General features: G+C 43.3%; 1 protein-coding gene across 1 annotated transcript; it reads right to left on the minus strand.

Annotated features, from left to right (window-relative positions):
• Window positions 1-12,976: 12,976 nt before the first annotated feature.
• Window positions 12,977-59,025, minus strand: LOC141116416 (cholinesterase-like). The gene is given in 5 exon segments (XM_073608670.1): window positions 12,977-14,335; window positions 14,337-14,410; window positions 24,279-24,442; window positions 27,216-28,740; window positions 58,892-59,025. Coding segments are annotated over 5 exon segments (1,854 nt in total). The 5' UTR covers window positions 58,938-59,025; the 3' UTR covers window positions 12,977-14,290.
• Window positions 59,026-72,089: the final 13,064 nt, after the last annotated feature.

Here is a 72,089-nt window from a genome sequence, read left to right on the forward strand (position 1 = left end):
GCCAGCCGATTCCGCCTCTTTCTGACACCTATCCATATGGTGGAGTATAAACTGAACCATATTATACTGGCGTGCTGTATTCTCCATAACTTTTTAAGGAAACATTCAGGCAACTATGCTGGCTCAGTTGGGCCTGAGGTCGGAGTGATACCTGAAACACTGACGGCGCTTGAAAGCGGCCGTCCTGGCTTGCCCTCTCTGAGTGCCGTGATGTCCGGCTACGATACCTGGAGTTCTTTGCGGGTAGGGGGGCCATCAATATGCCTTCAAATTTGTGAAGCCTTTTTCCAATAAAAAAAAAAAACAAAGAAATTCTTTGTGGACATTTACTGCTTGTGCTTGTTTTAGCTGACCCTGACAGCAATGTGTGGAGTCCTGAAAATGGCGTGATTGTGTAACCTTATACAAAGCACTTTTGGCTGTTATTTACTAAAGGCGTATACACTTTTTATACTACAAGTGCTCTTGAAACTGCAATGAAAATGCTCTTGTAGTGCAAAGAGGATTTGGCCTTAGGAAATAACCACCATTTTTTACGAAAACCGCAATTACATCACCACAAAATGAGACAATAATCCACACATTCTTGATTAACAAACTTTTTAATACCTGCACAATCACATGTGCATTTAGAAACGTTTTTTAGAACAAACCAACATGTTTTTTGTATACAATAAAATGGATGCATGTAAATGGGAAAAAGTAATTCTACAAATAAATGACCAAATGCAATGATGCAGGTAGTAAAGAACCAATGATCATAGAACCCGACGTTTCGAGGTTCAAGGATAACGAAAATTGGTCAAAATGGATATTTCATCTAGAAAATTAACAAAAAGCAGAGCAAACATAAATGGATGAATATCTCAGGCATTCACAGCAGGAGGCAGTAGAGAGCATCTAGTTTACATTATAAAGGTCAATAGACATTAACATATGTTACATCTTTAGTAAGTTCCAGGCATATACATGCAGGGATTTCATACTGATCCCTTAAGATTCATATAAGCACTCCCAGGGACATTATCAGCATCCAATGCGAATCAAGAATTTGCCGCCCGTCAAGGCCACACAGGGATCACAGAACCGAGGCTCAAGGAGATAGGGAAGATACCAGGTGAATCACAGGAAAAAGAACCAGGGTGGACTGAGGTTGCTTCACAAAGGATATCCCCAATATAAGAACAGACACAGTCCTCCCCTCACTGCGAAGGCTTGAGACAGCCTGTTTGATGGAGTCAGAGGGTGGGGGGTACAATCCTGCTGCAATGAAAATATTTCAATGAGAGTCTTAAAAAGAGAGCCTAGTATAAATACAATACTATTCTCAGAATTGTAAGGAGTATTGGGGTTAGCAGATTCACCCGAAATTGTAAATATAGAACATATATAACACGTACCTAAAAACTGAGGATAAAAGGAACCAGATCATGGGTCCCAATTTCAGCAGCAGGAAGTACTTGAATAATACCCCAGAATCAAAATGGGCAGGAGTCCAAAGAAAATATGCAGGTTCCCTGTTTGGGTGTGAGTACGCATAAGTCTGCAGATTATAAAACACATCAGGGAAATATTATAGGTAAGTAAACGGTTAACCGTCTGTAAAATTTCCAAACATCCCAACCAGAGGGGGTCCATGCATTTACCTGCCTGTCTCAGCTTCCTCCAAGCACATCTGTGTGGTGTCAGTAGCAGCTGATTAATGCAGTGCTGGAGGAGTTTAAATGTGTGTTTAATTGCAGTGGGTGGGGATGTCCAATCAGCAGCCTGATTGGCTGAACCATGAGTATGGGGCGGTCACAATTTTTTTTTTTTTTTTTTTTTTTTTAATTTTAGGGAGGACGTGAGATGTCTGTCTAGGATATCCCCCGGGCAGAGCGACGCATAGCGTCATCCCCACGAAACACTCCCTGGAGTGAAAGCATCCACAGCAGGGAGGGGATGGACATGTATAACAGCGCTGTGCTCGGCGGGGGGGCGGAGCCAGCGCGACGTGGAGGATTCCCCCATGCGTCTAGAAGTCCCGCAGCGCAGAGCTGGCGTGCCGTTGTCGTGGAGATCCATGACACAGACTGCCAGAGAGAGGGGGGGTTCCGGGAGCGCTCTGAAGGGAGCACTCCTCGGTCTCCCCCGGGTGCGCTGAGTGAGCTAACAACACAGCCCAGGCCTGGATGGATGGAAGGGAAAGGAGTGAAAGTGGCTGGATAAATGGTAAGAGGGGAAGAAAGAAAAAAAAAAAAGAAGAAGAAAAACAACCCAGAAATAGGGGACACAGACATACAAAAAAGGGTGTAAAGAAGGAAGTAACAGTGAATGGAGAAGTGACAGCAGAAAGTAAACAGGGGAGGAAAGAAGAGAAAATGCAGTCATGTAGGAGGAGAAGGAGGGAGAATCCTCCTAGGAAAGGGAGGAGGAGAAAAGCAAAGAAGGAAGAGGTAAAAAGAGAATGAATATAAGAACACCGATACTTGATGGATCTCCGTGTGGTCGGGAGGGACGGTCCCAGTGGATCAGAAAAGGTCCTGAAATGATAGGAAGGAGTTGTTCCATTATATATTTTAAACAGTATATTATATCACAGGCTAAACAGGAATAACATGTTCAAAATAGAAATATATCTATAATCTTATTAGTTTTTATGTCCTATCAATTCCAAAGACCATCCCTGGCCAGGGGCATATTCCCAGAGTGTATGTATTTATCCAGTCACGTGAGAGTACGAGATTACTATAGTGGGTAAAAAATAATAATCAATAAACAAGGAATACAGATAGTCCAGGTAGGCAAAGGACTACCTCAATTTAAATAAATAAAAGGGGGGTGATCCTATTGTAGAGGTTACCATTCAGATCCTCCTGAGGAGAAACCCTCCAGGAAGGGTCTGAAGGAGGTGGTTGCATTGAGGCCAGGTGGCATAGTCGCATTCAAGCGAAAAATCCACCTTTGTTTGGCCTGCATTAATATTTTGTTAGTGTCGCCTCCTCTAATACCAGGGTGTATTCTGTCTAGAATCAGGAAGGAAATCTTCGGAGTGATTCCTTCATGTAGGTCTCTCACATGTCTTCCCAGGGGAAGGCTTGGATTACTAGTCTGCATGGATAGGATGTGTCGATAGGCGCGTCGCCAAAAGGGCTGAATAGTTTTGCCCACATAGAAACAAAAGCAGTTACATAAAAGTAGGTAGACTACATTAGCTGTTTGGCAATTCGCATAGTGTTTAGGGCGGTAACGTTCGCCATTTGGGAGTGTTATATTGCGCGTGGTGTTCATAAAGCGGCAGTAGTTGCACCCCCCACAAGTAAATGTACCTGGGTATTTGCACGGATCCTGGTGTCCGGAATCGTGGTATTCACTGGACACCAGGTAATGCTTGAGAGATCTGGATCTTTTGAATGTAAAGACCGGGTGTTTGCTCACATATGGGCCTATAGTGGGGTCCATTGAAAGAAGATGCCAATACTTATTGGCGATTCTTTTGAAGGTTTCGTGCTGGTTGCAGTATTTGGTTATAATCGAAATTGGATTCTTCTTGATATTTTTAGAGGATGGATTGTAAAGCAATTCTTTCCTGGGTTTCACTACTGCCCGATTGTAGGCCTTTTTGAGGCATGATTTAGAGTAACCCCGCAGTAATAGTCTCTCCCTCAGGAGATCAGCCTCTCTTCTAAAGGTTGTGTCATCTGTGCAATTTCTGCGTGTCCTCAAGTACTGACTGAAAGGGATGGATGCAATTAGGGGTGTTGGATGAAAGCTGCTAGCTGCTAGCTGTTGGCTTCCTGTATAAACTACTGCTGATACGTCCCCTGTCATCTTTATGGATGTTTACATCCAAGAAAGTTATGGAAGAATTGTCAAAAGTCATTGTAAAACTCAAATTGAAATTATTTGTGTTCAAACATTCTAAGAAAGGTTCCAGTTGATCTTGTGGGCTGTCCCAAACAAGGAAGACATCATCGATGAATCTGAGCCATAGGCTCAGATTCATCATGAAAGGAGCCAGCTCCTCGGATTGGTTAATCATGCGCTCCCACTCCCCCAGGTACAGGTTGGCTTACGATGGGGCACACGAGGTCCCCATCGCTAACCCCTGCACCTGGAGGAAGTGGGAGCCATTGAAAGTGAAGTGGTTATGTTGTAGGATATAGTCCAAGGAATCCAGGAAAAAATCACCCATTTTGGGATTAAGTCTATTATCTTGTAAGATGACCTGTCGAATACAGCTTAAGCCCTTGCTGTGGGGAATCGAGCTGTATAAGGCCTCCACGTCGATTGCCACCAAAATCGACGTGGGGGGAATGGTCATTCCATCCAAGATCTGGAGTAAGTGGGGAGTGTCACGTAAGTAACTGGGAAGATTGGTCACAAATGGGCGAAGATGCCCATCGATGAAGGAACTGAGGTTCTCTGTTATTGAGCCGTTCCCCGACAATATAGGTCTGCCTGTTGGTCGTTTTACACATTTATGCAATTTCGGTAGAGCATAAAAGGTTGGGATCTTTGGTTGTTTAATTCTAATAAATTCCCATTATGATTTGCTGATCACCTGTTGTTCGAAGGCAAGATCTACTAGGGAGTAAAATTCCTGATTGAATTTAATAATCTTATTAGCTTGGATCTTACAGTACCATTTTTTATTTTCAAGGATTTTCATGCACATCTCCACATATTGTGTGTTGTCCATAATAACAATATTGCCCCCCTTATCGGAGGGCTTTATTGTTATGTGTGGATGATCATGTAGTTTTTTGAGAGCGACCCTTTCGTCGTTTGATAGATTATCGCCTTCATTGATGTTGGTTCTAATCTTACAGATCTCCTTTCCTACCAATTTAACAAACGCTAGAACGTTAGAATTGGTGTTCAGAGGAGGAAATCTGTCGGATTTCTTTTTAAATTTTGGCGTGGGGGGAGGTTCCGTATGGTCAAAACGACCCAACAGGTGTTCTAGATCGATCTGGTCAATCAGGTCAGGGGATTCGTTCTCTTCCAGTAGGCTGACTAAAGTGTCTAGGGCTTTCAGTTCCTGTGACTCAAAGTTAGGTTGAGCCGGGATTGACTTAGAGTACATCTGTTTAAGGATCAGTTTGCGTGCAAACAATTGGAGGTCTTTTATGGCTTCGAATTTGTTGATATTTTGATTGGGGCAAAAACTTAGTCCCCGTGAGAGGACTTGTAGTTCAGTGTGAGAAAGTTCATATGTGGATAAATTTACCACATTTAGAACATTTAAATCTTGATCGGATGTCTCCGAGGCCCTGTCACCTCCATTCCCATGTCATAGTGGACCGGTGTTGTTACCGCCAGTTGCTCCACCGCGCTCATGAGTTATACTCGGCAGTGTTGCAGTGGTACCTGTAGTCATTAATTGGTTCTTTACTACCTGTATCATTGCATTTGGTCATTTATTTGTAGAATTACTTTTTCCCATTTACATGCATCCATTTTATTGTATATATGGTTAGGTCATGTGTAATGATTTTTAGATGCTAAATTAATAAACTACAATACTTTTATACAAAAACTATAAACTTCTACTACTTTCGACTTTATTAGAGGTAACCCCGTGAAAAAAGTCCCGCTAGAGGAATCGCACTCCTTCAGGGGGTGCTTAGGTTTGGCAAAAATTGGGATGGGGGCTTACCTCTAGAAAAATATACAGTGCCTACTGGGATGACACCTCCCTCCTTTTTAACATGTTTTTTGTATAACAATTTTTGGGGTGGCATTATCAAAAATAGAAATGTCCATTTACGATAAAACAGGCCTGTGTAAAACCAACAAGAAAGACCAAAAACTTGAACTTACAAAGTTCACATATGGTAAAACCTGAAGGCAATATCAGACATGAGTATTTAGGAACTGTGTTTGATATTGCGTTCAGATGGGGTCAAATCACCCCTTGAAAAGCCAAATTTGGAAGATGCACACCAATTTACGAATGTCAACATGTGCTATCTGCCATCAGGGGGGATCAAGGGACGTGTTTTGGGGGAGCAAGCCCTTCCTCACCGCTACTTTATTATTGAGAAAGGGGTTGCACCCCCAAAACGCGTCCATTGATCTTATGTGATGGCAGATAGCACATGTTGGCACACTGTGTGCATCCTCCAAATTTGGCTTTTCTAAACATTACAAAAAAATTTAGTACATTGTACCACACAAAACCAAAAGTGATTTTGTGGGGTATTAAGTTCGCCCCAAAACATCAATGATGTTATTATTTCTTTTAATCACATCATTGATTTTTGTCTTTAGGTTCTCCAATTCCAAATTACACCCCATGATCTCCCCGATCAGCATCTGGGCACTTTCGGATGTGAAAGGATCTCGATCACCTAAAAAGAGAGAAACCAAACAAAAACAGGTATCAAAAATCTGCCAGCATCCATCTTTTACCTGAGCCTGTGGTCGCAGACACTCACCTGTTGTGGTGGCAATTTCAACCACATCTTCTTCCTCCTCCTGCTCTTCTTGGGATGGTGGTATTTCCACTTCTTCCCGAGGTGGAGGGTCTCTGTTCTCCTCGCATGAGGGGTGTCCTCTGAGTCTTCTCTCCCCTATGTAAAACAAAAATGGTATAATTAGCACACAGTGATTTGATGGCAGAACTATAAATAGGAAACATTGCTTGGAACTGGGGTACAATTGTCTATTTTAGCAGAGTTCCGAGATGTCGCTTTTTTATTGTCCTTTGCCAACCTGCAATACTTTACCTGTTTAGTACAAGCTTCACAGATGGAGACCCCCCTATAGTATACACTGGAGCACCTGTGTGGGCCCCCTAATAAAAATGGTGTTCTTGTGTCCCACACTAGTGCTCCAGTGTCCAGATGTGAAAACAGCTGCTGAGTGTCCTCTCCTTACACAGAATCTAGTTAGCATTTCATTCTAGTAACAAACCCATCTACACAAACAAATATTTTTCATCCAAGTAGGCCCTAAAAAATGTGGGCAAATGCATATGGCAGAAACAATGTTGTTTTAGAGGGTGAAAAAAAAATTTAGTAGACGAATGAATAATGGGCCCATGAACATTAAAATTGACAGTTTAAACTGTACAATTAAGATAAGCATATGGAGCAGCACGAACGTAATAAAGACAAAAATAATAGGAACACAGCACAACTACTTACTTTTTTGCAGCACTCTCCGGATCTTTCGGTACTGCTCGGACTCTCTTAATTTTAGGTCCGACCACCGCTTCCTGAGCTGATCTTTCGATCGTCGTACCCCGAAGTTTCTGTGCAGACTTTTGATCACTTTAGCAATGATTTTGGCCTTTCTGATGTTGGGGTGGGGGTAAGGCCCATACTTGCCGTCATAGTCGGCCTTCTTCATGATGTCCACCATCTCCAACATCTCCCCAAAGGACATATTTGTGGCCTTAAATCGTCTGCTTCTGGATTGGGACGTTTCCGGATCCGGGCTTTCCTCCTCCTCCTCCTCCTCCTCGTTGCTAGAATTAGCACACACCTGCTCTAACTCCGCCATGTGCTCTTCACCCACTGCGCTGAACGAAAAGGGGCGGGGAATAGACTAGAAAGAACGTCGGGCGGGCGGAGTTACACGCATGCGCAGTGTGTATAAAGCGTAACACGCGTGCGTAGTACGTACGATCTGTGAGCGGACGAAGGATCATTGGACGCGCCGATCGTAAGAACGAAGGTAAGAGACAAACTTGTGCCTATACTGCTTCTATATTGTAACCAGATTAGGAGAGTTTTGTCTGACATTAGGCTTTGTCTTGTGTTGTGTCTTGCAGTGAACATGGATATCTTATTAAAAGACAATGACTTCATGTCAATATTCATTGATATGTTAAGGGAGCTGCCATGTCTGTGGGAGATCAACAACCCACATTACAAGAACCAAACAAAGAGGAAGGCAGCACTGGATCATTTGTTGGAAATTGTGAAGCAGGTGATCCCCACGGCAGACATCACATATTTGAAGATCCTAATTGGTGGCCTGAGGAGCACATGTGTAAGGGAGCGCCAGAAAGTCCAGGATTCGCAGAGATCCGGAGCAGCAGATGACATCTACGTCCCCAGGATGTGGTACTATGACAGGCTGCATTTTCTGGCAGGCCAGACTGAGCCCAGGTCATCCCTCTCCAGTCTTCCTTCCACGCTTCCTTCCCCTCCAGCTGAGGCTTCTGACGCCCAACCTGGGCCTTCCAGGCAACAACATGTGGAGGAGCCCAGATTGAGCCAGGTATAGCATTCCTCTAAATATTGCTGGTTGTCCAATCAATGATGTTAACTAGATGTTAGTTTGGAGTACTAATTTATGATTGTGATTGATGATGCAAAAACTAAAACCATGTCCCTTTTTCATACACAGGGAAGTCTCAGCCAGGAGGTGGCTGGGCCGAGCCGGCTGCCTGATATGCCGGTCCCTCCACTCCCCCTGGAAATTGAAAGTGGCAGGAGGAGGAGTGCCCTAGAGGAGGCTGCCATAGGCCTCTTTTGGAGGGCTACAGAGGCCCTGGGAGCACCACACACCGTGGAGGAGGACTTTGCTGCCATCATTGCCTCTAAAATGCAGAGGATGGAGGAGGGACAACAACTCATGTGTGAGTCGCTCATATTGGAGGCTCTTAATAAAGGTATGAGGGGCCAAATTACATCTCAGACACACCTTTGCGAACTCACAGATGGTCCTCCTCCTCCTCCTGCAGGTCCTCCTCCTCCTCCTTCTCCTCCAGGTCCTCCCAGTCCTCCTCCTCCTCCAGGTCCTACTCCTCCTCCTGCCACATCTCCAACAGCACAGCCACAGCCCGGAATGAAGCGTGGAAGGAAGACCAGAGAGTGATGACCCTGGATCCAGTTTGGTCGGCCAAAAGATACAGCCTCTTGTGGTACCACAGCCTGGGGACACAGATGTCATCTGCTGCTATCCGGATCTCTGCGACTTCTGGACCAGACTGCCCTCCCTTACATATGGACTCCTCAGGCCACCAATTTTGATGTTCAAGAATTGATGTCTGCCCTGGGGGTCCCAGGATCGCTAATTTCTCATGTTTATCCAGTGTTGCCTCCCTCTTTGTTTGGTTCTGAGCCCTTAATAAAGGAATTTTGGTTTGAATTATACTTGCCTATGTGTGTTTTACTTCAAAAAGGACAGTTTGTTTGTGAGGATTCAGGTACATTTCAAAACTACAATGTGAAATTAACAAGGGACACCAACACCAAACAATCTCCTTGAGATTAAATAATAAAAGATATCAATGGTGTTGTGGTAACTGGGACACACAAAACACGCACAAAAATAGTCTGAAGTAAAACTAAAAATAACATTAAACAAAGATCAGCCTTTGAAAAAATACAAATATAAAATCTAAACCAAAAATGGCTTGAAATCACAAAAAAAAAAAAAAAAAATTCTGTCAGATGTGACAAATAACAATATATTCTGGGAATCCCAAGAAAAAAACACAAAAATAAGTTTGTGAGAAGTGTGTGTGAATATGAGCAGCAAAACTACTTAATTCTTCTCACATTATAAAGAAGAAGAGAGTGCGCTGTATTAAACCATTTTTAACATTACAGCGTGACGAAAGTGCTGTATCCATTGCGAACGCTAATTTTACCTGACCGAGCTGTTCCGTGTCGAAATTTCTTCTGAGCATGCGTGGCACTTTGTGCGTCGGAACAGGCCACACACGGTCGGAATTGACGCAATCGGATTTTGTTGTCGGAAAATTTTATCTCCTGCTCTCCAACTTTGTGTGTTGGAAAATCCGATGGAAAATGTCCGATGGAGCCCACACACGGTCCGAATTTCCGACAACACGCTCCGATCGGACATTTTCCATCGGAAAATCTGACCGTGTGTACGGGGCATAAGAATGCACAAATGCTCCTAAACATCAGTTTTACCAGCTGCAGTGTACATGAGGCCTTAAAGGTCTGTTTTTTTCTCATAGTTTAAAAACAGAAGAAGAACAGTGGTTTCCAAACTGCAAACCAGGGGCCAGATGTAGCTCTTTGCCTGTCTTTATCCAGCCCTTGGGCTACTATTCTCCCACTGATACCAACAATAATCCCCCCAATACCAAATGTGGTAATGTGAACTCCCACTGATGCAAAGTAAAAAAACTTTCCACTCCTACTTAGGGTTGCCACCTTTTCTTCAAGTCAAACAGGAATACTTTAGCGGTGCTTAGCAATTTTTTTTATAGTGTAGCGCCCACCTGTTTAGGTGAGTGCTATAATAGAAAGTTAGGAGTAAAGATAGGCCAAAAATGCCAGTATTTCACCCTGCGGTGTATACTGGTGGGTTTGATTTGAGTTGGAGAGATCCAGATGGAGGATGCGTATACCGGTATTGCTTTAGTGCTTTTCCCCTGCGGAGGAGAGGGAAAGCAAGATATGCAGATGAAAGAGATACTGCAGGAAATTCTTCTAAAGGTTGCCGTTACTGACACACCAGGACTGGGAGAGGATCTTCTGTGCGCGGCATGGATGATCACTCGGCAACACATGTGAGTGTAACCCAGGGGAACGGTTCTTCTGAGGGACCTTGTAGGGATTAGTGTGCGGGTTCAGGAGAACAGAGCTGGGCCTTAGAGAACTAATACCCTGGAGGAATCCGAAAGTCAACTCCTGAACGTTATTCAGAGTATCATTCATGGAATTAGAATCGGAAGGACTGTAGAGTCAGGAAGTGGTGGCTAACAGGAGGAAGGAAAGATGCATTACCCTAGGAGAATTCATGCAAGATGGAAGTTTACTAATAGGGGCTTCTTATAACCTGGATTCAATGTTGTGTATCTTCATCACTTTAAACACTGGAGGTTATTCAGAGTGACTTTGCAGTGCAGCATTTCACATGTAAACCGCAATGAAGATGTATATAGTTTAACCGTTCAATTACTGTCTGTGTGTCATACCTGGTTGGGAAAAAAATGGAAATGGATAGCGCTTCAAGCTAGAACGAACTTTTAGCCACTCCTAAGGGAGTAGGGCGCTTCAATAGTATAAACTATACATATATTTTACAATTAACATTTCTAATCATATGAAGTTAACCACAAGAGTCCCCCTTTACATCTGAATCTGCAGAGTTCCCGTACACTGTAAGGCGGGACTCTGATGTAAGGGAGAACTCTGGGAACCCCGATTTAAGGGGAACACTGAGTACTCTGGTGTAAGGGGGAACTCTGATAACCCTGTTTTACCTTTAGTGTACTCAGAGGCAGGAGAGAGACTTCAGTCATAGACAAGGATGAATGGTGAGCTCCCTCACCCCTTGGCAGTCAGCACCTCTCATCCAGAAATATCTGAGTCTGCTGGACTTCAAGTTTCCGGCCCCCCACTTCCCTTTTCTGAGGCACAGCACTGGGGATTGGAGTGTGGGCAGACACAGAGGGGTAGGGGCGGGAGGAAGAGGAGCAGATCGAGCCCTCTCTCATCTATATATGTGTGGGGGGGGACACTGTTAGTGCTGGCTTTGGGCAGTGTGAAAGAGTGTAACAGACACTCAGCTTAGACAACTGTAACCAGCAACCCTGCTGGGAGGCCATAGTCCAGTCTGAATAATGTGTCCAGGTTTCAGGCAGTTTGAAACCCGAACACAGGATTCCAATCCCAGACAGGTGGAAACCCTACACCTACTGGCCACCTAAAGTCTGACGGACAATAAACTGGCCTTTTGTTTAGAGACTACTGCACTAGAACTTAACCACATAGGTTTCAATTTTGTTCTTTTATGCTTGTTACGCAATTGACTTGCTTGATCTCCTTCCCGACCAGCCATTATACTGCAGCAGGTTGGCTCCCCTGCGCAAGCCGTTGGCTCTTTGAGACGCTGTTGTAGCAGCCACGCGTCCCTGGAGCTGATACCTGGCGGGCACCCACGATCACTCGTGACACGATCTCTCTCCTCCTCTAGTCAGCCACAGTAAGAACACATCTAACCCCTTCCCTGCCAGTTACATTTATACAGGAATCAGTGGCTATTTTTAGCTCTGATCACTGTATAAATGTCATTGGTCCCATGTAAAAAAAAAAGTTTTATTTGTGGTGGGGGAGGGGGGGGTTGAATGTAATTTTTGTACAATGTCGCATGACCGCACAATTGTCAGTTAAAACTACGCAGTGCCATATCACAAAAATATGGCCTGAACATTAAGGGGCCAAATCTTCCAGGGCTTCAGTGGTTAAACACTCTCGCTTGCCTTATCTGCTCTTTGTTATATTTGCAAATATTTGGTCCCATTGAGTATCATGCAGTAAGGATCGTAGCTTCTTGAAGTTGGGATCTTTAGGCCTGCTGTCTTTATTCTTCATTTTAGGACATAACATAATGCAAGACCCTCCTGTACCAAATTCCAGTGCTTTGTAGGTATTATCTATTCTTTAGCTATCACTGTTGGTACATGAAAATGCTATAGAATCCGGACAATCCAATAAGAAGACCATATGCAAGCAACAACCATGGTGACCTGCTCTCCAGGGACTTCCATAAGCATTCAAGAGAACCCAAATATGCCCACCCTTTCCACCCAGCTGCTCCATACATATAAGCTGCACTACAGCTTCTATGAATGGAACAGAATCAAAGAATGGCGGATGAGTGGATGATTGAAAGTCTCCTTAGGACAGGAAGTGTTGACAGGATCACCAAGGGCAAAAAAGCCTGAACAAAAATACATGAAAACAGCCATCCCTGAATTTTACAAGCTGTAAAGCTGCAACATATTCAGTTGTTGTCTTTGGGTTTAGATACTGACAAAAATAGGTTAAAAATAAAAAGTCAGAACTTTCTGTAGCATTTTCCTCTCCAAGCATATACATTTTTTGCACATGAAAATGTGTTCCACTACACATTAATTCCTAATTTAACATGGCAAGAGATATAAAGTCATGATTGTCACAATGTCTTCTTTATTACAGATACCAGAGATAATCAAAAAACACATGACAGATTTAGAACATTCCTTAAAAGTAATCAACTTTACAGGAATGGACCAGTATATAGGAAAATGCTAAGAAAACTCTTATATGTATAGAAAAATAGAAAATGCATCCTATGTGCAGGAACATGTATAAGTTAATTATTAACCATGCACTCCTAGTATTTATATTTCTTACTTGCAGAAATTATCAGACCTAAAGATAAAGAAAAATAATATTGAATTATATTTATCTACTCATATTTTCAAAAACCCAGTGCCAAACATTAATAAACACATCCATGCATTTCTGAGTTTCTTGGTTAGGAAATCCCTTAATCCATGTACTCTGTCAACTGTACAAAGTAAATACACTTCACGTGTCATGCGTAGAAACTGCACTACACACATTTATTCAACATTTAATTTGTCAGTAAAAATTAGTAATATAAGATAATGATTATGGGCAGTTACTTTTAAATTCATTCCTTTTGTTATCCAGCACATATAACATATAGGTCCTTTAGAAGGGACAAAAGATATGAAACCATCCAATACAATATGTATATTATAATGAACACTAAACAATTAAGTTAAAATGTTTTCTGTTTCAGTAAATATTTATTGAACAAGTTTTACGTAATCAGAGTACAACAGAAAACAGACTTTGATATACAAGAGTACACATCCTAAAATAGGGAGCAATAAGTACAAATATGTATACTTCTAATTGCCTCACATGACCATACTGTAACTCCAGCTGCAACATCAATGATTAGCATTCCTTTCAGAGGGGGCACTGCACTCTAGATATCCTCAGGGGGTCATTTGAAATAGAGTTCTCTTATCAAAATTTGAGTGTTGTATTGGGGGAGGTCTCTACCCAGGGAACATCCCACAGGCCTTAAAGAATTCCAGGTATGGATATTTTATACATAGTTAAATTGGTCTAGCTTTAACCAATGGAAGCTGGCAATCACTGAAGTAGACACTGAAAACCATTCTCTGGTTAGACGAGTTGGAGAACGTCACATCACCACCCAGCCTGTCCACCTCATCCAATCAGAGAACCCTTCCCATTCAATCAGTAAAATGCAAAGCATTCCCTGAGTGTCGTCTGTACTAAGCAGCTGATCCCCTGTGTTCAGAATGCAGCCACTCGGGATGGGACTCAGAAGCTGGTGGAGATCATTGGACTAGCATTGTCTACAGTGATTTCCAGATTCTAGGTACATCGGCCAGGTATGGTACTTGCATAGTTACATTGTATAGATCTAGATATTTTGCCCCATTTATAAAATATCCATAACCTGGAATTCTCCTTTAACCATGACAAGGAGTTTGTGTACTACAAAAAAGTAAAACAAAAAAAGGGAAGGAAGGGGGTCAGGATTAATGAAGATTTTCAATCCAATGTTGACTGGCAGGACTCTTCTCCTGAAATCTCATCCTTATAGCAACTGTCTTCTGATTTTATTGACTCAGTCCACAAATTCCCATCAAAAGTTGTCCCTGTAGTGTAAAAAAGTATAAACAAACAATGCAGGATAAACATTGGGCAATCATATGTGCTATTTTTGTTATTTAGCTTACAAGAATTAACCGCTTGCCGACCAGCCGCCATCATTTTACTGCGGCAGGTCGGCACGATCCCACGAACAGTCGGGTCACAGGATCCCGATCACAGGATCGGGATAGCAGGCGCATGCTGCACTGCGGGGGGGGTGCCGATGCTCGTGGCTGATGGACATGATGACTGCCGGCCAGGAGCGATCGCGAGCACGAGGGACAGAACACAGAAAATAAAAACACACAAATCCGTGTTCTGTGAGGAGTGACAGATTGTGTGATCCTATTAGCTAGGAACCACGATCTGTCACTTCCTCTAGTCAGTCCCCTCCCCCTTCAGTTAGAATCACCTCCCAGGGAACAGTTAACCCCTTCACTGCCAGTGACATTTTTTACAGCACTGATCGTTGTATAAATGCCAATGGTCCCAAAATTGTCTGATGTGTCCGCCATAATGTCGCAGTCACGATAAAAAAATAAATAAAAATGTTCGCAGGTCGCCGCCATTACTAGTAAAAAAAAAATAAAAGAATAAAAAAATAAATTAAAAATGCTATAAAATCTATCCCCCATTTTGTAGACGCTATAACTTTTGCACCAAACCAATCATACGCTTATTGCGATTTTTTTTTACCAAAAATATGTAAAAGAAGAATACACATTGGCCTAAACTGAGAAATTAAAAAAAAAAAAAAAAGCAATGGGGATATTAAAACAAAAAGTACAATATATTGTGTTTTTTCAAAATTGTCCCGCTTTGTTTATATCGCAAAAAATAAAAACAGCAGAGGAGATCAAATACCAGCATATTTTTTGTGGGAAAAAAATTAACAAAGAAAAAAAGTCAATTTTGTTTGGGTGCAGAGTTGCACGACTGTGCAATTGTCAGTTAAAGCAACGCAGTGCCGAATCGCAAAAAATGGCCCGGTCATTCAGCAGCCAAATCTTCCGGGGCTGAAGTGGTTAAACTACAACTTTAGTCATTACATAATATACGGTCTTGGAGAGATACTTTGTCTCAATCAGGAGCCTTATTAAACAGAGCATGTACTAAATGCATTTTTTTTTTTTTTAACATAACACTACTCAATGTATGGAGTGTACAGAACCCTTCCATTTAGGTGCAACCCATCTTTAGCATATAGGCTGTACCCCAATAAAATGTCACCCCCATTCTCTAGAAACCCAAGTACTTCCCTCCTATACCAGGTCATTAGCCATGCATTTAGTTCCTTAAGCTTCCCCTATCTTTCCTGTATTGTGCATGACACGCAATATTCCATAGAATATCAACTTGGAGGTCTTTCCCTCAACTTGCAGCTTAGTTCTTTAAAAAGAAGAGCTCGTTTGGCTGGACTTCTATGGATCCAGTGTAAATTTTGGCAGCAAATTTCAATTTAGTCTTAGGACTAAATGGCATTTTCGTTTTAGTCCCATTTTAGTCTTCTGCAATTGTATAAGTTTTAGTCGTATTTAGTTGAATAAATCTCCAGTACATTTTAGTCGACCAAAACTATTTTTAGTCGTCTAAAATCTAATGGGTGTAATTCAATTGAAATGCATTCGTTAACAATTCTCTACAATTTGCAAACTCCTTATATACCGCTGGAGTGAAAAATCGAATATGTTATTTATTATTACATTGAGGTATGAAAATGCACTACAGACCAGTGTTAATTTTGAAGTCAAATTTCAACTTAGTTTTAGTCCTAATGCCCTGTACACACGGTCAGATTTTCCGATGGAAAAAGTGCGATCGGATTGTGTTGTCGGAAATTCCGATTGTGTGGGCTCCATCTGACTTTTTCTGTCGGAATTTCTGACACAAAGTTTGAGAGCAGGATATACAGTAAAATTTTCCAACTAAATCCGATTGTTTAAATTCCGAGCGTGTGTACACACATCCGACGCACAAAGTGCCACGCATGCTCATAGTAAATTAAGAGACGAAAGCTATTGGCTACTGCCCCGTTTATGTACGTGTTTTACGTCACCGCGTTCAGAATGATCGGATTTTCCGACAACTTTGTGCGACCGTGTGTATGCAAGACAAGTTTGGCCCAAAATCAGTTAGAAAAAAATCTGATGGATTTTGTTGTCGAAATGTCTGATCAATGTCCGATCGTGTGTCTTTTGCCTAAAATGCCATTTTAGTCATTTCAGTTGTTTTAGTCGACTAAAATGTTTTAGTCGACGAAATTAACACTGTATGGATCACAGCAGTGCAATTAGTTTTGCACTCCTGTGACCGTTTGCAGCAGAGAGCGGACTTTAGTCCCGACGTCACGGATATCAGTCCAGGCACCGCGTCACCCCGACAAGAGAGTCTGGATCCGCCAGGTGCCTGGACTGACATTAGTCTTAGCAAGCCACCGAGAGCCTGAGACGGCCCGCTCAACCCCCTCCAGAGCTGAGAGGGAGTAGAGAGCTGTGACTCACAGTCTACAGCTCTCTGCTCATAGAGCTTTGAAAACTGAGCGATTGGCGATGTTCGATCCTCAGTGCAGAGGCAACGGGGGACAGATGCAGCATCGGACCGATACTGCATCCACCTAGGAAAGTATGAAACTGAAATTAAAAAAAAAAAAAAAGCCCTCTTTTAAATTGATTCTTAAACTGACCTTCACCAAAAAAGGGGAATCTCCTTGTTTGTATCCCCCCCTCCACTGCCACATTTGGCACTTTTTGGGGGGGCGAGCAGGTACCCACAGCAAACTAAGCCTGAAGTTCAGCCCCCCTCCTTACCCCGCAGAAGACTGTGGGATCATTCACAAGGTGTAGTGTGATTCACGCAAAGCTTCAATTCCTGTTTCCCATATTTCAGATGCTGACGCCTGCACCCAAAGCCAATTGAAGAAAGAAATTTTTATTGGGGGGAGTTTGGAGCTCCACTTTAAAGGAGCCTCCATCTTCCATGTTATCTGTCATTGGTCTCAACAGAACCAAGACAGCTGAAGCATGCCCAGCCCCTCCCAGTAGTCCATCGACCTGGTCCACCACATGGTGAAATCTGGCACCAGGGAGACAGCAAACCTATCGGTTGAGATGATCCTGATTATAGAAGCGACAATTACCACCAACTGTCTAGGCCTTCCTGCATTACCCACACCACAACTACTAGATGGGCAACTCTCCCAGCTGTTAGGGCTGCAAATTTTCTTGTACAATTTTCCTTTAGCTTCACCAAAACCATATAATATGAGGTCAAACCTAAACGCTTTTAAATTTGTATGCATTCAGGAAATTGAACAAGAAAATTGTACAATGCATGACCAGCTTTAGTTTACCACCTACACAGATTTTTGATCTAGGAGTTCAGCTTTACAGTAACAGAATACTTCTATGCAATGCAAATTTTGACACAGGGTAGCGATTTAAGTGACAACAGCTTACAGTCATCAATTTCATACGAATGTCCTGCATATGGAATTGTATTTGATTAAAAATATGCAATGTGGGTTTTTTGTAATCCAAATGTTATTTTGCTGGCATGCTTAATCTACATGTGTAGCTGTTTGTCATTGGTTTTTAATTCATCTTGAAATTTTCGGAAACATTACATATCTGTTTGTGTCCAGCTCAATGGCTCAGTTCACACCTATATACCTGTTGCTTTTGAGTGTTTTAGCAGTGCTTTGACACGTGTTTTTGGATTTTTCTTTTGGCCAAATTTTTGTTGTGCAGATTAAATAATGCAAAATGTGTCAAAAACACGCACTACACACTTTAATAGTGCTTCTCCATATAAAAAAAATAGAATAAAAAAAACATTGGTGTGAACCGAGCCTAACACAGGGATGATTGGCGCACTAATAAAATTGTCTGATAACTTTCCCTGTAATTAGGTGCATTTGCTTTGTTTGTAATTCACTATGTTTGTTATTAGTATTATATTTAATTTTGGTTCAAATTGATGTTACTTGATAGAAATCAAAGTATAGATTGATTCCAGCCATTTTTGTTTTGAATTGAGTGGTGCAGTGAACCCCTGTCAGGTTTCTATTACTGTCTGATTCAGTGGGGGGGGGGATTTACTCTTACTTTGTTTAGGTTTGCATCTACCGCTAGAGTAAAACCCCTTGTGGTCTAGCTGGAATGCATGATCGGACAGTACAGATATACATGGTCGGAGAAAAATAAATAAATATATATATATATATATATATATATATATATATATATATATACACACACACACACATACATACATATATATATACATACATACACACACTTATAAATTTTTACGCTATAAGGAGGTCCCTCTTTTTAAAAAAAAATTGATTGGTTGGTTGCTTTTATATTGTAGTCTTTGGACTACTAAACGACACCACGAGGAGAGGATAACAAGCAATTGCCGAGGGGACACCATCTGGTCCCTGGGTGACCACAAAGCGAGAATTACTTTTTATTATATAACAAAGGGGTCAACTCCATCTGATGAGTACAGTTTCTTGTTCTAACACAGTTGATTAACTCTTTGAGACTGAGCACTAATTAAGATTGACCACAACACTATTTTGTTTTTCAACACAGCTGTAGTAGGAGTGAATAATTTTGCATGCACTGCCTAGTACATTATATTGTGTTGTTTGCAATTTTAGACATTTGTTTTGGGATGGTTGTTGCACACTAGGAAATAGATTGGCACGAGTGCTTATTCTAGATAAGATTTACCCTTCTATCTGTACTGGTGGACATTGTCACTAATTAGGAAAGAGAAAATCCAACGTTTTTACAGTTGTTAGCAGAACATGATGTTAGATAAAATCTTCCTTTGGGGCATGCATTTGTGAAAACTGCACTAGAGGGGAATGCCCCTCACTTTTGGATATTTTCTTTAACTTCCTGTTGCGCCTCTGGGACCGGCTGTAAAGAGAAATTATCTCAATGGTGTGCATAAAGCATATTCTAACATTAAAAAATTAATTATAGCCAAAACCTTTATAAAGTTATATTTTGGGTTGGGTTTTTCTGCAAATAAAACATCTGGAGGATCCCTTTAAGAAGCAAGTGCCTCAGAACCAGTTAGTAAAAAATACATTTTAAACATACAGGAACCTGTCCCATTGGTGTAAGCAGAAGTATTGTGTCACGGCATAACATATACCATGTGGTGGTGACGACCTGCATAAAGTATTTGGGTCTTTCATACAGCTCAGAGTAGAAGCTTTAATGAAGCCTTAGAGGAGATTATTGTAAGTGACAAGAGAATGCAAGGGCCCAAGTCATCATCAATATCTGGGGATCTCTGGCGGTGGTATCTAGAAGCCGATGTAAAAAGTAGATTTTTTTTTTTTAATAACAACTCAACACAACTCAAACATGTGGCTCACTATTAAGCAATTAAATGTCACCAGTATTAAACTACCTTCTTTCCCCTGATGATTAGTAATTGTTTAGTGTGAATTCACAGCTAGCTAGTTGCCTTGTCTTTCTAGTGTCTACAATTATCTGTTCCTGTTAAATCTCTAGAATTGTGTCCAGTAGTAGAAATATCATGTATTTTCTAAAAACCCTAGTTAGGCATAACAGTATTTCTACGAGTCTTTCAGGACAGCACCTGGAGAGAGTGCAGCTCCACCCACTTTTCCAAGGAAACACTGCAGTCAGTTTTCTTTACAGACCAGACGCTTCCACCATGGCCTCAGTTGTTCATAGAGTACCTCCAGCTATGCTGAAATTAGATAAGCAAAACATAGCAAAAACACCACATTTTATAATACAATTAGGGTGGGTCATCATTGCTGTCCTGAAAGACTCGTAGAAATACTGTTACTGGTAAGTCTAACTAGGGTTTTTCTCCCTTCGTCTTTCAGGACAGCACCTGGAGATGAGAGTACTTACTCTAGGGTGGGACCACCGCCTGCAGGACTTTCCTGCCGAACGATTGTTCCGATGCTGATAGCAAGTCCAACCTGTAGTGGCGGGTGAAGGTGGAGAAACTTGTCCACGTGGCCGCTTTACAGATCCGACCCAGAGAAGCCCCTGCTCTTTCCGCCCAGGACGTTGCTACTGCCCTTGTTGAGTGGGCCATTACCCCGTAGGAGGATCTGCCCCTGAAGCTCTATAGGCTTCACTGATGGCCATTTTCAGCCATCTACCTATAGTGTTTTAGGAAGCACTATATCCTTTACGTGGTCCAGAGAATAGAATAAAGAGTGAATTTGACTTTACATACATAGTTACATAGTAGGTGAGGTTGAAAAAAGACACAAGTCCATCAAGTCCAACCTATGTGTGTGATTATGTGTCAGTATTACATTACATATCCCTGTATATTGCAGTCATTCAGGTGATTATCTAATAGTTTCTTGAAGCTATCAATGCTCCCCGCTGAGACCACCGCCTGTGGAAGGGAATTCCACATCCTTGCCGCTCTTACAGTAAAGAACCCTCTACGTAGTTTAAGGTTAAACCTCTTTTCTTCTAATTGTAATGAGTGGCCACGAGTCTTATTAAACTCTCTTCTGCGAAAAAGTTTTATCCCTATTGTGGGGTCACCAGTACAGTATTTGTAAATTGAAATCATATCCCTTCATATCATATACTTTCTGAACTCTCTTGTGATTTCTAAATAGTGTAGTAAGCACCTTCTCACTTCCAGGGTATGGAAAGACTTCTCCTTAGAGCTGGATGGTGTAGGGCAAAAGGTAGGTAGAATTATTTCTTGTGCCCTATGAAATGCTGTTGAAACTTTTGGCAGAAAACCCGGCTCAATTTTTAGCACTACCCAGTCTGGAAATATATAACAGAAAGGTTCTATTATAGATAGAGCTTGCAACTCGCTTACCCTTCTAGTTGAGGTAACTGCTACTAAAAGAACTAGTTTGAGCAACCATAAATTTGATTGTCGCTTCCTCTGGAGGTTCAAAAGGCCTTTTGATCAAACCTTGTAGAACCAATTAGAAGTCCCATTTTGGAAAAAAAAAAAAAATAATTAAAAAAAAGAAGGTATTGGCCTAGCTGTAGCCAATGCCTTATAAAAAAAAAAAAATCTAATAAGCGACTGCTGAGATAGCTGTCTCTCAAGAAAAAAACGATAAAGCGGCCACTTGGACCTTCAGGGTACTAGCTGCCAACCCCATCTCCATTCCCGCATGTAGGAACTCTAAGACTGAAAGCATTTCCTGTGGTGAGAATTTTAGTCGTGCACCAGGAATAAAAACGGCTTCCACGTCTTAAAATAAAATTGCTCTGGTAACCTTTTTTCGGCTACTCAAAAGGGTTGAGACTAGTTTATCGGAGAGGCCTTTTCTTTTCTTTTTAGGATCTGCTCTTCGGTAACCACCCTGTCAGTTTGAGGTGCTCGATATTTGGATGCTGAAGGGGTTACTGGGTTAGATCTTTCCGAAGTGGAAGAACCCAATGAGGTTCCACTGCCATCCTCTGTATAGTTGCAAACCAAGCCCTTTTGGGCCAAAAAGGAGCCACTAGAATCATATTTGTGGCCTCTTTTTGTAGCTTCTTTAATACCAAAGGGATCATTTGAAAGGGGGGAAAGGCGTAGCACAAGTGGAAGTTCCACGGTTGTGCCAGTGCATCCAATCCTCTCGCTTGATCTTGCCTGTTTAGTGAAAAATAGGCCTTCACCTTTGTATTTTTCTGGGATGTGAACAGATCTATTTGAGGAGCATTTTTCTATTAATTTTTGGAATGCTTCTGTGTTCAGACTCCACTCTGCTTCTAGTATTCTTTCTCTGCTCAGAAAGCCTGCTACTAGATTTAGATCTCCCCTTTAGGTGCACTGCTGTTAGGAACCTCAGGTTGTTTTCTGCCCAGGATAGAATCTGAAGGGACGAGAATAGCAAGACCTTGCTTCTCGTGCCTCCTTGTCTTGTTATATATGCCACTGCTGTGGCGTTGTCCTACAAAACTTGTACATGCTGACCCTGAACTAGTTTCTCGAAAGCCCATAGTACTAGGAGACTTAGTTCCCTCCAATTGTAGGATCTCCTGGCTTCCCTGTTTGTCCAATTCCCCTGAGCCATCTGTCCTTCCAGGTGGGCGCCCCAACCCCAAGAACTTACATCCGTTGTCAACCTTCTCTCTAAGGGAAAACACCAGAGCAGGCCCCTGTCCAGGTTTGAGTGGCTCCTCCACCACCAGAGCTTCCTCTGAACTTGAGGGGGCATTTCTATCAATTTTTCCAGAGACTCTCCATAGAACCAATTTCTCAGGATTGCCTGCTGGAGATCCCTTGCGTGGAAACGTGCCCGTTGTACTGCTGGTATTGATGCAGTGAGGAGCCCCAAGACAGACATAGATTCCCTGATGGAAATTGGCAGGTTTGTCTGGGTCTTTACCGCATTCTGAAGCTTCTCTATCTTTTCCTCGGGGAGAAAGATTCTCTACTGTATGGAATCGATAGTGTATCCCAGGAATTTTATTGTCTGCGATGGAATCATTTTTGATTTCTCCTTGTTTATTATCCAGCCGAGACTCTCCAAGTGTCTTTGTCCTTTCCAGATCCTTCGCTAATAGATCCCTTGTCTTGGCAAATATTAGAAGATAGTCTAAATATGGGACAATCGATATTCCCTCTACTCTGAGTGGGGCTAAGGCCTCTGCTAAGATCTTTGTGAATATCCTCAGAGAGGATGACAGCCCGAAAGGAAGAGCTCTGAACTGAAGATGTAGGATGGAGTCTCCCCTCTTGATCGCAAACCTTAGGTGCTTTTGGGATGCTGGTGCTATAGGCACATGGAGATATGCTAATCAAACAAAATAAAAAAAGGACCCGGGACTCATCCAATCAGAAACGGATTTGCTGGGGTTAAAAAAAACTTAGGCTAACAGTTAGCCATACTCAATCAAAAAATCCGCTTTCACCGTCAGCCTGAGGTATGCAGTAAAATATATGAAAAAATAACCTCTAGGGGTGGTTGTCCTCTGAAATTTAAATAATTAGCATATAAATGTGGGAAAACCCAGAGAATTTCTTCAGAGAGGACAAACCGGTGAAATACAAAGTATCATTTGCTGTTTATCCAAATAGACTTTATTAAACACAAAAATATTGTGAAAAAGTATCAAAAAACACCAAACTTCAACACATAATTTAAAATAAGACTGAACGTCTAAATGAAAAACACGTGGCCACCACATCTAGATCACACATACCCTCACGCTCTCACACACACATGCAGACACACACCGATCAGGATCGAATCAGGGGATGTGAACCTGGAAGCCAAAAATTGGAAAGAAAGTGAGCAGTAGAAAAATAACTTCATTGCAAGGAATATATGTCATATCAGTCATGCTATTTTCCAAAGGTTTCGATAGGGTGCTGTTTAATTCCATTAAAAAGTTCCCATAGCGGTGTGAGCAGACTGTTTATCATGTGGGTAAACAGGTGGATTCTATATAGGAATTACTGCTTGTAGGCAGCAAGGTACCATGGGATATGTAGTCTTTAGAAATTGAAAGTAAACAGCAGAGGAGAAGCTGCAAAGCATGCAGGGAATCCAGGAAGTTGTGGAAAGAGATAGCCAGTAGACAGACAGCACTCAACATTAAACGAGATTTTAGTAAGCAAGCTAATATTGGATTGTCGAAAATAACTAAGGTTTGCATTTCTATTTTGATGCTGATAATATAAAATTAAATGGTTTGCTGTGGCCATGGATTTCCATTAATTCGTTTCCAGAAATAGAACTATTAAACAGACATAACTTGCATAGACAGCAGTGTTATGCATTGGAACCACTGCAGGTTTCTCTACCAACTGGCTTTTACTGACCTTCCTACTTCATTTTAAAATGAATTTGGCAATGTTATAATTTCAAAAACATATAAAATATATTACCTAGTTGTCTGGCAAGTTTTGGAAGGACAGAATTCATAAACCGACAACGTTTAGAATAAAGATTATTTTTAACTTCCCAGGAACCGGTCTTTAGGACTGCATATTTTTCATCTTTGTCGGTGTAAAGAGGCCAGGTGAAGTGGTCTTCAGGATTATGAGGCGTTCTGAAAAATAAAAAAAAAGTGATGATTCTTTAGACAGATGACCTATAGTTGCAATATGTTTTTGTTTAAGCTATAACAGGAGAAAGTAACTCTTTGCTGCAAATATACAAACTCTCACCATACTATTAGTTATAGTTGCGGCTTGTCCCTTAACTCTGTTTGGGCCAGGGGTTCTTTACTAACCAGTTCTACGGTATGAGCAAATTTCCTGTAACACCCCTATATCACACCTGCAACACCCTTATATGCCCTATAGCACAGGGCAAATTGATCCACTACAGGATCATCAGGTGAAAATTAAGGATAACATCCTGAAAAAAGAAACCCATAGCAGTGACCAAAAGAACCAGCTAGCTGCAAATATATTACAGTTTTGTTCTTGGGTTTGGATAGGTTTTATTGGGAAAATTATTGCTACTCTACCATAATAATCTGCAAAACTTATCGCACAGGTGCACCCTAAATTAGTGGTTATTTGTAAAATAAAGATCAAATATTAAAAAAAAAAAAAAACCCACACCCCACAAAGTGAGGGCAATTACTGACTTAACAGCTGTTGCTCAAGATTTCTGTCACCTGCTTGCTCAGCGACAATAGTCACCAGTACAAACAGAGTATTAAAAATTGTGAACTATCAATGCGATCACTGTGCATGATACCATTGTGAATATCACAGTGGGGACGGAAAGTATTCAGACCCCCTTACATTTTTCACTCTTTGTTATATTGCAGCCATTTGCTAAAATCATTTAAGTTAATTTTTTTTCCTCATTAATGTACACACAGCACTCCATATTGACAGAAAAACACAGAATTGTTGACAATTTTTTGCAGATTTATTAAAAAAGAAAAACTGAAATATCACATGGTCCTAAGTATTCAGACCCTTTGCTGTGACACTCATATTTAACTCAGGTGCTGTCCATTTCTTCTGATCATCCTTAAGATGGTTCTACACCTTCATTTGAGTCCAGCTGTGTTTGATTATACTGAGTGGACTTGATTAGGAAAGCCACACACCTGTCTATATAAGACCTTACAGCTCACAGTGCATGTCAGAGCAAATGAGAATCATGGAGGTCAAAGGAACTGCCTAAAGAGCTCAGAGACAGAATTGTGGCAAGGCACAGATCTGGCCAAGGTTACAAAAAAAATTCTGCTGCACTTAAGGTTCCTAAGAGCACAGTGGCCTCCATAATCCTTAAATGGAAGACATTTGGGACGACCAGAACCCTTCCTAGAGCTGGCCGTCTGGCCAAACTGAGCTATCGGGGGAGAAGAGCCTTGGTGAGAGAGGTAAAGAAGAACCCAAAGATCACTATGGCTGAGCTCCAGAGATGCATTCGGGAGATGGGAGAAAGTTGTAGAAAGTCAACCATCACTGCAGCCCTCCACCAGTCAGGGCTTTATGGCAGAGTGGCCCGACGGAAGCCTCTCCTCAGTGCAAGACACATGAAAGCCCGCATGGAGTTTGCTAAAAAAAAAAAAAAAAAAAAAAAACACCTGAAGCACTCCAAGATGGTGAGAAATAAGATTCTCTGGTCGGATGAGACCGAGATAGAACTTTTTGGCCTTAATTCTAAGTGGTATGTGTGGAAAAAAACAGGCACTGCTCATCACCTGTCCAATACAGTCCCAACAGTGAAGCATGGTGGTGGCAGCATCATGCTGTGGGGGTGTTTTTCAGCTGCAGGCACAGGACAACTGGTTGCAATCGAGGGAAAGATGAATGCGGCCAAGTACAGGGATATCCTGGACGAAAACCTTCTCCAGAGTGCTCAGAACCTCAGAATGGGCCGAAGGTTTACCTTCCAACAAGACAATGACCCTAAGCACACAGCAAAAATAACAAAAGGAGTGGCTTCACAACAACTCTGACTGTTCTTAAATGGCCGAGCCAGAGCCCTGACTTAAACCCAATTGAGCATCTCTGGAGAGACATAAAAATGGCTGTCCACCAACATTTACCATCCAACCTGACAGAACTGGAGAGGATCTGCAAGGAGGAATGGCAAAGGATCCCCAAATCCAGGTGTGAAAAACTTGTTGCATCTTTCCCAAAAAGACTCATGGCTGTATTAGATCAAAAGGGTACTTCTACTAAATACTGAGCAAAGGGTCTGAATACTTAGGACCATGTGATATTTCAGTTTTTCTTTTTTAATAAATCTGCAAAAATGTCAACAATTCTGTGTTTTTCTGTCAATATGGGGTGCTGTGCGTACATTGAGGAAAAAAAAGGAACTTAAATGACTTTAGCAAATGGCTGTAACATAACAGAGTGAAAAATTTAAGGGGGTCTGAATACTTTCCGTCCCCACTGTAATTATATATTACACATATACACACACTATAATCATAATAGTGCAGCACGTTTCATTTTAGAGTGGAGCAAGAGATTCCCCCTCTCGGTTTGCTCTTTTTACCATTATCATAGAGAGTAAAATTTTAAAGAAAATCCCAATTTGCCACCAGAATGATAATATAGGGGACAGTAGTTCTGGTGACAACCAGGGATTCCCTCACTTCGAAGGGATTTCCTCTTATGTCCTGTTTTGGCTATGGGGCATAAAAAGTGCAGTAAGTGAAGGGAAATCTCCCCAGTGCGACAGATTACAAAAAAAAAAAAGTTTGCCTTTGTTCTACTTGAACTTGCCTTGTGGAAGACAGCTTTTTCCTACATGCTTGTCTAGTCCAGAATCAAATTATCCTGTGCCTTTTACTCTTTGAACTTTTTTTTTTATATTGTTTAGTTAAAAAACAAATAGCATACCCATATCTTGCAAAGTTCGCCCACACTTTCATAATTCGCTTGCTAAGATTTTGTTCAGCTTCAGTGAAATTTCTTTCTTGGATAAGTGCTTTCCCAAACATAAATGGCAATATGGCCCCATGGAGGACTCCCATCCATTCCGGCCAAACCTCTTGTGAAGATCGATGATCAAACTCATAGAAATATATGTTGAGTTTGCGTTTTAATACTTCTTGTGAAAAATGCTTCATTGGGCAAATCATGTAATAATCTCGTAAAATAAGCTCCATGGCGTCTCTGTTCTTCTCTTTACTGTCTTTATTTTCCCAGTCTTTATATTCAAATAAAATTAATTCTGTTCCAAGATCTCCAACTGTTGGAAAAAATCGCATAATTCCCTTGACCAAATCTTCTGTAGTTATAAGGCTGTCATGTTCCAAGCTAAAGCCAGGAGCACCCGATATTACAAAAGGATATCCATCATCTTTAGTCCCACCTATTAAAACCTCTGTTTTCTTGAAACCCTCTTTTATAGCATTAGATGGCGTATCACTAATAAAGTCATAGTCAACAATGGGTGTTATTCGAGTAAGCACAAAGGGATGTATAGTTTCAACATATAACTGTTTTTCAACTATCTTTGCAGCATCCACCTGTTTAAGACAATCTACCATTGCACTTTCATCATTAATAGGACATCCTAGAAGTTCTGCGAGTTTCAAAGTTAACCTCTTTGCTCTTTTATGAGTATTTATTGCCCATGCTGCACTGACAGAGCCACTTTGTAAAATGACTCGTTTGACGTAGTTTTGACTTCCAGGAGAAAGTAAATGAAAGCCTACACATGCAGCTCCTGCACTGTGTCCAAAGAGAGTAACACTGTTGGGATCTCCACCGAAAGCAGCAATGTTCTCGTGAACCCATTTAAGAGCTAACTGTTGGTCAAACAAGCCAGCATTTCCTGGAATATCCTTGTTTCCTGGTAATGCCAAAAATCCAAAGGCCCCAACTCTATAGTTCATTGACACTACGATTATGTCCTCAGAAAAAGTCAGGATGCTTGGGTCATATATTTCCAAGGAAGATGTGCCAGAAAGAAAAGCCCCACCATAGATGAAGACCATGACTTGAGCTGATTTTGGCTTGGATGATGGAACCCAAACATTTAGATGGAGGCAGTCTTCGCTCATTTCATTGTTTACTTGCCACATATTTGCACCTGCAAAACTAGCAAAGGTCTCATCCCTCCATTGGTAACAGGATTTCCCATACTTAGTAGCATTATAAATGCCTTGCCAAGGGTTTCGTGATTCTGGCTTTTTAAACCTGTGTGTTTCAGTTGGAGCTTCACCATAAGGTATGCCCAGATAAGCTATAACTGATCCAGAGAGTGTTGGTAGATGGAATCCTCTGACTTTCCCTTGTTTTATTTCTACTACTGTGTCTTCTTCATTGCTTGCACTCAAAAGTGAGGGAAGTATTACAAAAATGTAAATAGGTAAATAGACAAGAGATTTAATCTTTCCGATTGCCGGCATACTTATTCCTATAATTAAAATAATATTATAGTAATTAAGCAAAGTCATAATTGCATATTATTATAAATGCTAGTAATAACCAAAATGTACGCATGTCACAATATATAATAAAAGCACATTCACAAATATAATATATTGCAGTGCTTCTGCAAATGTGCACTTAACCTCTTTGCGTATCTGACTACTTCAAAGAGTCAGAAAAGATTAAATGCTTTGGGACAGAGCCTGGTGACATCACAGAAGTAGTAGAGCTCTCACAAAGAGCTGCAGCGTGCTGTCACCTGGCTCTAGAGGCTTAGAGAAGGTTCTAGAAGCTAATTGGAGACCAGAAGGTGCGGATCTGAATATTTATGGGAATCTGGCCAATCCCCAGGAAGGAGGCCTGGCAGGGTGGCTGAACCAGCCCATAAAAATTGGAGGAGCCTGGCCAGCAGGGGAGTCCCTGGGAGATGGATGTTTGAGGTGCTGCTATGTAGCCTGGGATGGAGTCCCAGAGAAGGGGGGGGGTGTCTACTGGAGGAAGGCTGAAGGAGGGAGCTCCACTGCCCTGCATTCCACAGGGGGAAGGACACCCTGCTTAGCCTGGAAAGGAACCAGCCCAGCAAAAGGCCTAAAAAGCAATTCTATCCATAGCTGCAAGACAAAGACAGTGTGAGTACATCTAAACCCCCAGGGCCTATAAAAGGGAGAAGTCTGCTAACTGCAAATTCTTGGCAAGACTTCAAGAGACAGTTTATTGCTTACCCAATCCCTTGCCTTGGAATCAGATACCGTAGCTAGGTGTTCTGGTATTTTTCTTTAAGGGGACCGAGAGCTCCTACAAGGTGGGAACAAACAAAAAAAAAACAAAAAAAACAGCCACAGGTGACATCGAGCTCCTAGGAGGGGATTACAGTACTTTGTTGATCTTTTGGACATCCCCTAACTCCTTCTAACCTATCCAAGTTGAAATCCCTAATAAATAAATCTTAAAAGCCAAGCCCATGGACTTTGTCTATGCCTGAAAGGGAAAAAAAAAAAAAAAGTGTGTTGTCTGGCTGTGCAGACTATAGGGGGGGATGCAAAACTCAGCGGCGCCTAAGGGGGTATTGCTACATATCTTTTATCAATAAAATGATTTATGTTATTGTGGTCTTTGCACTCTCATTTTTACTGATATTCAAATTCTACACTGCCAAAGTGGTATTAAAAGGAGAAGTACAGTCGAGGAGAGGAGAAGTACAGTCGAGGAGAGGTACAGTCGAGGAGAGGTACAGTCGAGGAGAGGTACAGTCGAGGAGAGGAGAGGAGAAGTACAGTCGAGGAGAGGAGAGGAGAAGTACAGTCGAGGAGAGGAGAAGTAGTGGAGAGGAGAAGTACAGTCGAGGAGAGGAGAAGTACAGTCGAGGAGAGGAGAAGTACAGTCCTGCCTGAGCCAGAGGGAGACACTCGTTTTGTGACCAGTGAATTGTGAGTCTGCCTCTGCAGCCAACTCTACATAGGGTCTGACCAAAACCCTCTAATCGTCATTGTTCTTTAAGGACAATTAGATAATCAAACTAATATAGAACTCAGTTGTCTCCCTATCAGCCCTCTATGACCTTGCCAAATTGACCCCCTCGGATCCGGTGTTTTTGGGACTGAGTCAGGGGACTGGCCAGGTGGTTCATGGGTGTAGTCACCGCATGGGTGGTCTCAAATTAATAAATCTCTTGCACATCCCCTGAGGAAGCTAAAGTAGCGAAACATGTCGGGCTAGTGTGCAATACTTTTTGCTGCGATTTATTACTCACCTGTACAAGATGTTGACCACCAAATGTTCATAACCCCATACTGCTTATCCACATTATGCATTGTCTGTCTTTTCTTTTAAACATATTATGTTAATAAAAAATATGTTTTATCTACAGTAAGTCAAGTGTATATGTATATGTCTGACACCGTAAAAATCCCCCTATCCTCTTTCTTGATCTAATTTTCATTGGGAAGAGGTGTCCTTAGAAAGGGTGTTTTCACCAACCGGACCAAATCATTACAAATTTTGAGAGGAGAAGTACAGTCGAGGAGAGGAGAGGAGAGGAGAGCAGAAGAGAAGTACAGTCGAGGAGAAGAGAGGAGAAGAGCAGTACAGTCGAGGAGAGGAGAGGAGAAGAGCAGTACAGTCGAGGAGAGGAGAGGAGAAGAGAAGAGAAGTACAGTCGAGGAGAGGAGAAGTACAGTTGAGGAGAGAAGAAGAAAAGAGAAGTACAGTCGAGGATAGGAGAAGAGAAGTACAGTCGAGGATAGGAGAAGAGAAGAGAAGTACAGTCGAGGAGAGGATAAGTACAGTTGAGGAGAGAAGAAGAAAAGAGAAGTACAGTCGAGGAGAGGAGAAGTACAGTTGAGGAGAGAAGAAGAAAAGAGAAGTACAGTCGAGGATAGGAGAAGAGAAGTACAGTCGAGGATAGGAGAAGAGAAGAGAAGTACAGTCGAGGAGAAGAGAAGTACAGGAGAGGAGAGGGAGATTTTGTAAAGCTGCTCAGGAAAAACAGAGGCACTCAGGGCCAGACTGAAAAATGAGACTGAGGTGGGGGACAAAGTGCAGAGCGTGTGGCAGAGTCGAGGAGAAGTACAGTCGAGGAGAGGAGAGGAGAAGTACAGTCGAGGAGAGGAGAGGAGAAGTACAGTCGAGGAGAAGTGCAGTCGAGGAGAGGAGAGAGGAGAAGTACAGTCGAGGAGAGGAGAGAAGAGGAGAGGAGAGAAGAGGAGAGGAGAGGAGAGGAGAGGAGAGAAGAGAGAAGAAGTACAGTCGAGGATAGGAGAAGAGAAGTACAGTCGAGGAGAGTCGAGGAGAGGAGAAGAGAAGTACAGGAGAGGAGAGGAGAAGTACAGGAGAGGAGAGGAGAAGTACAGGAGAGGAGAGGAGAAGTGCAGTCGAGGAGAGGAGAAGTACAGTCGAGGAGAAGTGCAGTCGAGGAGAGGAGAGGAGAAGTACAGTCGAGGAGAGGAGAGGAGAAGTACAGTCGAGGAGAGAGGAGAAGTACAGTCAAGGAGAGAGGAGAAGTACAGTCAAGGAGAGGAGAGAGGAGAAGTACAGGCGAGGAGAGGAGAGAGGAGAAGTACAGGCGAGGAGAGGAGAGAGGAGAAGTACAGTCCAGGAGAGGAGAGAGGAGAAGTACAGTCCAGGAGAGGAGAGAGGAGAAGTACAGTCGAGGATAGGAGAAGAGAAGAGAAGTACAGTCGAGGAGAGGATAAGTACAGTTGAGGAGAGAAGAAGAAAAGAGAAGTACAGTCGAGGAGAGGAGAAGTACAGTTGAGGAGAGAAGAAGAAAAGAGAAGTACAGTCGAGGATAGGAGAAGAGAAGTACAGTCGAGGATAGGAGAAGAGAAGAGAAGTACAGTCGAGGAGAAGAGAAGTACAGGAGAGGAGAGGGAGATTTTGTAAAGCTGCTCAGGAAAAACAGAGGCACTCAGGGCCAGACTGAAAAATGAGACTGAGGTGGGGGACAAAGTGCAGAGAGTGTGGCAGAGTCGAGGAGAAGTACAGTCGAGGAGAGGAGAGGAGAAGTACAGTCGAGGAGAAGTGCAGTCGAGGAGAGGAGAGAGGAGAAGTACAGTCGAGGAGAGGAGAGAAGAGAAGTACAGTCGAGGAGAGGAGAGAAGAGGAGAGGAGAGGAGAGAAGAGGAGAGGAGAGGAGAGGAGAGGAGAGAAGAGAGAAGAAGTACAGTCGAGGATAGGAGAAGAGAAGTACAGTCGAGGAGAGTCGAGGAGAGGAGAAGAGAAGTACAGGAGAGGAGAGGAGAAGTGCAGTCGAGGAGAGGAGAAGTACAGTCGAGGAGAAGTGCAGTCGAGGAGAGGAGAGGAGAAGTGCAGTCGAGGAGAGAGGAGAAGTACAGTCGAGGAGAGAGGAGAAGTACAGTCAAGGAGAGGAGAGAGGAGAAGTACAGGCGAGGAGAGGAGAGAGGAGAAGTACAGTCCAGGAGAGGAGAGAGGAGAAGTACAGTCCAGGAGAGGAGAGAGGAGAAGTACAGTCGAGGATAGGAGAAGAGAAGTACAGCCGAGGATAGGAGAAGAGAAGTATAGGAGAGGGAGATTTTGTAAAGCTGCCCAGGAAAAACAGAGGCACTCGGCGCCAGACTGAAAAATGAGTCTGAGGTGGGGGACAAAGTGCAGAGCGTGTGGCAGAGTCAAGGAGAGGAGAGGAGAAGTGCAGTCGAGGAGAGGAGAAGTACAGTCGAGGAGAGGAGAAGTACAGTCGAGGAGAGAGGAGAAGTACAGTCCAGGAGAGGAGAGAGGAGAAGTACAGGCGAGGAGAGGAGAAGAGAAGTACAGTCGAGGAGAGGAGAAGAGAAGTACAGTCGAGGAGAGGAGAAGAGAAGTACAGTTGAGGAGAGGAGAAGAGAAGTACAGTCGAGGAGAGGAGAAGAGAAGTACAGTCGAGGAGAGGAGAAGTGCAGTCGAGGAGAGAGGAGAAGTACAGTCGAGGAGAGAGGAGAAGTACAGTCGAGGAGAGGAGAGAGGAGAAGTACAGTCGAGGAGAGGAGAGAGGAGAAGTACAGTAAAGCTGCCCAGGAAAAACAGAGGCACTCGGCGCCAGACTGAAAAATGAGACTGAGGTGGGGGACAAAGTGCAGAGCGTGTGGCAGAGTCGAGGAGAGGAGAAGTACAGTCGAGGAGAAGTACAGTCGAGGATAGGAGAAGAGAAGTACAGGAGAGGAGAGGAGAAGAGAAGTACAGGAGAGGAGAGGAGAAGTGCAGTCGAGGAGAGGAGAGGAGAGGAGAGGAGAAGTGCAGTCGAGGAGAGAGGAGAAGTACAGTCGAGGAGAGAGGAGAAGTGCAGTCGAGGAGAGAGGAGAAGTGCAGTCGAGGAGAGAGGAGAAGTGCAGTCGAGGAGAGAGGAGAAGTGCAGTGGAGGAGAGAGGAGAAGTGCAGTGGAGGAGAGAGGAGAAGTACAGTCGAGGAGAGGAGAAGTACAGTCGAGGAGAGGAGAAGTACAGTCGAGGAGAGGAGAGAGGAGAAGTACAGTCCAGGAGAGGAGAGAGGAGAAGTACAGGCGAGGAGAGGAGAGAGGAGAAGTACAGTCCAGGAGAGGAGAGAGGAGAAGTACAGCCGAGGATAGGAAAAGAGAAGTACAGCCGAGGATAGGAGAAGAGAAGTACAGCCGAGGATAGGAGAAGAGAAGTACAGCCGAGGATAGGAGAAGAGAAGTACAGGAGAGGGTAAAGCTGCCCAGGAAAAACAGAGGCACTCAGCGCCAGACTGAAAAATGAGACTGAGGTGGGGGACAAAGTGCAGAGCGTGTGGCAGAGTCGAGGAGAGGAGAAGTACAGTCGAGGAGAGGAGAAGTACAGTCGAGGAGGAGAAGTACAGTCCAGGAGAGGAGAGAGGAGAAGTACAGTCGAGGATAGGAGAAGAGAAGTACAGCGAGGATAGGAGAAGAGAAGTACAGGAGAGGGAGATTTTGTAAAGCTGCCCAGGAAAAACAGAGGCACTCGGCGCCAGACTGGAAAATGAGACTGAGGTGGGGGACAAAGTGCAGAGCGTGTGGCAGAGTCAAGGAGAGGAGAGGAGAAGTACAGTCGAGGAGAGGAGAAGTACAGTCGAGGAGAAGTACAGTCGAGGAAAGGGAAGGGAAGGGAAGGGAAGAGAAGAGAGAAGTACAGTCGAGGATAGGAGAAGAGAAGTACAGTCGAGGATAGGAGAAGAGAAGTACAGTCAAGGAGAGGAGAGGAGAGAAGAGAAGTACAGGAGAGGAGAGGGAGATTTTGTAAAGCTGCCCAGGAAAAACAGAGGCACTCGGCGCCGGACTGAAAAATTAGACTGAGGTGGGGGACAAAGTGCAGAGCGTGTGGCAGAGTCAAGGAGAGGAGAGGAGAAGTACAGTCGAGGAGAGGAGAAGTACAGTCGAGGAGAGGAGAAGTACAGTCGAGGAGAGGAGAAGTACAGTCGAGGAGAGGAGAGGAGAGGTGCAGTCGAGGAGAGAGGAGAAGTACAGTCGAGGAGAGAGGAGAAGTACAGTCGAGGAGAGAGGAGAAGTACAGTCGAGGAGAGAGGAGAGGAGAAGTACAGTCCAGGAGAGAGGAGAGGAGAAGTACAGGCGAGGAGAAGAGAAGTACAGTCGAGGAGAAGAGAAGTACAGTCGAGGAGAGGAGAGGCGAGGAGAAGTACAGTCGAGGAGAGGAGAAGTACAGTCGAGGAGAGAAGAAGAAAAGAAGTACAGTCGAGGAGAGAAGAAGAAAAGAAGTACAGTCGAGGATAGGAGAAGAGAAGTACAGTCGAGGATAGGAGAAGAGAAGTACAGCCGAGGAGAGGAGAAGAGAAGTACAGCCGAGGATAGGAGAAGAGAAGTACAGCCGAGGATAGGAGAAGAGAAGAGAAGAGAAGTACAGGAGAGGAGAGGAGAAGAGAAGTACAGGAGAGGAGAGGGAGATTTTGTAAAGCTGCCCAGGAAAAACAGAGGCACTCGGCGCCAGACTGAAAAATGAGACTGAGGTGGGGGACAAAGTACAGAGCGTGTGGCAGAGTCAAGGAGAGGAGAGGAGAAGTACAGTCGAGGAGAGGAGAAGTGCAGTCGAGGAGAGGAGAAGTGCAGTCGAGGAGAGGAGAAGTGCAGTCGAGGAGAAGTGCAGTCGAGGAGAGGAGAGGAGAAGTGCAGTCGAGGAGAGAGGAGAAGTACAGTCCAGGAGAGGAGAGAGGAGAAGTACAGTTCAGGAGAGGAGAGAGGAGAAGTACAGTCGAGGATAGGAGAAGAGAAGTACAGACGAGGATAGGAGAAGAGAAGTACAGCCGAGGATAGGAGAAGAGAAGTACAGGAGAGGGAGATTTTGTAAAGCTGCCCAGGAAAAACAGAGGCACTCGGCGCCAGACTGAAAAATGAGACTGAGGTGGGGGACAAAGTGCAGAGCGTGTGGCAGAGTCAAGGAGAGGAGAGGAGAAGTACAGTCGAGGAGAAGAAGAGAAGAAGTACAGTCGAGGAGAGGAGAGAGGAGAAGTACAGTCGAGGAGAGGAGAGAGGAGAAGTACAGTTGAGGAGAGAAGAAGAAGAAAAGAAGTACAGTCGAGGATAGGAGAAGAGAAGTACAGTCGAGGAGAGGAGAAGAGAAGTACAGCCGAGGATAGGAGAAGAGAAGTACAGCCGAGGATAGGAGAAGAGAAGAGAAGTACAGGAGAGGAGAGGAGAGGAGAGAAGAGAAGTACAGGAGAGGAGAGGGAGATTTTGTAAAGCTGCCCAGGAAAAACAGAGGCACTCGGCGCCAGACTGAAAAATGAGACGGTGTGGGGGACAAAGTGCAGAGCGTGTGGCACAGAGTCAAGGAGAGGAGAGGAGAAGTGCAGTCGAGGAGAGGAGGAGAAGTACAGTCGAGGAGAGGAGAGGAGGAGCAGTGCAGTCGAGGAGAGGAGAGGAGGAGCAGTGCAGTCGAGGAGAGGAGAGGAGGAGAAGTGCAGTCGAGGAGAGGAGAGGAGGAGAAGTGCAGTCGAGGAGAGGAGAGGAGGAGAAGTGCAGTCGAGGAGAGGAGAGGAGGAGAAGTGCAGTCGAGGAGAGGAGGAGAAGTGCAGTCGAGGAGAGGAGGAGAAGTACAGTCGAGGAGAGGAGAAGTACAGTCGAGGAGAGGAGAGAGGAGAAGTACAGTTGAGGAGAGAAGAAGAAAAGAAGTACAGTCGAGGATAGGAGAAGAGAAGAGAAGTACAGTCGAGGATAGGAGAAGAGAAGTACAGTCGAGGAGAGGAGAGGAGAGGAGAGGAGAGGGAGATTTTGTAAAGCTGCCCAGGAAAAACAGAGGCACTCGGCGCCGGACTGAAAAATGAGACTGAGGTGGGGGACAAAGTGCAGAGCATGTGGCAGAGTCAAGGAGAGGAGAGGAGAAGTACAGTCGAGGAGAAGTGCAGTCGAGGAGAGGAGAAGTACAGTCGAGGAGAAGTGCAGTCGAGGAGAGGAGAAGTACAGTCGAGGAGAAGTGCAGTCGAGGAGAGGAGAAGTACAGTCGAGGAGAGGAGAGAGGAGAAGTACAATCGAGGAGAAGAGAAGTACAGTCGAGGAGAGGAGAGGAGAAGAGAAGTACAGTTGAGGAGAGGAGAGGAGGAGAAGAGAAGTACAGTCGAGGAGAGGAGAAGAGAAGTACAGTCGAGGAGAGGAGAAGAGAAGAGAAGTACAGTCGAGGAGAGGAGAGGAGGAGAAGTGCAGTCGAGGAGAGAGGAGAAGTACAGTCGAGGAGAGGAGAAGTACAGGAGAGGAGAGAGGAGAAGTACAGTCCAGGAGAGGAGAGAGGAGAAGTACAGGCGAGGAGAGGAGAAGAGAAGTACAGCCGAGGATAGGAGAAGAGAAGAGAAGTACAGTCGAGGAGAAGAGAAGAGAAGTACAGTCGAGGATAGGAGAGGAGAAGAGAAGTACAGTCGAGGAGAGGAGAGGAGAAGAGAAGTACAGTCGAGGAGAGGAGAGGAGAAGTACAGTCGAAGAGAGGAGAAGTACAGTCGAGGAGAGGAGAGGAGAAGTACAGTCGAGGAGAGGAGAGGAGAAGTACAGTCGAGGAGAGGAGAAGTACAGTCGAGGAGAGGAGAGGAGAGGAGAAGTACAGTCGAGGAGAGGAGAGGAGGAGAAGTACAGTCGAGGAGAGGAGAAGTACAGTCGAGGAGAGAAGAAGAAGAAAAGAGAAGTATAGTCAAGGATAGGAGAAGAGAAGTGCAGTCGAGGATAGGAGAAGAGAAGAGAAGTACAGTCGAGGAGAGGAGTAGAGAGGTACAGGAGAGGAGAGGGAGATTTTGTAAAGCTACCCAGGAAAAACAGAGGCACTCGGCGCCAGACTGAAAAATGAGACTGAGGTGGGGACAAAGTACAGAGCGTGTGGCATCTGAGTGCCCACGTGGCTTACCCCAGTGGTTCATGGGAAACAATCAGAATCATCGACCTGACTTCGGCTACCTCAGAGACAGAGTGGAATTGCTGGGTCAGCTTCAGCTAACTCAGAGGTACAGAGCAAAATAGGTCAAACTATACATAATGTGGTATAGCCAGTCTATCTTCCTACATTCCAGAGACACAAGATAGGATTCCTAAAGTGGAGTTCCACCCATTTCTTTGTTTATTAAAAGGCAGCAGCTACAAAAAAGTGTAGCTTTCAACTTTTAAAACACACACACACACACCTGTCTCGCGGTCCAGCGATGCGGCCACCCGAAGCCTTGCTTCTCTCCTTCTCCTCTCTGCAGTGCATTGCAAGTGTGGGCACCGGCTGCGACAGCTTGCAGCTTCACAACTGGGTGCGCACTGGCGAGTCGCGCTGCACGTTCTGAATGGCCGGCAATCTTCTGGGACCTGTGACATGTCCCAGACAATTGGAGGGGGGAGAGGAGAACTTCCGCACTGCGCCACCATGAGCGGAAGTGTGAGCTGGGTACCTGTCAAAACTAGGTATCCCCCCCAAATGTGGCAAGTCAGGGGTCCTTAAAGCGGACTTTACACTTTTGGGTGGAACTCCGCTTTAAGACCTGCAGACTTGAACTTACTGGGATCATGTAAAGGAGCTTGGCGACAACCTAGTAAAAGGGGGTGTTCTATGGTCTGCCTGTCACCACTGTGTCCCTTGGTATCCTTGTTACCAATTAGTGAGTCAGCATAAACCGTATCAGAGTCCAGGCCTGGCAGTTCTTTCCCGCCATCGTTAGACTAGCGAGTCTCTGTATAAAATTAGCGGGTTCTACTTTCCTTCTTGATTCTATTATTCTGTGTGAGCTAACTTTTTCAGAATATAATAACAGCTTCACTTATATTGGTGTTGTTAATTAATTCCCGGTTGGGGGGGGGGCACGGTACAGGGGTGGCAGTGACGTTAATTTGACTGCAAATCATACTCTGGGTGTATTCATTCTGCGGCTCCTATTTGGGTGCACCACATAATCTAGAAATAGTAGAGCTCTCACAGTGAGCTGCAGCGTGCTGTCACCTGGTTCTAGAGGTTTAGAGAAGTTTCTAGAAGCTAATTGGAGACCAGGAGGTGCGGATCTGAATATTTATGGGAATCTGGCCAATCCCCAGGAAGGAGGCCTGGCAGGGTGGCTGAACCAGCTCATAAAAATTGGAGGAGCCTGGCCAGCAGGGGAGTCCCTGGAAGATGGATGGTTGAGGTGCTGCTATGTAGCCTGGGATGGAGTCCCAGAGAAGGGGGGGGTGTCTGCTGGAGGAAGGCTGAAGGAGGGAGCTCCACTGCCCTGCATTCCACAGGGGGAAGGACACCCTGCTTAGCCTGGAAAGGAACCAGCCCAGCAAAAGGCCTAAAAATCAATTCTATCCATAGCTGCAAGACAAAGACAGTGTGAGTACATCTAAACCCCCATGGCCTATAAAAGGGAGAAGTCTGCTAACTGCAAGTTCTTGGCAAGACTTCAAGAGACAGTTTATTGCTTACCCAATCCCTTGCCTTGGAATCAGATACCGTAGCTAGGTGTGCTGGTATTTTTCTTCAAGGGGACCGAGAGCTCCTACAAGGTGGGACTTTGAAAAAAAAAAAAAAAAAAAACAGTCACAGGTGACATCGAGCTCCTAGGAGGGGATTACAGTACTTTGTTGATTTTTTGAGTCAAGTTGGGCATCCCCTAACTCCTAACCTATCCAAGTTGAAATCCCTAATAAATAAATCTTAAAAGCCAAGCCCATGGGACTTTCTTGTCTCTGCCTGAAAGGGAAAAAAAAAAAAATATGTGTGTTGTCTGGCTGTGCAGACTATAGGGGGGGGGGGAATGCAAAACTCAGCGGCGCCTAAGGGGTATTGCTACATATCTTATCAATAAAATGATTTATGTTATTGTGGTCTTTGCACTCTCATTTTTACTGATATTCAAATTCTACACCGCCAAAGTGGTATTAAAAGGAGGAGAAGTACAGTCGAGGAAGAGGAAGAGAAGTACAGTCGAGGAAGAGGAAAGAAGAAGAAAGAAGAGGAAAGAAGAGGAAAGAAGAGGAAAGAAGAGGAAAGAAGAGGAAAGAAGAAGAAAGAAGAGGAAAGAAGAAGAAAGAAGAGGAAAGAAGAGGAAAGAAGAAGTACAGTCGAGAAGAGGAGAATAAGAACAGTCGAGGAGAGAAGAGAGGTACAGTCGAGGAGAGGAGAGGAGTACAGTCGAGAAGAGGAGAAGAAGAACAGTCGAGGAGAGAAGTACAGTCGAGGAGAGAGGAGAAGCACAGTCGAGGAGAAGAGAGGAGAAGCACAGTCGAGGAGAAGAGAGGAGAAGCACAGTCGAGGAGAAGAGAGGAGAAGCACAGTCGAGGAGAGGAGAGGAGAAGCACAATCGAGGAGAGAAGAGAAGTACAGTCGAGGAGAGAAGAGAAGTACAGTCGAGGAGAGAAGAGAAGTACAGTCGAGGAGAGAAGAGAAGTACAGTCGAGGAGAGAAGAGAGGTACAGTCGAGGAGAGAAGAGAGGTACAGTCGAGGAGAGGAGAGGAGAAGCACAGTCGAGGAGAGGAGAGGAGAAGCACAGTCGAGGAGAGGAGAGGAGAAGCACAGTCGAGGAGGAGAGAGGAGAAGCACAGTCGAGGAGGAGAGAGGAGAAGCACAGTCGAGGAGGAGAGAGGAGAAGCACAGTCGAGGAGGAGAGAGGAGAAGCACAGTCGAGGAGGAGAGAGGAGAAGCACAGTCGAGGAGAGAAGAGAAGTACAGTCGAGGAGAGGAGAGAAGTACAGTCGAGAGAGGAGAAGCACAGTCGAGGAGAGAAGAAGAAGAGAAGAGAAGTACAGTCGAGGAGAAGAGAAGTACAGTCGAGGAGAGGGGAAGAGAAGTACAGGGCAGGAGAAGAGAAGTACAGGAGAGGAGAGGGAGATTTTGTAAAGCTGCCCAGGAAAAACAGAGGCACTCGGCGCCAGACTGAAAAATGAGACTGAGGTGGGGGACAAAGTACAGAGCATGTGGCATCTGAGTGCCCACGTGGCTTACCCCAGTGGTTCATGGGAAACAATCAGAATCATCGACCTGACTTTGGCTACCTCAGAGACAGAGTGGAATTGCTGGGTCAGCTTCAGCTAACTCAGAGGTACAGAGCAAAGTAGGTCAAACTATACATAATGTGGTATAGCCAGTCTATCTTCCTACATTCCAGAGACACAAGATAGGATTCCTAAAGTGGAGTTCCACCCATTTCTTTGTTTATTAAAAGGCAGCAGCTACAAAAAAGTGTAGCTTTCGAACTTTTAACACACACACACACACACACACACACCCCCTGTCTCGCGGTCCAGTGATGCAGCCACCCGAAGCCTTGCTTCTCGCCTTCTCCTCTCTGCAGTGGCGGCATTGCAAGTGTGGGCACCCGGCTGCAACAGCTTGCGGCTTCACAACTGGGTGCGCACTGGCCAGTCGCACTGCACGTTCTGAATGGCCAGCAATCTTCTGGGACCTGTGACATGTCCCAGACGATTGGAGGGGGGGGAGAGGAGAACTTCGCCGCCATGAGCAGAAGTGTGAGCTGGGTACCTGTCAAAACTAGGTACCCCCCCAAATGCAAGTCAGGGGTCCTTAAAGCGGAATTTACACTTTTGGGTGGAACTCCGCTTTAAGACCTGCAGGCAGACTTGAACTTACTGGGATCACGTAAAGGAGCTTGGCGACAACCTAGTAAAAGGGGGTGTTCTATGTTCTGCCTGTCACCACTGTGTCCCTTGGTATCTTTGTTACCAATTAGTGAGTCAGCATAAACCGTATCAGAGTCCAGGCCTGGCAGTTCTCTCCCGTCATCGTTAGACTAGCGAGTCTCTGCATAAAGTTAGCGGGTTGTACTTTCCTTCTTGATTCTATTATTCTGTGTGAGCTAACTTTTTCAGAATATAATAACAGCTTCACTTATATTGGTGTTGTTAATTCCCGGTTGGGGGGGGGGGGGCGCGGTACAGGGGTGGCAGTGACGTTAATTTGACGGCAAATCATACTCTGGGTGTATTCATTCTGGGTGCACTACATAATCTAGAAATAGGAGAGGTTATAAAGTCTAAAATCTGGATCTTGGGAGAGTGCATTGTAAAAGGTGAAGTAGATGTCACTGGATGGCAAGCTGCAGCAGGCAAGGCCAGTGGACTATTAGCATGCATTAAAAAAAGATATTTACTCAAGAGATAAAACTATAAAATTCTACCACTTTACAAAACTGAGGTTTGACCACATTGAGTATGCCACCCTGTTCTAGTCACCAATTCCGAGGAAACTGACGACATAAGCACTGTTCTCTGAAATAATGAGGGCCTCCAAGAGGAAAAGGACCCATCTTGTGAAAAAAATCTGAATCCTCGTTCTCATATAATAGAACGCTTTAATCCAAGTTTAAATCTGTTATAAAACCTAAAGCATTACAAGAGACTCCAGAGAGATAGAATTTTGCCCCTGTACAAATTTAATAAGACCTCATCTGGAATATGCAGTTAAGTTTTGGGCACCAGTTCACAAAAAGGATATCAGAGAACTAGAGAAAGTGCAGAGAAGGGCAACCAAACTGATAAGATGCATGGAGGAGCTCAGCTATGAGGAAAGATTAGAGGAACTGAATTTATTCCCTCTTAAAAAGGAGATTAAGGGGGGATATGATCAACATGTATAAAGAAAGTGGTCCATATAATGAACTTGGTGTTGAGATATTCACTTTAAAGGTCAGAGGGCAAGGGGGCACTCTTTACGTCTAGAGTAGGGGTCCTCGAACTACGGCCCGCGGGCCGAATCCAGCACTCCAGCGTTTTTTATCCGGCCCGCGGACTGCCCCTTTAACACTGCAGCACTCCCCCTGCCACCTGCTCCCTCCATCACACAGGACGGGAATTATTGGGGAGTCTATGATATGGGGGAGTCTGATATGGGGGAGATCTGTGATATGGGGGAGTCTGTGATATGGGGGGGGGGAGTCTGTGATATGGGGGGGGATCTGTGATATGGGGGGGATCTGTGATATGGGGGGGGATCTGTGATATGGGGGGGGATCTGTGATATGGGGGGGGGATCTGTGATATGGGGGAGTCTGTGATGGGGAAATCTGTGATATGGGGGGGATCTGTGATGGGGGAGTCTGTGATATGGGGAGTCTGTGATATGGGGAGTCTGTGATATGGGGGGGGGATCTGTGATGGGGAGATCTGTGATATGGGGGGATCTGAGATGGGGGAGTCTGCGATATGGGGAGTCTGTGATATGGGGGGGGATCTGTGATGGCGGAGTCTGTTATGGGGGATCTGTGATATGGGGGGGGATCTGTGATGGGGAGTCTGTGCTATGGGGGGGACTGATATGGGGGGGATCTGTGATGGGGGAGTCTGTGATATGGGGGATCTGTGATGGGGAGATCTGTGATATGGGGGGGATCTGTGATGGGGAGTCTGTTATGGGGGATCTGTGATGGCGGAGTCTGTTATGGGGGATCTGTGATATGGGGGGGGGGTCTGTGATGGGGGAGTCTGTTATGGGGGGATCTGTGATGGGGGAGTCTGTGCTATGGGGGGGGGGGACTGATATGGGGGGGATCTGTGATGGCGGAGTCTGTTATGGGGAAAGTCTGTGATATGGGGGAGTCTGTTATGTGGGGCTTTGTGATGGAGAGGAGTTTGTGTTGGGGGGCTTTGTGATGGGGGGGATCTGTCATGGGGGGCTTTGTTATGGGGTGAGTCTGTGATGGGGAGGGGGGTCTGTGATTGGGAGTGGTTCTGTAAAGAGGGGAGTCTGTGAAATACTGATAAGTTCATATTGATTACAATTGTTCTTTATTTTAAATATTGTACTGTTTTTTTTCTGTTTTTTTTTTTTGCACTACAAATAAGATGCGTGCATAGGAATTAGTTCATATTTTTTTAAACTATAGTGCGGCCGCCCAACAGTCTGAGGGACTGTGAACTGGCCCCCTGTCTAAAAAGTTTGAGCACCCCTGGTCTAGAGGAATAGATTTATTCTCCAAATATGGAAAGGTTTCTTCACAGTAAGAGCTGTGAAAACGTGGAATAGACTCCCTCCAGAGGTGGTTCTGGCAAGCTCAGTAGATTGCTTTAAAAAACTGAGTTACTTACCGGTAACATCCTTTTCCAGGAATCTTTCAGGACAGCACCATAGACACACTGGCTCCTCCCCTCTTAGGAAACACCGCCTTTCAATTTAATATTTAAATCTCACCGTCCCACCGGCCCCTCAGTTCTTCAAGAACTCCTCCAGCCAGTTGGGGAGACACAAAAAATACGTCATGCAAATCTTTGTCTTACCTGACACTCTTATGCGATGAGTTCTCATAGATAGCCAACAATTTGGGTAGGTACCGGTGCTGTCCTGAAAGATTCCTGGAAAAAGGAGGTTACCGGTAAGTAACTCAGTTTTTCCCCCATCCATCTTTCAGGACAGTACCATAGAGAGGATAAGCGAGCACCTTACCTTAGGGAGGGACTACTGCCTGCAGCACTTCACGCCCAAAAGCCTGGTCTTTGGCTGACAGCAGGTCCAATCTGTAGTGCTTCACAAACTTGGAAAAACTGGACCACATGCAGCTCTACAGATCTGCTCCGGAGAAGCACCAGCCCACTCTGCTTGAGAAATCGCCACTGCCCTGGTGGAATGTGCCCTAATACCCTCCGGGGGCTCCAACCCCCGATTACATAAGCCTGACTAATGGCCAACCTTAACCATCTGGCTATTTAACATTTAGGGGTTCTGGACCCTTTCCTAAACTGTTTTGTACTATGTGCTGAAGGACGCACCCTCTAACATCCAGTTTGTGGAAAATATGCTCCTGTTCCATCACAGGATTCGAACAGAAGGTAGGTAAAAATTTCTTGACCTCTATGAAAAATAGAGGCCACCTTTGGCTGGATCCGTTTTAAAAATCAAACAGTCTGGGAAAACCCGAAAAAAAGGTGCCCTAATAGAAAGGGCTTCAAGTTCACTCACTCTCCTTGCCGTGGTGATCGCCACCAAAAACACAGTTTTGAGGGTGATCAACCTCAAAGTACAGGATTCCAATGGCTCAAAAGGATCCCCTGTAAGGGTCTGTAAAAACTGAAGAAAGATCCCACACTGGGAAGGGGGAAATTCTGACTGGCCTCTGTCTGCCTAAGGCTCTGAAAAACCTAACCATCCAAGGATCTATGGCTAGCGGCTTTTCCAGGAACACGCTCAGGGTGGACACCTGTCCCTTCAAGGTGCTAAAGGCTAATCCTTTGTCTACTCCTGCCTGCAGAAATTCCAATACTGCTACAGAACTGCGTACACCAAAGAAGCAATCTGTGCATCAACTATTGAAGCGTTTCCACACCTTTAGGTAGATAGCGTGCGTCTCCCTTTTTCTGCAATTTAGGAGAGTTGCCACTAGTCGATCCGAGTAACCCTTGCCCTTTAGCAATTCCTTCTCAGTAGCCATGCTGCGAGGTTCCATCGCTCCACCTGAGGGCAACAGATCGGACCCTGAGAAAGAAGATCCTCCTGGATAGGCAGAATCCAGGGAGGTTCCACCGCCAGGCCCATCAAGATGGAGAACCACGGCCTCCTGGGCCAGTGTGGTGTGGTCAGAATGAGGGTTGTGTCTTCTGACTAACTTTCTCAGAACTGCTGGAATCAGTACAGCGGGGGGGAAGGCATAACACCTTGAGAAAACGCCAGCTCTGAGCTAGTGCATCCACCCCGGCTGCTCCGTCCCGTCTGTTTAGGGAAAAGAACAGATGAGCTTTTGTGTTCACCCTCAAGGCGAAGAGGTCCACAGAAGGTACCCCCCACTTCTGAGTGATCATCTCGAAGATGTCCTGGTTCAAAACCCAGTTTCCTTTCCTCAGCATCTTTCTGCTGAGAAAATATTCTACTTGGTTTGTTCCCCCTTCAAATGTACTGCTGAAAGAGAGAGAATGCTCGCTTCGGCCCACCCGAGGATGGATTCCGCCAGAACCCACAAGATCTGCTCCTGGTACCCCCCTTGCCTGTTGATGTATGCCACTGCTGAGGAGTTGTCCGAACGGACCCTCACGTGCTGTCCCAGGAGTTCTCTCTGAAAAGCTCTGAGAGCCAAGTCTATTGCTCTCAGTTCCTTCCAGTTTGAGGATTTTTTTGCGTCTTCTCTCCAAGTACCTTGCACCATCCTGGAATCTAGGTGTGCTCCCCAACCTGTGCCGCTCGCATTGGTTGTGACCCTCCTGGAGACTGGAAGAACTCACTCCAGGCCCTGTGAGAGATTGGACCCATTTGTCCACCACCAGAGGGACCTCTTGACCTGACTCGGCATGGATATTAGGGAGTCCAGGGACCCCGGAGGGTGGTCCCAGACCTTCGGGATAAACAGTTGTAGAGGCCGAAAATGCAGCCCTGCCCACTGAACTGCCGGGAGCGTGGAAGTCAGTAAGCCCAACGCTGACATCGCTTTTCTTACTGAGATCTGACGGCTGCCCTGGAGCAATAACATTGCTTTGTCCACCTTCTGGGTCTTTTCTACTGGAAGGAACACTTTTTGCTTTGTTGAATCCAACACATAGCGCAGGAAGGTGACCGTTTGGGACGGAACCAATCTGGATTTCTCCAGGTTCAAGGCCACCCCAAATTTTCTAGGATGTCTCTTGCTACCTGAAGATCCTGGGACAACTGCTCTGGGGAAGGGGCAAACAGAAGTAGATTGTCTAGGTATGCGACTACAGGGATACCTCTGAGCCGCAAGAAAGCCAGGACCTCCACTATCACTTTGGTGAAGATGCAGGGGGGGGGGAAGAGTTCAAAGGGGAGTGCTTTGAACTGTAAATGAAACGTCCCTTCCCTGTTTCTTACCGCTAGTCTGAGAAACCTCTGATAACTTTCTGCGATTAGACTTGAGACGCTTATCTGCACATTCCATTGACGCCATGAAGCAATTCGGGGGAATAAGCGCCTTCCCCGAATAGACAGAGTCCATCCGGAATTTCCTGTAAAAAATTGAGACATTCAGAGGCTTCAGGTTAATGATAAGCCTGAACTTTCCCGAAGTCTTGTGGACCACAAAGATGTGGGAATAAAAGCCTCTGCCTGTCTCCTCTGCAGGAACTCTTACCACCACCTCTTGTTCCTCTAATTCCTGTAGGGAGGATAGAAGAGCTGATGATTTTTCTGCGCATTTTGGCATCTTGGTGACAAGGAGTCTGTGCTGAGGAGGTTCTGAGAACTCCAGCCGGTAAATTCTTATGATCCCTAACACAAACTGGTTGGAGGTGATCATCTCCCACTGTGGAAGGAAGGCCCCAAATCTTCCTCCCACTGTAGTTACCCAGTCATTGGGTTTTCTTGGGCTGTTCAGGAGGGCGAAAAAAAAAAAAATCGCCCCTCCACGCCCTTTGCCCCTAAGCCTTTTTCTGCCGCTCTACTTTTGGGGCTTCCAACTTTCTCTGAGGGCGAGACTTTTTAGCCTGCTCCCCAAATTTCTTTTTAACCGGAAAGGCCTTTTTCTTATCGGCCAGCCAATCCAAAACGGCCTCTAACCCTGGTCCAAACAAAAGATCCCCTGTGAGTGGAATGCCACAGATTTTAACTTTAGACGCACTCTCTCCTTGCCACGTCTTAAGCCATAAGGCCCTTTGAGCTGAATTAGTGAGGGCAGAAGACCTTGCGGACATGCGCACTGATTCAACTGAAGCGTCCGCAATATATGCTACCCCCTTAAGTAGCATGGGGAAGGAAGACAAAATAGTTTATTTTGGTGTCCCTGCCTCGATGTGTGCTTTAATTTGAGTAAGCCAATATTCCATGTTGCAGGTCACTACTGTGACTGCCAGGGCAGGCTTAAGGTTTCCCTGCGACGAATCCCAGGACTTCTTTAAAAGAGAGTCCATCCTTCTGTCCATGGGATCTGATAGAACCCCCATATTGTTGAAAACTAGATCCGTATGCCTGGAAACCTGAGAAAAGGCAGCCTCTAGTCTAGGAGATTTATTCCAGACTAGAGTCTACTCTTCTGCAAAGGGAAACCTTTGCTTCAAAGCCCTTGAAAAGAAAGATCCTGAGAGGAAACCTTTTATGGCCTTGACCAAGACATCATGGACTAGGAAATGCCTCCTAGACCTTTGTATATCTGGTCATGGAGCAATAACGTCTTATTTTCCTCCTGTATCCAAAAAGCAGTTTGGATGACTCCCAAGAGATCCTCCACTTCGTCAAGGGAAAGTTTATAGCGAGAGGTTTCCCATTCATCTCCGCTGCATCCGACTCCCCTTGTGAATCGGAAGCGGCACTATCTGGCTCCTCCTCAATTTCCTCTCAGGGAGAGGGAGAATAAATGCCCGATCCTACCAGTGCCTTTACAGAGGACCACCAGGAGTGCCCCCCCCCCCCAGGACCAACCACCACCTGGGTCCCAGACACACTCCCCTTCCCCCGATCACCAGTGAGCATCTTGAAAACCAAAGGTTAAGTTGGAAGTTCAGAGTTCTATGGACTACAGTGCAAAATCTGTCTGCATTGAGGGCACATGTGATTTTAGCCTCGGATATCGTGTGAGCTGGTGGAGCCTTTATAACTACTAAAGGTTGTGATAATGTAGATTGAATCTAGTGTACCTGACGCTGTGCTTATGATCTAAGGATGTCCTAAGTGTCAGAATCTGTCAACTTGTTGCAACGTTGAGGCTAAACATTATTGGTGAGTCTTCTCAAGTGTGGTGTGTTTTTTGTGTGTTGTTTGATTTTGAGATCGTGTGTACACAAGTCCATCAAATAAAAGTGCAAAGTACAAACACACATGCTCGGAAGCAAGGACGAGCCAGAAGCGGTCGGTCTTGTAAACTAGCGCTCAGAATGGAGAATTAACATTCGTGATGTGGCGAATTATGAAATCGCAAAATGCAGCACACATTCTCTTTAATGGAATAATGAAGCGCCTTTGCTGGCGATACTGATAGAGTTGTTGCAAACCAATCTTCAAAGGCTTTTTTTCCCTAGTAATATCAAGAATATATTATTATGTATTTTTTTTTTTATTTAGGCAAGTTACCACAACACCATCATCCGTAGTTTTTAAGATGAAAGATACAATTATGTTGGTGTCCCTTGTTAATCTTACATTGTATTTTTTTAAATGTAACTGCCTACTCCCAAAATGTTATTTGAAGTAAAACACATAGTCAAGTATTATAGTCACAATTTTTTTTTATTGTGCATAAAAAATAAGAAAAAAGAAAAAAAATTAGAGATGCTATCTGCCAATAGAACTTAACCAAAAATATACCAAATCAAATATTATTCAACCAAAAATTTAATGTCAAAGCAATAACTCCAAGGCCAATAATAAAGAACACATTATCTGCGATTCTGCAACATGTCTGGTTGACGAACCGTCGCTCAGAAACGAAAATCGCAAACTGAAAAGCGTTAAATGAAAAGCACAAATCACTCAAACTTCTACTAACATGAAATTAGCAGAAGGAGCCCAAAGGGTGGCGTTAAGAGCTGAAAAAACATGTAGTACGTCACTACGTGCGTGATTGTTGGCCAACAATTGTGTGCAAGACAAGTTTGGGCCAACGCCCTGTGGACAAAAGTCCACGATTTTGTTGGTGGAAAATCCGATCGTGTGTACGAGGGGAAAAAAAAAAAACACACACACAACACACAAGCATAATATTATTCTAGAAAATAAAAGCCTTTGAAAATACGTTTGCCAGAACTCCATCAGTATCACCAGCAAGGCTGCTTCATTATTCCATTAAAGAAGAGAATGTGCGCTGCATTTCTAGATTTCATAATTTACCACGTCACGAATGTCAATTCTCCATTACGAACGCTAGTTTACAAGACCAACCACTTCTGGCTCGTCCTTGCTTCGGAGCATGCGTGTTCGTAGTTTGAACGGAAAGTTGGCCAACAATTGTCTGATGGAGCGTACAAACGGCCGGATTTTCCGCCAACAGCCTGTCACACAATTCCCGTCGGAAAATCCGATCGTGTGTACGAGGCTTAAGAAGCAAATTGTAGTGGATCACTTTTCACAGAGTGCGTGACAAGGGGTGAGGAGGCCATGTCGTCTCCTCACTACCTGTTTTAACCCTGAATATGCTGACCCAGCACACTGCGACTGCATGCATTGTGCATGATTGCAGAGACTCACCAGTCATTTGAATAGGTCCCGTGTGCTTGGCGATACCACCAGCTGAATGCGGCATGCCACTATGCACTATGAAAAACATTAAAAAGTGGTTGTAAACCCTTACATATACCCAGTGAAGAGACTGGCTTCAAATGATAAACATGTATAACTTATGTAAGAGCATTTGTATCTGCTGTCTTCTGTACATCTAATCAAAGTCCAGAACTTAGCAAGCTTGTCTGAGTGTTCAGAAAAAAAAAAAGTTAAGGGGAGGCGGAGAGCTGAAAGTTATACTCCGCAGAGCCCAGTAAGAAGCGATCTGGGAGCCCTTCAATCGGTTCCCAGATCGCTTCTTACTGAGCTCTGCAGAGTGCAACTTTCAGCTTTCCTCCTCTTTTTTCTGAATGCTTAGACAAGCTTGATAAATTCTGGACTTTGATTAGATGTAGAGAAGACAGCAGATAAACATGTACAACTTACGTCGGAGCATTTGTTTCGTCGCTGTGTACAATCTGAAGCCAGTCCCCTCACACAGCACACAGGAAGAGAGCCAGTGGCGACTGATGCTCCATTTTTTGGGGGGGGGGGGCAGCACCCCTATTTAGAGCTGAGGCTGTCAATCTGCTGGAGGTCCCTCTCTTGTCACCATTTTTTTCTTGGTGTCAGGAAAACTTGTCAGAAGTGGTTCATGTTGATAGCAGAGGAACAAAACAGCAGACAAAAATTACACTTAGGCTTCATGCACACCTTTGCATTCTGGATCGTAAGCGGAATCGCAGTAATGCGGCAACAAGTTTGCAATGCCATTATTTCTTAAAGGCACCCCAAACGCAATGCGATTTTGCCATGGTGGTCTAGCGACAAAAACTCGCTATAATCATGGCAAAATGCAATGCAAACGCTCCTAGCTCTGTGCCAAGATTTGGTACATGAGCTTCTTTTGGAGCAGAGGGAGGCCCATTAAAATGAATGGTGCTGCTCAAAAAACGCTTAACGAAAAACACAAAAAAAAAAAAAAAATTTAGCTACAGCAGCTGTCACTGCAGATCCCTTGGGTGTGAATGGAGCCTCAGTGCTCTTAATTGAGACAAGTATACACTATACAGGGATATGCTTTGTTCATATTTCATTTCTGAGGTTTACAACCACATTAATGCTGGTTTCATACCTAGGCATCGTTTTGAATGGTACCTTAGTGCACCACCGCAACATAAAATTGCATAGTGTGTTGTGGGGGAAGGGGGTGCAGGTATGCTTATCTGTTTGCCCTGGCATGTAGACAGTTCATTCAAAATATATTAACTGCCTTAACACATATTAATGCAAAGCATAAAGGTGTATGTATCCTAACCCTTTTTTGAGACGTTTGAAGCTGAAAACAGTCCAAAAAGGCATGCACTTCAAATAAAGCCTTAGATGTGTAATAAAAACAGTTTAAACATATCTCAAATTACCTTTTTTTTTGTTCTCAGTGATATGTGTGAGGGTTAGTCCGACTGTCAAATTTTCATTGCTGGATTAAAAATATATTGTGCTTGGTGTATGTGTGAAATGAAAATTAAATTAATGAATAATAAACGATAAACAGCAGCACTCACAACATTGTAACCAGCAACATCGAAAATGTATATAGAAAAAATATGCTGCACTGTCTAAATGAGTGAATCAACCTTCAAATGTTATGAATAATACTCATATAGAACAATAAAGTCCATAATAATAAGGTGCAAAAGTTATTAAAACTAGTGCAACACACAGTGCTTGAATAGATCACCCAAAATTGGCTCCGTACCAGATCCAAAGCCCTATCACGGTCTATACTTGCATCTGTAAGCTCTATTATCCCTCACATTAGTTGCAGATCAGCTTGACTTATACAGCTTCCCAGCAGGGGATCGTTGATGAAAACGAGCCAAAGATGTAGCCACAGGATATCCTCAGGAGCCGATTCAATCAGTGATTATAAGAAAAAAGGGAAGCGGGCAGCGTCCAGATAAAAAACTTTTTAAGGCAATTTATTAAAAAACAACTTACAAGACTCTAATTACAGGCATCGTCTAATGCCTGTGATTACAATCTTGCTGTAAGTAGTTTTTTAACCACTTACAGACCCGGAAGATTTTCCCTCTTAATGACCAGGTCATTTTTTGTGTCCCTTTAACTGACAATTGCGCGGTCGTGCTACGTTGTACCCAAACAAAATTGAAGTCCTTTTTTTCCCACAAATAGAGCTTTCTTTTGGTGGTGGTAAACAGCAAAGTGCAGCGCTAAAGATATATAAGTGACATAAAAAGAAATGAGGTCCACCAAGTGACATCACATCAATCAGTAGATATAAATTAACAAAATCGATCAATGAATGATAAACAAAGAACTTAAATCACAAATGCATGTGAAAAAAATGTATATGAAAAAGAGTCCAAAAAAATATATAATGAGTCCACAGAGAAATAACAAGCACCCATCCAGGAAAGATGTGACAAAAAGTGCCAATAGATGATCCACCAAGGAGTGTATAAGTAGAATCTGCTTACCAGACGGTGATGACTGCTATTACGGCAGTCTCGCCCAGCATAGGGATTTTGGTCTCCCAAAACCAAGGGTACAAAGCGGGACCAGTAGCTTTAGCAATCGATCATAACCGGGAATAGAAAACAAAACACATCCATAGCGCAATAACGTATGATAAAAAGGTTTTAATAGAATAAAGGAATTGCACTTACAATTTAGCAGAAAATATGTAGCATAAGAGATATTAGACACAGCAGCGGTGTCTTCGCGTACCGCGATTCACTTCCTGTACTGCAAGCCCGTCCGAGAACGTGATGACGTCACCATTGTAGGCTCCTCCCTACGCGTTTCGTCACGATAGGACGTCGTCTGGGGATTGGCCGATCACACTCGGCCAATCCCCAGACGACGTCCTATCGTGACGAAACGCGTAGGGAGGAGCCTACGACGGTGACGTCATCACGTTCTCAGATGGGCTTGCAGTACAGGAAGTGAATCGCGGTACACGGAGACACCGCCGCTGTGTCTAATATCTCTTATGCTACATATTTTCTGCTAAATTGTAAGTGCAATTCCTTTATTCTATTAAAACCTTTTTATCATACATTATTGCGCTATGGATGTGTTTTGTTTTCTATTCCCGGTTATGATCGATTGCTAAAGCTACTGGTCCCGCTTTGTACCCTTTGTTTTGGGAGACCATAATCCCTATGCTGGACGAGACTGCCGTAATAGCAGTCATCGCCGTCCGGTAAGCAGATTCTACTTATACGCTCCTTGGTGGATCATCTATTGGCACTTTTTGTCACATCTTTCCTGGATGGGTGCTTGTTATTTCTCTGTGGACTCATTATATATTTTTTTGGACTCTTTTTCATATACATTTTTTTCACATGCATTTGTGATTTAAGTTCTTTGTTTATCATTGATCGATTTTGTTAATTTATATCTACTGATTGATGTGATGACACTTGGTGGACCTCATTTCTTTTTATGTCACTTATATATCTTTAGCGCTGCACTTTGCTGTTTACCATACTTTTAGGAGTCAGATACTGGACTTTTTAAGGTGCTGGCAGCTTCTCTCTCCTATATTTGTTTTTTGTTTCTTTAGATCTGAGTGCAGCTTTGACTCTGTTTTGGGTTTTTATATATTTCTTTTGGTGGTATTTGATCACCTCCGTGGTTTTTATTTTTTGTGCTATAAATAAAAAAAAAAAACAAAAAAAAAAAGCGACAATTTTGAATAATAAAAAAACAATATTTAAAAATTTTTGCTATAATAAATATCCCCCCCCCAAAAAAGTAAAAAAAAAAAAAAATGTCTTCATCAGTTTAGGCCGATATATATTCTTCTACATATTTTTGGTAAAAAAATAAATAAATAAATAAATAAACTCACAATTTATATTGATTGGTTTGCGGAAAAGTTATAGCATCTACAAAATGGGGAATAGATTTATGGCATTTTAAAATTTTTTTTACTAGTATCTGCGATTTTTAGTGGGACTGCAGCCTTGCGGCGGACAGATCGGACACTTTTTTTGGACCAGTGACATTTATACAGTAAAAATAAAAATAAAATAAAAATGCACTGCTTACCGTGTAAATGTCACTGGCAGGAAAAGGGTTAACACTAGGGGGGCTCAAGGGGTTAAATGTGTTCCCTAGGAGGTGTTTTTAATGCTGTCTATACACTATACGAAAAATCGGCCAATCCCATTTGCGAAAAACTAACATTCGTGAGCGCAAACGATAGTGAAATCATGTAATGACCGATAAATCATTCAGTGAACATAATAAATGCATTTTTTACATATACCCAGTGCAGACAGTTCGGACGGGAAACACATTAACCTTTCAATTTATCGTTCGTTCGGCAGAAAATTTCCAAACTTGTCCTTTGTTTTTTTGGCTCAAAAACTTCCCAACGATTATTGATTTTGTGCCTATTAACTGGCTGAAAAATGACCGGACTGTCTAAATGACTGAATTTCGGACGATTTTTCGTATAGTGTATGGCCAGCGTAACTGTGGGGGGATGGGACTGACTGGGGGAGGAGAGAGAGAGAGAGAGAGAGAGAGAGAGAGAGAGAAACACTAGGAACAGCAGATCTCTCTCTCCTTCCCTGTCAGAATGGGGATCTGTCTGTTTACATTGACAGATCCCAGTTCTGGCTCTCGTTCCCGCGATTGCGGGTGGCTGGCAGGCATTGCGGGGGCCGGCCACGTGCATTGGGTCCCCCGCTGTGCAGCACACTTGCTATCGCTCGTAAAGGTGATAATGTATACCTATGGCGATTTGCGGGAACTTGCCGAAATGCCGCAGTATAATGATGGCGGCTGGTCAGCAAGTGGTTAATAGGCTGCCCGTTTTTTTATCTGGACGCTGCACAATGGAGTTTCCCTTTTTTCTTATGATCACTGATTCTTATGATCACTCATTCATTGACTTATTCTGGGAGACTGGATAAGTCAAGCTGATCTCCACCTAATGTGAGGGGTGATAGAGGGCAGAGATGTGAGTATAGACCTTGATATTTCCAAATTTTGCCTGATCTATTCAAGCACTGGGTGTCACTCTCATTTTAAGGGCTTTTGCACTTTATTATTATTGTTCTATATGAGTATTATTCATAATATTTGAAGGTTGATTCACTCATTTAGACAGTGCAACACATTTTTTCTATATACATTTGCATTGCTGCCTGAACTTTAACTGGAGACAACTGTCTAGAGAATTCTACTAACTTTGGGAAATTTTCTGTAACATCCTGCATTACCATGAGAGCTAATGTGAACGTAATCTTACATTTTTAAATAAAGTACTGCTTGGACCATAGAAGGCGATATAAGGGGATGGCTTGTCCTGAAAAAAAAAATGCTTAGGGCAACCAAAAAGGTATCATGGATGGTACTCAATGGTGTTGTTGCAAGTGCACTAATACATCTACTATCAAGCTAAAAACAATTCAGAACATTACACTACATGTAAAATTTGTCCTTTTGGTTTTCAAATAGATTCAAATATATAACAAACCACTGCAGTTTTTCGCTGCTGTTTATAGACAGTTCAATAACCAGACAGACAACGACTTTATCCATGTAGTAAGAATGCCATGAATACAATATGAGTGTTTTACTATAGGTATAATAAAACAATAACAATCCTTTGCAAAAGATAAGAAAGTGTAATGGAAAAGAACATCTATAAAATTTTTCGTGTTTGCATTGACAGATAACACAAGATCACATGCATAGTACTGGCAGGATTTTAAATCCTGTAAAAATCCATAATTAGAGCCGAAGTTCACAAAAAAAAAATAACATAAAAAAAACACAAACAAAACTAAGCACTAAGAGGTTGCTTTACGAAAGGCAAATATTCTGTGCTGTTGCTCTAGATCTGAGGGGGAAGCTCTGCTGGTTTCTATCATCCAATCATGGCAAACAAAAATGCTGTTTATTATTTTCCTTGCATGTGATTATGTATTTTTTTCAAGGTGGAACTTTACCTAATGTACTAAGCACTGGAGCAAGTGCACAGTATATTTTCCTTTAGTAAACCTACCCCCAAGGGTCATCACATACCTCCAGTAAGATGTGCCCTCTTTTAGATGAAATCTCTCTCCTCCACACCAATGCCAGTGTCATCAGACCAGTGCAGTGAGTAGCAGTGCTCTTGATTGCCTTCACACTAGTGATAGTGTCACCAGTGCCAGGGTAAGCCAGCAAAAGTTTTCCTGATCAATAGACACACCAGTGCCAGTGTCACCAGAGCAAGTGCAGCCAGCAACAGTGCTCCTTATCGCCGTCACACCAGTGCCAATGTCACCAGACCAGGGCAGCAAGCAGCAGTGGTCCTGATTACCACCACACCAGTGGCAGTGTTACCTTTAAAGCAGAATTCCTGTCAAATCCTAACTATATCTAAACCTGCTCCCACCCAATTCTAAGTCTATTTTAGATACCCTGTAAAGGAAAGATGTCTATACTTACCTATTCTGACAGCTCTAGGACTCCTGTAACTGGACTGGAGCACCCTCAGAATAAGTAAGCATAGACACACTATATTACCAAAAGTATTGGGACGCCTGCCTTTACACGCACAAAAACTTTAATGGCATCCCAGTCTTAGTCCGTAGGGTTCAATATTGCGTTGGCCCACCTTTTGCAGCTATAACCTCTTCAACTCTTCTGGAAAGGCTGTGCACAAGGTTTAGGAGTGTGTCTATGGGAATGTTTGACCATTCTTCCAGAAGCACAATTGTGAGGTCAGGCACTGATGTGAACGAGAAGGCCTGGCTTGCAGTCTCCGCTCTAATTCATCCTAAAGGTGTTCTATATGGTTGAAGTCAGGACTCTGTGCAGGCCAGTCATGTCCCTCCACCCCAAACTCGCTCATCCATGTCTTTATGGACCTTGCCTTGTGCACTGGTCCAAATCATTTGGTAGAGGAGGGATTATGGTGTGGGGTTGTTTTTCAGGAGTTGGCCTTGGCCCCTTAGTTCCAGTGAAGAGACATTTTGGGCAATTTCATACTCCCAACTTTGTGGGAACAGTTTTGGGATGGCCCCTTCCTGTTCCAACATGACTGCGCACCAGTGCACAAAGCATATCTTGTATATGTTAACCACTTGCCGACCAGCCACCGTCATACTGCAGCAAGATCCTGCAAATTGCCGTAGGTGTACGTCGGTACCTTTAAGGGTGATAGCAGGCGCGCGCACGGCGTGGGGGACCCGATGCGCGTGACCGGCAGCTGCGATGTCCACCAGCCACCCGCGATCGTGGGCACGAGAGCCAGAACGGGGATGTGTGTGTGTCTAAACACACACATCCCCGTTCTGACAGGAGAGGACAGATCTGCTGTTCCTAGTAATCAGAAACACACAAGAGGGAACACATTTTAAACCCTCGTAGTGTTAACCTCTTCCCTACCAGTGACATTTACACAGTAATCAGTGCATTTTTATTGCACTGATCTCTGTATAAATGTCAATGGTCCCAAAAAAGTGTCAAAAGTGTCTGAACTGTCCGCTGCAATGTCGCAGTCCCGCTAAAAATCACAGATCGCCGCCATTATTAGTAAAACAAATAATAAAAAATGCCATAAATATGTCCCTTATTTTGTAGACGCTATAACGCAAACCAATCAATATGAACTTATTGTGATTTTTTTTTTATTCTAAACTGATGAAGAAATTTTTTTTTACAATTTTTTGGGGGATATTTATTATAGCAAAAAGTATAAAATATAATTTTTTTTTTTTTTTTAAATTGTCACTCTTTTTGTTTATAGACCAAAAAATAAAAACCGCAGGTGTGATTAAATACCACCAAAAGAAAGCTCTATTTGTGGGGAAAAAAGAAAGGACGTCAATTTTGTTTGGGTACAGCGTTGCATGGCCGCACAATTGTCAGTTACAGTGCCGTATCGCAAAAAATTGCCTGGTCATTAAAGCGGAGTTCCACCCAAAAGTGGAACTTCCGTTCGTTATACTCCTCCCTCCCTCCTCACATTTGACACCTTTCAAGGGAGGGGGGGCAGGATACCTGTCTTTCACATGTATCCTGTTCCCACTTCTGGGAGCCTCAGCCGTGGGTATTAACGTCACCGCCCAGGCTCCCTCCTCCTTCCCCGGCCCAGTAGGAGAGAGGAGCGGAGCCTTGCGCATGAGCAGTAGAGTTCCCGGCGTGAAGCCATAAGGCTTCACTGCCTTGCAATAGAGGCGGCATGCACCCGACAGCTAATGGAAACGTCATCTGTGGTGCCGACATTGCTGGACTCCAGTACAGGTAAGTGTCCGATTAATTTTTGCAGCGGTGGGCGGACCTCCACCTTAAGGGGGAAAATCTTCTGATCTGTAAGCGGTTAACATATCAAATATAAAGATTACATATGCTAAGTCTTACTTTCTTTTTGCAATTTAATTTTAATATTATTCTTTTTTAGTTTGATGTTCCAATAAGTGCAGTTATATCCATTGCAATGCAAAATAATATAGTTGAAAAATCATTATTGTTAGACGCTATACTGTAAATTTAACATTATAATATACAGTACGTAGTATGTATAGAGACAACCTGCTGTTAAGGTAAATGAGCATGTTGGAAACTTCCTCTGGCTTTGAGAAAGGGCACAGTAGCATTTAAAGTTGAGTGTCATCATTTTGGGATGGAAATCTGAATAGCGGTTTTAGCAAGTGGTTTTGCGTTGCATATTTATACATTGTACTCATTTCACCCATTCATCCTTCATTTTGATATCCTAGTTAAAGGGGGGACCCACATACTGGGGTTGATTTACCAAAACCAAATATACTGTACACTTTGCAGGGGAATTTTATAGATAGATAGATAGATACTTACTTAAATTGTAACTGAGCAACTGAAAATACATAGAAATGTTAAAAGGTATAATACATTACAATTTCTCTAATTACAACAGTATTTCAAACCTCTCATTTATGTTGTTTTTTGCTACAGTTAATTTAACAAACCAAAAACGACTTAATTTGTGCTGATTGTCCTGTAATAGATTGTCCAGTAAATCAATGTTTACTTTGAATCAGACTGCTCTAGACTGATCTTACATCAATGATCATTTTTTCCCTTCAACTTATATTTTTAGCAAGCATTATTGTAAACCCATTGTGAGCACTTACCAGGATGTTGTTTCTTGAAGGTTTGAGCAGTTTCTGTTCTTACCATTTTATATCCTCTATGAAGCTGATAAGCAATGACTGACTTGCAAAATTCATTGAACTGTTATAATACTCAAGGTTGTAAACTGTTAATCAATGACAAGGCAAACAGCTCAGATATAGGTAGGAATACTGCATGGCAAAAATATATATTACATTATACAGTATCTCACAAAAGTGAATACACCCCTCACATTTTTGTAAATATTTTATTATATCTTTTCATTTGACAACACTGAAGAAATGACACTTTACTACAATGTAAAGTAGTGAGTGTACAGCTTGTATAACGGTGTAAATTTGCTGTCCCCTCAAAATAACTCAACACACAGCCATTAATGTCTAAACCGCTGGCAACAAAAGTGAGTACACCCCTAAGTGAAAATGTTCAAATTGAGCCCAAAGTGTCAATAAATAGTGTGGCCACCATTATTTTCCAGCACTGCCTTAACCCTCTTGGGCATTAAGTTCCCCAGAGCTTCACAGGTTGCCACTGGAGTCCTCTTCCACTCCTCCATGAAGACATCACAGTGTTGGTGGATGTTAGAGACCTTGCGCTCCTCCACCTTCCGTTTGAGGATGTCCCACAAAATGCTAAATAGGGTTTAGGTCTGGAGACATGCTTGGCCAGTCCATCACCTTTACCGTCAGCTTCTTTAGAAAGGCAGTAGTAGTCTTGGAGGTGTGTTTGGGGTAGTTATGTTGGAATACTGCCCTGTGGCCCAGTCTCCAAAGGGAGGGGATCATGCTCTGCTTCAGTATGTCACAGTACATGTTGGCATTCATAATTCCCTCAATGAACTGTAGCTCCCCAGTGCCAGCAGCACTCATGCAGCCCCAGACCATGACACTCCCACCACCATGCCTGACTGTATTTGTACACATTTGTCTTTGCACTTTTTACCTGGTTGCCACCACACACGCTTGACACCATCTGAACCAAATAAATTTATCTTGGTCTCATCAGACCACAGGACATGGTTTCATTAACCGGTTCAATACCGGGCAATTTCACCCCCTTCCTTCCCAGGAAAATTTTTAGTTTTCAGCGCTGTCGCACTTTAAACGTCAATTGCGCGGTCGTGCGACGTTGTACCCATAAAAAATTGACATCCTTTTTTCCCCACAAATAGAGCTTTTTTTTGGTGGTATTTGATCGCCTCTGCGGTTTTTATTTTTTGCGCTATAAACAAAAGAAGAGCGACAATTTTGAAAAAAACACAATATTTTTTACTTTTTGCTATAATAAATATCCCAATTTTTTTTTTAAAAACACATTTTTTCCTCAGTTTTGGCCGATACGTATTCTTCTACATATTTTTGGTAAAAAAAAATCGCAATAAGCGTATATTGATTGGTTTGCGCAAAAGTTATAACGTCTACAAAATACAGGATAGATTTTTGGCATTTTTTAAAAAAAAAATATTTTTTTATTTTTTTAGCGGCGATCGCGATTTTTTTTGGTGACTGCGACATTATGGCGGACACATCGGACACTTTTGACACATTTTTGGGACCAATCACATTTATACAGCGATAAATGCTATAAAATTGCATTGATTACTGTGTAAATGTGACAGGCAGTGAAGGGGTTAACCACTAGGGGGCGGGGAGGGGTTAATATGTTTCCTAGGGAATGATTCTAACTGAAGGGGGAGGGGACGCACTAGGGGAGGAGACCGATCAGTGTTCCTCCGTTCTGGGAACACAGATCGCTCTCCTCAGAGCTGACAGGCTGTGGATCCGTGTGTTTACACACACAGATCCACATGCCGGCCCGGTTAACGGGCAATCGCGGGTGCCCGGCGGACATCGCGGCCGCCGGGCACACGCACCGGGTCCCGAGGAACGCGGCGGGCGCGCGCGCTCCCGGCGGCGCGCGCGCGCCCCCCTAGACGGCCGGGAATCCCAGGACGTCATATGACGTCCACCCAGGATGGGAGATCCCATCTGTGGACGTTATATGACTATGGGCGGGTAGGGAAGTGGTTAATCCATGTCCTTAGTCTGCTTGTCTTCAGCAAACTGCAGGCTTTCTTGTCCATCATCTTTAGAAGAGGCTTCCTTCTGGGACGACAACCATGCAGACCATTTTGATGCAGTGTATGGTCTGAGCACTGACAGGCTGACCCCCAACCCCTTCAACCTCTGCAGCAATGCTGGCAGCACTCATACGTCTATTTCCCAAAGACAACCTCTGGATATGACGCTGAGCACATGTACTCAACTTCTTTGGTCGACCATGGCGAGCCCTGTTTTGAATAGAACCTGTTAAACTGCTGTATGATCTTGGTCACCATGCTGCAGCTCAGTTTCACGGTCTTGCCAATCTTCTTATAGCTTAGGCCATCTTTATGTAGAGCAACAATTCTTTTTTTCAGATTCTCAGGGAGTTCTTTGCCATGAGGTTCCATGTTGAACTTCCAGTGACCAGTATGAGTGAGAACGATAACACCAAATTTAACACACCTGCTCCCCATTCACACCTGAGAACTTGTAACACTAATGAGTCACATGACACTGGGGAGGGAAAATGGCTAATTGGGCCCAAATTGGACATTTTCACTTAGGGGTGTACTCACTTTTGTTGCCAGGGGGTTTAGACATTAATGGCTGTGTGTTGAGTTATTTTGAGGGGACAGCAAATTTACACCGTTATACAAGCTGCACACTCACTACTATTACATTGTAGCAAAGTGTCATTTCTTCAGTGTTGTCACATGAAAAGATATTAGAAAATATTTACAAAAATGTGAGGGGTGTACTCACTTTTGTGAGAATATATATATATATATATATATATATATATATATATATACACATACACACATATACACACACATACACACACACACACATACACACTACACCTTCAGAATTTGCAAGAAATATCAAAGATAATTGATACTTTTAAGTCAAATGCGATATGCTATTATTGGAAATCTGGCACCTTACAATGATGTGGGTTAGCACTGGACTCTTTTACACCTGCAGCAATACCCAAAGCAATGAACAACCACTAGGAAAGTGCAAAGTAAGAGAGGACCCCAAGAAGCTTTCAGAATTTTTGCCTCATAATAATAATGTGCCTGGAGACCTCACCAAATTAAGGTGAGGCAGACAACTCCCCAGAACTGTGTATATAACAGTGATCTCCCACGCTCGAAATAACAAAGAAAAATTACAACAAATGCTGCTACAACCATAAATATCAAAACCAGTGAAAATTAAATATATTTACACCAAAGTGCATATATAGCATATATATTTCCACGTGCAAAGAAAAATATAAAAAATGTAAAAAGATGATACATTTTTAAATGTCATAAAAGAAAACGAAAGCAAGAGTCCAACAGCAGTCCTCTTTAACTACTTCCGGACCACCCACCGCACATATACTGCGGCAGGGCCGCCGGGCTGCGTGGCCCGACGTGCCTGTACGTCGGTCCGTTCATTAGATACAGTTGGCGCGTGCCCGTGATCGCTCCTCACAGGGGCAGAACAGGGATCTGCGTATGCAAACAAGGGGATCCCCATTCTGACAGGGGGGAGAGAGAGATCAGCTGTTCATAGTGATCAAGAACAACGATCTCTCTCTATTCTCAGTCAGTCCGTCCCCCTGACAGTTAGAAAGCACCTCCCTAGGGAACACTTAACCCTTTGATCACCCCTAATGTTAACCCCTTCCCTGCCAGTGCCATTTATACAGTGACCAGTGCATTTTTATAGTACTGATCACTGTTATGGTGCCACTGGTCACCAAAAGGTGTCACTTAGGGTCAGATTTGTCCACCGCAATGTCGTAGTCCCGCTTAAAATCACTGACACCCGCCATTAATAGTAAAAACAATAAAAGTCCCTAATGCCGCGTACACATAATTGGAAATTCCGCCAGCAAAAGTCCGATGTGAGCTTTTTTTCTGAAATTTCGACCGTGTGTATGCTCCATCGGACTTTTGCTGGCGGAACTCCCGCCAGCAAAAGATTGAGAGCAGGTTCTCTATTTTCCTGTCGTAAAAAGTTCCTATTGGAAATTCCGTTCGTCTGTATGCAATTTTGAAAAAAAACATGCATGCTCAGAATCAAGTACGAGATGAAAGCGCTCAGTCTGGTAAAACTAGCGTTCGTAATGGAGATAGCACATTCGTCATGCTGTAAATTTTTGGATCTTTTAATGTAGCACATTCTTTTGTTCTTTATAATGCTAGATGAGTGAAGTTGTTTTGCTGCTGATATTCACACAGAATTCTGACAAACTTATTTCTTTATTATTTCTACTTTCGGCCCCTTCCCTCCCAGACCAATTTTCAGCTTTCAGCGCTCTCGCACTTTCAATGACAATTGTGCGGTCATGCCACACTGTACCCAAATTAAATTTTTATCATTTTGTTCCTACAAATAGAGCTTTCTTTTGGTGGTATTTATTCATGACTCCCTTTTTAATTTTAGCGATTATAAGCGAAAAAAGAGCGGAAATTTGGAAAAAAAAAATTTTTCTTTTTTCTATTTTAAAAGAAATCCAATGAAATCAAATTTTGTCATAAATTTAAGCCAAAATGTATTCTTCTACATGTCTTTGGTAAAAAAAATCCTTTTGAGTGTATAATTGGTTTGTGTGATCACGGACATATGTACGCAGATGATCCTGTACAGATGTGCGCAAGTGATCATGGACATATGTGTGCAGATGATCATTGGGACATGTGATTTTACTGTTACATATGTGGGGAACAGGTGTTTTTACTGTGTGGGGACATGTGAGGGCACATGTGTTTGGGGGACACTATTTTGGGGACTTGTGTATTTACATTGTGTGGGGACACTGGGCAGGTGATCAGTGTGTAAAAAGCTGTAAAAAAAACAGCTCATACCCACTGATCACCAGCCGGCTGCAGCGATCCGCTCTCCTCTCCTCACTGACAACTTCCGAGTGAGGAGAGGAGAGACGATCACCTAGCAAACGGCTCTCTATTTACATCACATGACAGCTGTGATTGGACACAGTCATCATGTGATCAGGAGGGCCAATCACAGAGCCCTCCTGCTGATTGAAGATGCGCCATGTCCAGGTGACACAAGCGTATCGGGAACGCGCCGCTGCGCGATCCCCCTCCTTCTGAGGGACGTTCCTGAATGTCCACTCAGAAGGAGGAAACGCCCACCCGGCCGTATATGTGCAGTGGCTGGGTGGGAAGTAGTTAATAATATTTTGAGTTTTTAAAGCCAGATCTTCATAATAATGTTTAAAATTATTTTTAGACATCAACTATTTGAAAAAGAAAATTGGTAGCCTGAGAAGTCCATACAATAGGGAGCACAATCTGGATCAGTAGCACCAGGCTGTGGTACTACAACAGCCTGCGTCTTCTGTCAGACCAGGCCATCACTCTCTTGTCTTCCTTCCAAGCTTCCCTGCACGCTGTGGCTTTGTTCGTGGAGTTGTGGCAGGAGGTGGAGGAGGATGGACAAACTCCAAAAGGTGGGTATTTTCGGTCATTTGGCCACTCAACCCCTTATTTAGGGTCTTAAAAATTATGTTCTCACATAAGAGGCGTTGTCCCTTCTCCATTTCCTGCATTTTCGCTGCTACTTTGCAGCCATAGCCCTCTTGAACGCTGGGGGAGTCTCTTAGGGTCACATGAGCATCCTGAATGAGGGCAAGTGCTGTCTCCTCCTTGTTTCTCCCCTTCCTGGGCCTTTTGAGTGGAAGGCGGAGGGGAGGGACCTGGGGATTGGGTCAGTCCACTGGGCCCGGCCACCTCCTGGCTGCCACTTCCCCCTGCCACAATCCAGACCCTCATCCTGGCTGAGGCTTTCCTGTGTATAAAAAAGGGACATAGTTTTAGTTTTGGCTTCATCACACAAATTTTCAGCTCATGACTGTTGCAAACTGAATGTTAATAAAAAGAAAAGACTATCATTCTGACCCCAGCATTTTTCATTCTTATCCCAATCATTTTTGGCCACTAGTGTATATTGATATGTAAAACACTTTTTGTTCAATCATTAATTTCTTATCAATAATAACATCTAGTTAACATCATTAATTTTAGGACAATAAATATGTAGAAAAATACTATACCTGCCTCAAGCTGGGCTCCTCCACTTCTTCCTGGCTGGAAGGCTAAGGTTGGTCCTCGGAAGCCTCAGCTGGGGGGAAGGAAGTGTGGAAAGTGATGACCTCACTTCAGTCTGGTCTTCCAGAAAACGCATTTTGTCATAGTATCACAGACTGGGTACATACACTTCCTCTGCTGCTGCTCCTGACCTCTGGGATGCCAGGACTTTATTACGCTCCTTCTTGTATGTGCTCCTCAAGCTACCAATTTTCCTGAAAAAAAAAAAAAAAAAAAAAAAAAAAATTGCTCTCTGCGTTGGGGACCTCCGTCTTCACAAATTCCAAAAGTTTCTCCAGCGCTGCCTTCCTAGCTGGTCTGTTATGGTATAAATTATGTTTGACCTGCCACAAACTGGGTAGCTACCTGTACCTATCATAAACTCTGGCTTTTTGAACAGATTCATAATTTCTGCAAGACAAAAACAAGAGAAAAACCCTAATGTCAGGCTAAACTCTCAATCTTATCACAATATAGGCCTCAATCTAGAAGAGGTATAAGCAACTGATGCCCCAAGTTAAAATGTTACCTTAGTTCTAACGATCGGCACTTCCTCCACTCACAGATCGTACGTCCAACGCACGCGCGTTGCGCCTTTTATACACTGCGCATGCTTGAAACTCAGCCTGCGTCGCCCGCCCCTGACGTTCTTTCTAGAATATTCCCCGCCCCTTCTCTTTCAGTGCAGTGGGAGAGGACATGGCGGAGACACAGCAGGTGTGTAATTCCAGTAACGACGAGGAAAGCCCGGAGCCAGATACGTCCCGATCCCAAAGGAGATTTAAGGCCTCAAATATGGCATTTGTAGAGATGGTGGAGATGTTGGACATCTTGAAGAGGGCCGACTATGATGGGAAGTATGGACCTTACCTAAACCCAAACGTGAGAAAGGCCAAGATCATGTCTAAAGTTGTGAGAAGTCTGCACAGGAATTTTGGGGTATGACGATCCAAGGAGCAATTGAGGAAACACTGGTCAGACCTGAAATTGAGGGAGCAGGATCAGTACAGAAAGATCAAGAAAGTGCTTCTAAAAATTAAGTAGTTGTCGGGTGTTCCTATTATTATTATTACTTGCATGCTGCTCCATGTGCTTTTCTCGTTGTACTGTTTAAAATGGCAACTTTCAGGCTCGTGGGCACAGTAATCGGTCGTAGTAAACATCGTTCTTTCGCCCACTAATACTACAATGTTTTTTGCAGATGCAGGTTAACTACATTTGGTCATGCCTATTTGTATTAAGATAAGTTTACTACATTGCTGTCTAAATGTGTTTGTAACTAGAATGAAGTGCAAACTTGAATCAGTGTAATGTAAGGAGAGGACACTCAGCAGCTGTTTACACATCTGGACTCAGGAGCACTAGTGTGGGACACCAGAATAAACTATTTAGGGTGTCCCACACAGGTGCTCCAGTGGATACTAGGGGTGTCTCCATGTGTGAATATTGTCCAAAAAAGGTAAGTATTCCAGCTTTAGAAAGGGAAAAAAAAAATATATGTCTTCAGCTTGGAACTCTGCCAAAACAGACAATTGTACCACAATTCCAAGCAATGTTTCATATTCCTATTTATGCCCTCAAATATCTGTGTGCTAAATATACCTTTTTTTTTAATTCTCATAGGGGAGAAAAGACTCGGGACATCAGAGGACACCAGGGACCTCCCACCTCCGACAGAAGGGGAACTCAGCACACAACCATTGGATGTGGAGGAAGAAGAGGTGGTTGAAATAGTGACCACAACAGGTGAGTGTCTGAGACCACAGCTTCAGGTAATAGATGTATTCCTGCACATTTATAATACATGGTGTGTTTTTTGATTTTAGGTGATGTGCATGTTGTCTTAGAAGATTCACATTTCACAAGTGAAAGTGTACAAATGCTAATCCAGGACATAATGCTGTGTAGTCGGGATTTAGACATCATCAAGCAAAAAAACAATGATGCTAACAAAAACTGAAGAACATGATTGATGTATTAGGGAGAATCTAAATATCAACAAAATGACACCATTTTATATTTTTGGTGAGAAATGTCCTAAATTTTCAATACATTTTAAAAGCCAAATTTTGAAGATGCACACAGTGTGTCAACATGTGCTATCAGCCAACATGGGATATCAATGTACGCGTTTTGTTTGTGCAACCTCTTCCTCGCAACTCAAGTAGGTGAGAGGAAGAGGTTGCACCCCCAAAACACGTCCATTGATCACCCATGACGGGAGCTAGCACATGTTGACATTAGGCATGGGATCAGTAGGAAAATCCCCATTTTGAATCCCAATTTTTGTGCATCTTCAAAATTTGGCTTTTACAGGGGTGACATCACCCCATCTGATGAAGGCAAGATCAATACAGATTTGAAATACTAATGTCTGATATTGCCTTCACTTTTTGCACCTTGAACTTTGTAAGTTCCAAAGTTGTGTATGTTATGGTTTGAAACATGCCTGTTATTGCCAAATATAAAACTAAAAATGTCAAACTTAATTAAACAAAGATGTATTTTTGGTGGAAAAATGTTTTACAACGCACATGTGAATGTGCACGGAGTAAAAGATTTTATACTCAACAATGTGTGGCTTCCTCTTTCAATGTTCAATACCAGTTTTTGTATTAAGTTGGTGTTTACAGTGACAATGGGGGTTATTTAATAAAGCAAAATCCACTTGGCACTACAAGTGCACTAGGAGAACCTAGGAGACAGCTAAAAGAGACACCTTTTTGCACCTTGAACTTTGTAAGTTCCAAAGTTGTGTATGTTATGGTTTGAAACATGCCTGTTATTGCCAAATATAAAACTAAAAATGTCAAACTTAATTAAACAAAGATGTATTTTTGGTGGAAAAATGTTTTACAACGCACATGTGAATGTGCACGGAGTAAAAGTTTTTATACTCAACAATGTGTGGCTTCCTCTTTCAATGTTCAATACCAGTTTTTGTATTAAGTTGGTGTTTACAGTGACAATGGGGGTTATTTAATAAAGCAAAATCCACTTGGCACTACAAGTGCACTAGGAGAACCTAGGAGACAGCTAAAAGAGACACAAGCAGTAAATCAAATTCAAGATGATTTCAGATCAAAACCATTTTAATTTTATAAAAGAATCAAAAATGTGCTGGCATAGCAATGGCCCCCCTACCCATAAAATAGTCCAGATACTTTTGATGCACATCACGGGCGCTTTGGGGGGGCAAGCCAGGACAGCCAGCTTCCAAGGCCATCATTGTATTTATGTGCTGAATTGCAGCCTCAGGCCCAACTGAGGCTGCATAGTTTGGAGCATTTCTGCTTAAATAAATTATGGAGAATACAGCACGCTAGCACTATGTGATTCAGTTTATACTTTGCCATATTGATTGCCGTAAGGAATAGGCGGAACCGGCTGGCCATTATACCAAACGCATTCTCCACCACTCTTCTGGCTCTGGCCAGCTGGTAATTAAAAACCCTCTTCTCCGGGGTGGGGGTCCTCTTGGGGAATGGCCTCATCAGATGTTTACCTAGACCAAATGCTTCATATGCGACAAACACAAGTCCTTTCACGTACTCTTCCGCAGGTGGCAATCTCAAGCCATCACTCTGGAAACGTCCGTAGAATTCGGTCTGGTAAAGACTCCACCATCCGACATCTGGTTATTCTTCCCCACGTCCACATAGAGAAACCCATATGTCGCCGACACCACCGCAAACTCTATACTATGAAACCCCTTATAGTTAAAATAGTATGACCCCGAGTGGGGTGATGGGATGATGTGGACATGTTTCCCATTGATTGCCCCTCCGCAGTTGGGAAAGTCCCAACGCTTGGCAAACTGGGAGGCCACAGTCTGCCATTCCTGTGGCATTGAAGGAAACTGTGGAGTCAAACCAGAAAAAAAAAAAAAAAAAAATTAGTACTTTTGCACATAACATTGCCATCAGATTAGACACAAACATTCTTGGCCAACATCAGTATAACATTTATTTTAAGGAGTATTTAAAGACAAAAAGATAAAAGGTACATTTATCAGATTCCTCACCCCCTCTCACGGCCCATTGTAAAAATTTTAGGGGGGGGGGTTTCTAGGTGAGTTTGGGACCCCAAAAAAAGCCTCTGGCACTCTGCCTGAATTTAAGGACACAAATAACATTTGTACACATTTTAGGGGGTGTTTAGGGTAAAGCAGTACTATGGAGCTGACAAAATACATTAAGTGACTAGGCTAGGTGTATATGGGCCCAGGATAGCATGCTGGGGAGGTTAATGAAGGGAAATATGCATTAAGGACAAAAAAGGAGCATTAAAAACTTCCAGCATGCATGAGGACAAAGGGGACATTCACAGCATATTACAATCATGGTAATTAGGGAATGATGAAAGAAATACAATACATTAGCAAACATTAAATACATAGAATCTGATGTTAAAGGAGAAAACTTACCTTAATATAGTCCTCCTGCAGGACCTGAATGATGGCAGAACAGGTCTCTGGAATAATGGTCCCCAGAGCCCGGGGCGGGGGGGGGGGGATGCCTGTTGAGAACTTGAGGTCCTGTAGACTTCTCCCCGTTGCCAAGTACTGCAACGTGGCGACTAGCCTCTGTTCAGGAGTGATGGCTTGCCGCATGCAGGTGTCCTGCTTCCTAATATAAGGGAACAGCAAAGCCAACAGACAGTGAAAAACGGGGTCCGTCATCCGGAGAAACTTCCTGAAATCATCAGGATTATTCTCCTGCATCTCCCTCAGCAAAGGCATATGACAGAATTGGTCACGCTGGAGCAACCAATTCTTGGTCCATGATCTCCTCCCCACCCTGTTCATGGACTGAGCCTTGGTCAAAGCAAGAACCCCAACACCAACCCCCTGCATAGCACGAATTCTACAGCGAGTACGTACCCGCAACATGGCTTCAAAACGGTCGGCTGGTCAGAACAAACTTAACAGAAAGCACTGAAAAACAGAAACGCCTGGGAAGAGCGAGCTGAAAATCAGAAAGGAGCGGACAAGAGCACACTGGAAAACAAATATGTACAATAATAACAATAATGATAATAATAATAATAATAATAATAAGCACTGAAACCCAGATGCAAACTGACTACACGCACTGAAGAACAGCTACAAACCCATAAGCACAAACTGAAGAGCAGCAACGTTCGGAAAAGAACAAGGCTGAAAAGCGCGAATTGTCTCTCACCAAACTTCTACTAACACGTGATAAACACGAGATTAGCAGAAGGAGCCCAAAGGGTGGCGCACTTTATATGGAACATCCCTTTTCTAGTCCCATCGTACGTCACCGCGTTCTTGACAGTCGAAAGTTGTGTGACCGTGTGTATGCAAGACAAGCTTGAGAGAGGAATTCCGTCCGAAAAACCATCCAAGGTTTTTCCGACAAAAATTCCGATCGTGTGTACGCGGCATAAATGTTTCCCCTATTTTGAACCAATATATGCTTATTGCAATTTTTTTTTAATATAATATACATTTGGATATGTATTATAGCAGAAAGTAATTTTTTTTTCTTCAAAATTGTCACTTTTTTTGTTTATAGCGCAAAAAATAAAACCCGCAGAGATGATCAAATACCACCAAAAGAAAGCTCTATTTATGGGGAAAAAGACATAAATTTTGTTTGGGTACAATGTCGCACAATTGTCAGTTAAAGTAGCGCACTGCCGTATTGCAAAAAAATGGTCTGGTCAATAAGGGGGTAATTCCTTCCAGGGCTGAAGTGGTTAAACAATGAAAAAAATGTGATGATATTCCCAGTGATGTCCTAATTGAGAAAAGACCCGCTCCCATCAGGTGGAAACTCACCAAATATATTTGCCTACCACTCTCATGGTTAGGCTAGTAAGCCATAAGAATCAGTTGTTCAAAGATTCCTTAATAAGCCAATCCACTTCTTCACAGTTCCTTGTAGAAATGGCGTATATCCATGGGTACATGAAAAAGAAAGGCTCTTCTAGTGTAATATTGTAAAGCTCAATCTTTAATCTAAAAACAATACTCAGTCCCTCACGTTTAAAACATCTTGTATCAAACATTGTATAGCACATGACATAATCGATTGATCGATCCCCTTCAGTCTCAGCACCTCCATGCTGGCTGATGACTATCCAGGGAAATGCAAATTGCTCTCATAATGTTAATGTGATGACTCCAGTTGCCATCCAGTCACACCCCGACATACGTTTCATTCCTTCTGACTTCATCACCGGTGATTTTCAGGACCACTCAGAAGGCACATCACCTGAACAGGAATCTTTAGCAGTACAGAGCTCTCGGGCAGAGTGGCACAGGAGATCTCCAGAATTATTTATGCAAATACTAATGCGCTGCTAGGTGTATCGCAAGGAATATTCCTACAAAAGTAAAAGTTATGTGCCAAAGGTTATGCAAGTGCAAGTTTGCTGAACTACTGCAACCACTATTATAGTGAACTCCAACCATTAAAACAATATAAAATTTAAACTAGAAAAGCTACAATTTCTGGGGAAATTGTGAAAGTGTTCTTGCCTCTACAACTGGAGTGGGCGGAGTAACTGGGTGGGGTGGAGTGGCTTGAGTAACTGTGAAAAGTGTTAAAAAGCTTAATATTTTAAAAAGTATAAATAGTAGTAAAAAAGTTCCATCATTCGCTGAAAGAGCTGAACATTTTTTTCAAAAGTAATTTTTTTTTTCAAAAATGAATTATTTTTAATCAAAAATGATTTTTTTTCTTCAAAAATGATTTTTTTTTCAAAAGTAATTTTTTTTTTCAAAGGTAATTTTTTTTTTCAAAAATGAATTTTTTTATTTCAAAAATAATTTTTTTTTCGAAATTATTATTTTTTTTAAAGTAATTTTTTTTTCAAAAATAATTTTTTTTTTCAAAAATATTTTTTTTTTTCAAATATATTTTTTTTTCAAAAATATTTTTTTTTTTAAAAGAAATTTTTTTTTCAAAAATATTTTTTTTTTTCAAAAATAATTTTTTTTTTTCAAAAATATTTTTTTTTTCAAAAATATTTTTTTTTTTTTCAAAAATTATTTTTTTACTTTTTTCAAAAAT

Source organism: Aquarana catesbeiana, linkage group LG13 (assembly GCF_042186555.1).
Source record: "Aquarana catesbeiana isolate 2022-GZ linkage group LG13, ASM4218655v1, whole genome shotgun sequence".
In the NCBI taxonomy this organism is placed as follows: domain Eukaryota; kingdom Metazoa; phylum Chordata; class Amphibia; order Anura; family Ranidae; genus Aquarana; species Aquarana catesbeiana.